The sequence below is a fragment of the Acomys russatus genome, chromosome 11 (genome assembly GCF_903995435.1).
Source record: "Acomys russatus chromosome 11, mAcoRus1.1, whole genome shotgun sequence".
Taxonomy (NCBI): Eukaryota; Metazoa; Chordata; class Mammalia; order Rodentia; family Muridae; genus Acomys; species Acomys russatus.
Genome location: NC_067147.1, coordinates 48,289,217 through 48,360,479, shown reverse-complemented (window position 1 = coordinate 48,360,479; position 71,263 = coordinate 48,289,217). Strand labels below are relative to the sequence as shown.

The 71,263-nt window shown below is 46.2% G+C and overlaps 2 protein-coding genes across 2 annotated transcripts; one reads left to right on the top strand and one right to left on the bottom strand.

The window, feature by feature from the left end:
* Positions 1 to 11,755: 11,755 nt before the first annotated feature.
* Positions 11,756 to 46,900, bottom strand: Ipmk (inositol polyphosphate multikinase). The gene is made up of 6 exons (XM_051153208.1): positions 46,638 to 46,900; positions 27,768 to 27,853; positions 25,233 to 25,329; positions 19,452 to 19,624; positions 16,529 to 16,610; positions 11,756 to 12,761 (listed from the first exon to the last, which is right to left on the bottom strand). The coding sequence occupies exons 1-6, from the start codon at positions 46,774 to 46,776 to the stop codon at positions 12,148 to 12,150; spliced, it is 1,191 nt and encodes a 396-aa protein (XP_051009165.1). The 5' UTR covers positions 46,777 to 46,900; the 3' UTR covers positions 11,756 to 12,147.
* Positions 46,901 to 48,223: 1,323 nt separating this feature from the next.
* Positions 48,224 to 62,397, top strand: Cisd1 (CDGSH iron sulfur domain 1). The gene is made up of 3 exons (XM_051153207.1): positions 48,224 to 48,394; positions 57,588 to 57,793; positions 61,991 to 62,397. The coding sequence occupies exons 1-3, from the start codon at positions 48,364 to 48,366 to the stop codon at positions 62,078 to 62,080; spliced, it is 327 nt and encodes a 108-aa protein (XP_051009164.1). The 5' UTR covers positions 48,224 to 48,363; the 3' UTR covers positions 62,081 to 62,397.
* Positions 62,398 to 71,263: the final 8,866 nt, after the last annotated feature.

Genomic DNA, 71,263 nt, shown 5'->3' with positions numbered 1-71,263 from the left:
TTCTTTTTTCTTTTCTTTTTGTTTTGTTTTGTTTTGTTGAGACAGAGTTTCTCTGTGTAGCCTTGGCTGCCCTAGACTCACTTTGTAGACCAGGCTGGCCCCCATACATCAATCACTAATGAAGAAAATGACCTATAGGCTTGATACATCCCAATCTTATAGAGGCATTCTCTCAATTGAGGGTCTCTTCTCCTCTCTGATTACCTTAGTTTTTGTCAAGTTGACATTGTGTCAACCCAGCACAAGTCAATTGTTTGTACATATGCACAGGTCAGAAGATCTGGGTCTCCTAGTGTTGCAATGTCATCTGAGACACAACAGGTCATATCACCTTCTTGTTTCAGCTCTCATGAACTAACACCTTTTTGTTTCTTTTTATTTTTTTTCTTTCTTTCTTTCTTTTTTTTTTTTTTTTTTTTTAATTTTGAGAAAGATACTGACTCTAAAACTCACGGTGTAGCCAAGGTTAGCCTCAAAATCATGGCAAATCTCCTGCCTCAACCTCTTGAGTGCTGGGATAACAAGCATAAACCACTACCCAGGATTTATTTCATTTTTGAGACAGGGTCTCACAATGTTACCCAGTACAGTCTTGAATTCATAATCCTCCTGCCTCAGCCTCCCAGAAACTAAGCCGACAGCCATGCATCATGGCCCTGGTCACACATGCACCCTCTAGGTGACCTGTTTACTTCCACGCCTTTCACATTTGGTGCACTTTTATGGTACTGCTGATTAAAGTGGCCTTCCCAAATATAGCAGCAGCAAAAGCCCTCTTGAGGCTAACAGTAGCAGCACTGCCCCCTTTAGGCTGTCCTTACCTAAGGTCAGTCCTCCTTGGAGCTATGGGCCTATCAGTTTCCTCTTCTTTGTTTAAATTGACCAATTCAAAATGAAAACGGCCAGGCGTAGTGGCACACACCTTACACACAGCAATGGGAAGGCAGAGGCTGGTGAATCACCGTGAGTTTGAGGCCAGCCTAATCTACAAAGTTCAGGACAGCCAGGGCTATTACACAGAGAAATTCTGTCTCAAAAAAAAAAACAAAAACAAAAACAAAAAAAGAAAGAAAGGGAGGACACAGTCCATGCCACAAAAATCATTTAAAAGCCCCAACTCTCCAGAAGGAAAATACATTTGTGTTTCAGGGTTTCTTTCTCACTGTGACAAGTCTGTGGGGTGTGTACAGGGCAGAGCTGATGTGTGTATTGCACGCACCTTTAATTTTAATTAACACCTGTCCTCCTGCAGTGACTGTGACTTATTTCCTGTTTTTTAATTCTTTAAAAATCAGATAAACTAAACCTGACCCAAGACCTCTAAATAGTCACATTTCCATTAGACATGTGTAGGTCACAGAATGTTTTTCTTTCTTTCATTTTTGATTGGTTGTTTTTTGGTTTTTGACGCAGTAAACTATATATAGCCCTGGCTATCCTAGAGCTCACTCTGTAGACCAGATCACAGAGATCTTCCTGCCTCTGTCTCCTAAGTGCTGGGATTAAAGGTGCCACCACCACTACCTGTTGGTCACAGAATTTCCTGATGGCCTGGGCATGGCCATTATAGCACTTTTAGTTTTATGATTGCGTTTGTAGGAGAGAAGTTCCAGTTGTCCCATGGAGGAAAGAGAATCAGGGCCACAAAGGGCAGGAAGACTGGAGGGGACTTGCCCCTGGGCCCTTGAGTTCTTCAGCACTTGGCATGACGCAGGCCCCAACTTTAAAGTATCCTTTCCAGAGCCCCAGTAGAGGTACAGAAGCAACTCCGGACAACAAAATGGTGCTGTCCTGTTTTCCTTCCTCTGTTGTGATAAAACACCCAACAACAAGCAGCTTGCCGGGAGAAATGGGTTCTTTTTCTCTCTCAATTCCAGTCTGTTACTGAAGGGAAATCAAGGCAGTGGGAGTTCAAAGTAGTTCACATCGCATGACACCCACAGCCAAGGGCAGAGAGAGCAAAGGGGTGTGTACAGGCTTAGCATGCAGCTGGCTTTCTCTTCCACAGTCCTGGGCCCCAGACAGAGGAATGGTGCCACACACTTCAGCCCAGTCTTTGCACATCAATTGCACATAGACAATGCCCCGCAGGCATTTCCATGGGCCAAACCATTCCAAACAATTCTTCATTGACGTGCTCTTCCCAAGTGATTCCAGGGTGTGTGACGTTGACTCTTAAAGCTAACTATCCCGAGGCCATAAATCAGAATGAGACCGGAGACTCCCTGTGTAAGGAGGAACTAGCTGGTTTTTGCTCCAGAAAAAAATCTTCCTGTCAATGACACACTCAGAGCTTGCAGAGCTCAGAGAGCATGTGACATCAGGAGTTCCCTGGTGAAGGTGAGTGCAAATGACAGGCTGCAATAAAAGAAATGCCGGTGCCTGGGTTTGTCAGAAAGGTATGAAACAGGAGTGGCAGGAAACGAGATAAGAGAACTAGTCACAGATATGGGAATAGAAGATTCTGGTAGAGATAGTGAATATTTCAGATCCCACCTGTGTGAGAAGAAATTACTGTAGGAATCCGAGAGCACTGACATTGGAACGAACCACTTGCCCTGCATTTTTAGTGTCTCCTCTTGCTGCTAAGTTGGGCAATGCTAGGGTGATGGAAGGCACTGCCGTGGTGGAGGAATGCAAGCTAGGGTGGCAGCCCTGAAAGCGCTGAGAGGAAGGGAGAAGCTGGGTGTGTGTCTTCTAGTGAAATCTATTTGGGGCGCATGAAAAACAGAAGTGAAAAGTGGCCTGCAAACGGTGCTGCGAAGATAGATGGAAAAATGATGTTGACATGATCTGAGCTAGGGATTACCAGGAATGAATCTGAGTTGTTTTTTTTTTTTTTTTTTTTTTTCCCTAAGTCTTTCTGAAACAGAGTTCTTGCATGGTTGAATATGATACTGCATGCTTGTCTAAATGGCCAATGGCTTGAAGGCTCTCAGGTGTTGGATTGAGTAAGGACGTGGTAACTATTAGCTAGTATTTAGCCACCACGAAGCTCACAGCTCAACTTCTAAATGAAGTCAATTATTTTCTAATAAAAAAAAACAAACAAAAAGAGCCAACAAACAAAAAATAAGGATTAGCCCACAAACCAGTTACTTTACTCTTGTCTGGCTCAGTGACCTGAGTCTGTCTAGGTAAAGGAAGGGTGTTCAAGTGTGTGACTAGCTCTGAAAAAACTGGATTTTTGAACACAAAATTCTCATCTTTCCATTGTAATGAACGCAATGAGCAGAAAGGAGCAAAGGCTGGGAAAGGATCTTCAACCTTCATAGAGAAGAAAACACTTCCCTTTCCATCCTCTCCTGTCTGTCCTGTGAACCTATGACAGGCCAGGTTGTTTCCAAGGAAACAGAATGTGTGCCTTACAAACAGATAACCCGCCTAGCATGAGCAGTCCTCTTAGGGTGAATCACTCTGCATGTGATTACCCAGCATGCAATTCCCACCCTTCAAAGGGCAGTCTTTATTGGGCCTGATGTCTGATTGCAGCACTTGCTGGGGTCAGCTCTGACAGGCTGCCCTCAATCACAGCAGTCCTACCCTAGTGGTTTGGTGGAAATGGAACTGTGATGTTTATGAAGATGCTTTCTGGACCCACCCCCACCCCCACCCCACCCCCCTTGCACTTGGGACCAGTTTCATTTCTGGCCTCTCAGTCGTGGCCTACCCTTTCACACACAAGAAAAATGATCACTGTCTTGGAAAAGCCAAACCTTGATTATCTCCACTTTCCCACCAACCTAATAGCTGTGCCTTATTGCTGAACAGGTTTGGAGGAAACACAGCAAACACAGCACCCATGAAGTTCATGGCTTCAAACATCAGTGGTCTCTGGGTACTGTTAAAGAAGCCCGTAGGTGCCACTGTTCCTCCACAAAACCATATCAGCAGGCCCCTTCATCTTCTCTTAGTTCACCTTTTTTTCCTCCACTAAGAAAATAGCAACAGTAAAAACAGATTCTCCGGGGGAAGAGGATGGACGGATAGAACAAGGAAGAGTTTGGCTGCATGGTGGTGGTGGTGGTGGTGGTGATGGTGGTGGTGATGGTGATGGTGGTGGTGGTGGTGGTGGTGGTGATGGTGGTGGTGATGGTGGTGATGGTGGTGGTGGTGGTGATGGTGGTGGTGGTGTTGATGGTGATGGTGGTGGTGGTGGTGGTGGTGGTGGTGGTGGTGATGGTGGTGGTGGTGGTGGTGGTGGTGGTGATGGTGGTGATGGTGATGGTGATGGTGGTGATGGTGATGGTGGTGGTGGTGGTGGTGGTGGTGATGGTGGTGATGGTGGTGGTGGTGGTGGTGATGGTGGTGGTGATGGTGATGGTGGTGGTGATGGTGGTGGTGGTGATGGTGATGGTGGTGGTGGTGGTGGTGATGGTGGTGGTGATGGTGATGGTGATGGTGATGGTGGTGGTGGTGGTGGTGGTGATGGTGGTGATGGTGATGGTGGTGGTGGTGGTGATGGTGGTGGTGGTGGTGGTGTGTGGTGGTGGTGGTGATGGTGGTGGTGATGTGTGATGGTGGTGGTGATGGTGATGGTGGTGGTGGTGGTGTGGTGATGGTGGTGGTGGTGGTGGTGGATGGTGATGGTGGTGTGGTGGTGATGGTGGTGGTGGTGGTGATGGTGGTGGTGATGGTGTGGTGGGATGGTGATGGTGGTGGTGATGGTTGTGGTGATGGTGATGGTGGTGGTGATGGTGATGGTGGTGGTGGTGGTGTGGTGATGGTGGTGATGGTGTGGTGTGGTGGTGGTGATGGTGGTGGTGATGTGTGGTGGTGGTGATGGTGGTGTGATGGTGGTGTGGTGTTGTGGTGGTGTGATGGTGGTGGTGGTGGTGGTGGTGGTGTGGTGGTGGTGATGGTGGTGGTGATGGTGATGGTGGTGGTGATGGTGGTGGTGGTGGTGGTGGTGATGGTGGTGGTGATGGTGGTGGTGGTGGTGATGGTGATGGTGGTGGTGATGGTGATGGTGGTGGTGGTGGTGGTGGTGGTGGTGGTGATGGTGTGGTGGTGGTGGGTGGTGGTGGTGGTGGTGGTGGTGGTGGTGGTGATGGTGGTGGTGATGGTGGTGTGGTGATGGTGATGGTGGTGGTGATGGTGATGGTGGTGGTGTGTGGTGATGGTGGTGGTGATGGTGGTGATGGTGATGGTGGTGATGGTGATGGTGGTGGTGATGGTGGTGTTGATGGTGATGGTGGTGGTGGTGGTGGTGGTGATGGTGGTGGTGGTGGTGATGGTGGTGGTGATGGTAGTGGTGGTGGTGATGATGGTAGTGGTGGTGGTGATGATGGTGATGGTGGCGGTGATAGTGGTAGTGGTGGCGGTGATAGTGGTAGTGGTGGCGGTGATAGTGGTAGTGGTGGCGGTGATAGTGGTAGTGGTGGCGGTGATAGTGGTAGTGGTGGTGATGGTGGTAGCATTAGTGATGCCCAGTTACTATCTAGCTGGTGAGGTCAGGCCAGTGTGCCTTGAGGTTTCATAGTTCTACATGCACGGGTTTTGCCCTTTCTTCTTGCCGGCGGGCAGAAGTCACCTGTAAGAGAGATGGAGCAGAGAATACAGCAGACAGTCTAATAGTTACTAACATTGTAACATGTAGGGTGTCCCCATCCAGATGAGAGGCTGAAGTGGGTGGGAGAGCAGAGTGAGTGGTTGGAAGTGAGCCAATGAGAGTGGGCCAGATGGTTGAGGTGCTGTGAAAAGATGCCTGTGTACATGGAATTTGCAAAGAACAGCAATAGAAAGGGGAGTGCATGGGGTACCATATTGGGCATAGTGGTGGTATATTAAGAAGGTAACTACAGTGAGGAGTTGACCCAGATACCTGCCTTATTCTTTTAAAGAAAAGACCTAAGAGTCAAGTGACCCTAATTTGAGTTATTTGCATATAGGGCAAAACAAATTAAAAAGAAAGAGAAAAGGAAAGGACGGGACCTACTACTAGGTAAGATGGTGGAGAAAGTTTACTATAGCTATGTGGGAGAGCATAGCCAGAGGCAGACACATGTGGGAGAGTCTGGAGTGGACATGACCAGTCTGAGCTGGGTCATGTGGAAAGCAAGGGGGTGGGAACACTATTGAAGAGAAGGAACCTGGTGCAGTAGCCAAGAGGGAAAAGATACAGGAAGGGGCAGGTAACCAAAATGGCTGGATTTTATAGAAAAGAGCCTCTTGGGAAAAAGCAGCCCAGTACCTGGGCTGGAGAATTCAAGGTAGAGGGCAGTGTATGCCAGCCATGCCTGGTAACAGATAGGGACTGAGGGATGCTGGGAGAACTTGGTAGCCAGGTTTGCTTCGATCTGTTAAACAGGTACCTCTGCTGCTTGTAAGGGCTTTGAAATTTAACGTTATCACATGTCCCAGTTTGCTTTCTGTTGTGATAAGTGCCGTGACCAAATGCAACCTGAGGAGGAAAAGAGTTGAAGGCTATCACTGAGGGAAGTCAGAGTATGGAACCCAAGGCAGGCACCTGGAGACAGGAACTGATGTAAAGGGGCGGGGAAATGCTGCATACTCGCCTGCCCCCAAGGCTTTCTCACCCTTTCTTATACAACCCAGGGGTGACACCACCCACAGCAAGCTGGGCTCTCCCACATCAAGCATTACTCAAGCAAATGCCCGCCCTCCCGCCACCACCCCCCAGACTTGCCTAGGGACCAGTCTTGAGGTGGCATTTTCTAAATGAGGCACCCTCCTCTCAAATGAGTCTAGCCTGTGTCCCCTTGACAAATCACTAACCAGTGCATTATTCTTCTGAGAAGACCTACTATCCTTGCTATTTCAGCAAAAAACGTACTCAAGGCACACCAGGCAGACTGCTACCCCAGCCCCACGCCCCTGCAACCCTGAAGGTAAAGAGATGGTGGGGACTTTCACAAGCGGGACCTAGAAGTACTTAGGGCATAGGGACTCGAGACCAGGCCTGCTCTCCCAGGAATGGATTTGTTCTGAGCAGAGGGTTTGTTTTTTGTTTTTGTGTTTATTTATTTATTTATTGGTTTGGGTTTTTTTTTTTTTTTTTTTAACAGTGATTGAGCAAGGTGCTTGAATTATCTCTTGCTCCCCACGTTCCACATGATAATCTCTCTTCTGGAAGTTCCAACCACAACCCCAGGCCCCATGCTGTGATGCCAGCAGACAGCCTCTGCCCTAAGCATGAGCGACCGGGATCACCTTTCTGCCTCCTAAACTGGGAGCCTAGTGAAGCAGTCTTTATAAAGTTCGTCCTAGCAACCCAAGACAGTGATGCTCATCACAGACTCTTAAGTTTCTCCACACATGGAAAAAGAAAAAAGAAAAATCAGCCAACTCTTGTCACTGAGGAATTTCATGAATAAGATGCATAGGCAAGGCTGGGCATGGTGGTGCACGCCTTTAATCCCAGCACTTGGGAGGCAGACGCAGGTGGATCGCTGTGAGTTCGAGGCCAGCCTGGTCTACAAAGTGAGTCTAGGGCAGCCAAAGCTATCACAGAGAAACCTTGTCTCGAAAAACAAAACAAAACAAAACAACAACAACAAAAAAGGTGCATAGGCAAAAAGGAGATTTTAAAAGTGTATTTGGTAAGCATCCAGGCTTACGATAACATGATGCTGCCCAGTGAAACCAGGGACCATGAGTCTGACCTCCTGCTCACACACCCACACATATTTCTCTAAACTGAACACCCAAGCAGATAATTATCTTTAATTCCTCTTAGTGACCAAAAATACGTTGGCCACTCAGTAGACCAAACCACAAAACTTGAATATACACAAAAGTCTTTCCAAGTTAACTTTAAAAATCACAGCATCTTAAAGCTGGATATGGCGGCCACATCTTTAATGCCAGTACTCTCGAGGCAGAGGTAGGGAGAGCACTGTGGTTTGCGGCCAGCCTGGTCTACAGGAGTCCATCTCACAAAACAAATCAAAACCCGGAGCATATTCTCAGCAACGCCAGTTCCCCCAAGATTTTAATTTGTATGATTGGGGAGCGGGGAACAGCATTCACACAAGCCACTTCCACCCCCTCACTCAGTCAGTTTCTCCCCATGCACCCATCCTCAGATCCCTCCCGGTTCCCACCATGTTTGTGCCACAACACCCAAACGTTTGTTGAGTGTCTTTGTTATTGTTAATGACTTGTTTTTATTTATGAGCGCTGCTGGTCTGCCTGCACGTATGTCTGTGTGAGGGTGTCGGATCGCTCGGAACCGAACTGAAGTCGTAGGGAAGGAGAAATTGTCTCAGGTCTAAGGCAAACGCTATGTGAGCTGCCGTGTGGGTGCTGGGAACTGAACCTGGGTCATCTGGAAGAGGAGCTGGTCCCCTTAACTGCTGAGGCGTCTCTCCAGCCCCTCTTGAGTGTGTCTTTTATACCATCACTAATGTTTTCAAACTGGTCATTAATGAAAGAAACTCCAATGCAAAACATTTTAATAAGTTGTTGGATGTACAGTTATTAGCATTATCTAAATATCACTTATAAAAATTGCTATGTCACATTAGATGACTCTAGAAACACAGTGATGACCCTTGCACCCCAAGAATATCCTGTCAATAGTACAAATTACAAACACTGAAAAAGGAAACTAGAGACATTTTGACATTTACACTGAAGTACAGCGATACATTCATTCATCAAGTATGGGAGGGCTGGCACTGCTGCCTGCAACGACTGCAAACAAAAGTCCTGTGCGATTTTCCATCTTCCTGTGCAGATCCCACAGCAGAGTGTCTGTGTATGCTTCTCCTGTATCTACTGGGATCACAAACCCTACCTTCAACAGTTAAACTGTTAATCTTGTGAGTTGACACCCAAGCCAAAGCCAAAGTTTACTCACAATGACACAGTATTCAACTTTAAATGCAATCACTCCGAAGTGAAGAGGTAACTTCCTATCCACTGACAAATCTGGAATCCCCATGATTTGAAAACTTCCCTTCTAAAATGTTTGCAGTAAGAAGGGGCAACCGCAATAACACTGTGCTATTATTCTAAAGGCTGAAGGCTGAATGTACCTTTACGAGCAAAAGTGGAATTTTAAGGCTGTTTTATGCTGTCTATACTGCCAGCCAGGGGGAGAGTCAATCGGAGGTGACAGTTCTGCACTTCTAACCTTGCCTTACTTTCACTTGATCTCAGCCCAGAAGCCAAAAACTATCTGCTTCCTTTGTAACTCGATACTTAACCACTTAGTCTTGACCAAGACACCGTCTTTAACAGCTTTAAATACAGGTGGCTATGATCTGTTTTAAAGAAGGCCTAGCAGCCACTCCACCTGGCCAAGATGCTGGAAGCAGTCTTGACAAGTTCCCAGATGTACACTTGGGAGATTAGAGTGGTTGCAAATATTTAACGTGCTGAGAACCACCAGACCATTCTAGAAAGGACTTGATGTATCTGGGTAATTGAGCCATTTCGGGGGGGGGGGGGCAAGAGAAAGGGCAACTGAAGCTACAGAGACACACAAATCAAGGTCAAGGGGTCTGCAGGGGAAGGGCAGCAGTGTACCCAGCTGTTTTGACAGCCGACCTCTAGTGGAGTGGAGATTTTAAAAGCCTGTCCTTTCACAGTCCAGCCCTCCCTCCCAACCAACACATTTCAAATTCTAAAATCAACAACAAGAGTGCAGCAGAAGTAATTATGGAGATTCCTTTTCCCCCAACATTTTATAGATTTGATAGTTCACAGAGCTGACAGGAAGAGCATCGCTGTGGAGATCACAGACTACGGAATCACAAGACGGCAACAGTCAGGAAATAGTTCGTAAGCCAGCTGAGCTGCAAAGCCACAGTAGCAACCTGTAGTGTGGACAGGCAGTGTGTCCAGGCCCCCTTCAGACACCCAAAACAAAGCATCCCATACTGATTTAACACCATGGCTGTCACAGCCACTTATACACAGTTTCAAAACTCTCTTGAAAGACTATTTAAATATTTAACAATTATAATTTATGCAACTTCCATCCATATTAAAATAATTAATGTAAATACTTTATTATAAAACTATTTTACAATTTAAAATTTTATTTGAGAAATGTATTCACATCCACAATTTCTTAGAAGTCCTTCCCATGAGTGCATCTCATAAGAAATACACCAAAATCATGTTGAGGGGGGGGGAAGGGCAGGGCGCCAGCCTTCCCATCAGTTCAAACGGTCTCCTCGTTTGCTTATCTCTTGGGTCTCTGTGTGTTCACATATGTGTGGCTAGTGACGGATACCTCGTCCCCAAAGTGGCAAATCTCAGCATCGTCTTTAAAGACAGGGCAGACTGGAACACGCCACAGGTCAGTCACACCATAAACATGTTCACCACATCATCAAAAAGCATAAAAAAAAAAAAAAAAAAAAAAGAGCAACATGAAGTGGGCAGGATGTAAACAAGAACTGAATGCTAGCCCCTTCCCTGAAGAGCAGAGATACGAATCACTTCCTGTTTCATTCAGACAAAACCTAGTCGTCAGAAAGGCAGGGCGCTGGCTTCCAACGTGTTCGAATAGGCTGTGGACCAAGGACTTTACTGCGCCCAAAGCTTCGAACGCTTGAGTTTACTTACTCAGCAGCTGATATCGTCTCAAACTGCCTCTTAAGATTCAAAATAGTGTTCACCAGATGAGCCTGAGCTACTGAGTCACACCCAGATAACAAATCAATATTGTAAAAAGAAAAAAAAAAGGTAAAACTAAACATTTTCAAATAATTATCACTTGAAACTCACTCCCACCAAATGGAAGAAAACCAGCTTATAGGCAGTACACACCTGGGCAGAGACTGGGAAATGCTGACTTCACATCTTAAGTGTTCTCTGAAGAGCGTGTACAGCCTCCTGGGGGGGGGGGGGGGGGGGGGGGGACGGACGCACAAGACGCACAGGCCTGTGTCACTCTGGCTAGCGGCCCATTTAGTTAGGGCTCACATCTGGGCGTGGGCATTTGCAAACTACATTTTGATGGAAAAGCTCCCTCCGTGTTACAGAAAATGGTTCTTGGATTTAGCAGTTTTATTTGTAAATTCAGAAAGGAGAAGAGGTCTTAAAAAAAAAAAAAAGGTCAAGTCATAACTCAAAAGTATTTTCCAGAAATGACAAGCTGTTCAATTATTTTATCAGATCAGTGAGTCTAACTGCGAGCAAGTACAGCACCGACGGCAAAAGGACCTGCAAATTTAATTTCAATACAAAGGATTCTGGTCTGCACCAGGCACAGCATTCTGTGGATGCTTAACCAGTCTCAGAAATGTGCTCATGCTGTGGCTTAAAAGTAAATGAGGATACAATTTTTTTAAATTGATTTGTTTTTCTACTGGAAAAGACTCTCAAAAATTATTTAAAGCAGAAATAAAACAAAGTTTCCACCATCCACCTTTCCAAAGCCTCAGACTGATAATAAAAACACCATGCTTTGTGACAGCTTCCACAACACAGTAGACAAAACCTTTTCCAAAATGAAATTCTTTCACACACAAAAAAGTGATTTGTTCTTTATTAATACTTGCTCTTTTTCTGACCCTAGGGAGGAAGATATGTACCCTTAATTCAAAGACTGTTGTTGCTGCGGCTGGTACACGCCGTCTGCATCACTGGACTTTCTCTGAAGCACTGAGCACAGAACCACACCCACTTAAGCACCTTTCACGTACTGCTCTTGGCGTGTGTGTGTGTGTGTGTGTGTGTGTGTGTGTGTGTGTGTGTGTGTGTGTGTGTATTGAACGGCTCTCCAGTGGTAGGGAGCTCAGACACACCTATCCTGATGAAATCAATCTGTACTTTCTAGATCTTAAGGTGGCCTGAATATGATGTCGAAGTTTCAATACGGCTCACCGGCAAGGTTGGGTGGACAGAGATCTCAAGGTGACCTGCTGCAGGAAGCTCCATGAATTCTGAATGACTGAGTAATGGTTTTGCACTTTGCTTACCCCGTCCCACATTCCCTGCTCGACATTCCTGTTTCTTTATTCTTCATAGTTTTCTAATGAACAAATTAGTATTCCTGAGTAAGAATATAAAAAAGTTAACCTTCTACCAAAAGTATAAAGACAAATAAGACGTTGACTCACAATACAAATTTTTTTTTTCTTTTTTACAGAGCATTACAGGTGCACGGCTAATGCCTGCGGCTCTCCACGGTGGTTGACCCTGCTCCCTCACAGACTGCAGCAGGACTCAACTGTCTAAAATACTCCGAAGCACGGCGATTAGATGCTTCAGGCCGTAAACATACCCCTCATCTACTGTGTTGCTCGGGAACACGTGAGCAAAGTCTATCATCCGTACTTCTACCTGCGCGATCTCCGGCCGACCCGAGGGGAGGTGGTACAACACTTTTTCCAGTTGGGAGAGCACATTGCCGTTTAAATGTTCCTGGGACATGCTCTTCCACCCGTTGTCTTGCTCCAGAGTTTCAACCTTCAGGGAAGTCTGACTCTGGTGCTTTTTTGTGTACAGCTTTCTGTGCCTCGAGTACACCTTGGAGAAGCTTTTGCCTACGGAGGTCCCGTTGGCCGGGGAGCTGAACAGATGGAAGTTGTTATTACACTCCAGGACATCAGCGTCCGACAGGTGTCCTTTGGAGAGAAACTTCCCCGCCAAAGTTCTATCATTTGATTTTGTAGTAGCTGGCTGAGATGAACCTTCATAAACAAACAGTAAAGAACTTGCATAAAAGTTGAGCTGCTTCTGATTTTCAAACCACTGGAGAATCTTCTCAACCTTTTGAATACTGGCGGCAATTGCATCTTTTCTTAAACAGAAGCCATTGTGGAAAAACTTGGAGACCCCTGTTAAAGGAATGCATCAGCGTTAGGGTCACACTGTGCAGCTGTTACTTACAGAGTGTGCTCACAGCAGATAAAATTCTTCACTAAAGGCAGTGGTGGTGCACGCCTTTAATCCCAGCACTTGGAGAGGCAGAGGCAGGCGGAACTCTGAGTTTGTCAGCCTGGACTACAAGGCAAGCTCTAGGACAGCAAGGGCTGTTACACAGAGAAACCCTGTCTCAATAATGATGATGATGATAATAATAATACTATACTTTAATATTTAATCATACTTGGGATTGTACAGGTTAGGCAATTTGCTTTTATGTAACTTGTTTGCCTACTACAAGACACAAACTGTTAAGAAATAAAGTCAATCATCATGGAAATGCAAATCAAAATGACCTTTAGACTTCATCCTACACCAGTAGGAAAGGCCAAGATCAATAAAACAGATGACAGCTCCCGCTGGAGAGGATGTGGACTGAGTGGAATTCTCATCCGTTGCTGGTGGCATCCAAACTTGTACAGCCACTGTGAAAAACAATGTGGCGTTTCCTCAGGAAGCTGGGAATAGAGCTCAAGAGCAAGCTATATCACTGGTGGGCATATTCCCAAAGACCGCTTTGTAGTGTTATAGACACACTTGGTCAACCACGGTCATGGTTGCTCTACTCTGAACACCCAGAAACTAGGAACAAGCTAGAGGTCTATCAACTGATGATGAATAAGGGAAATGTGGTACAATGACAAAAATCAAGTATTACTCAGCTGCTCAAAAAAATAAAATTCCCACGGCTGGAGAGATGGCTCAGAGATTAAGTAAACTGACTGCTCCTCCAGAGGTCCTGAATTCAATTCCCAGCAACCACATGGTGGCTCACAACCATTAGATCTATAATGAGATCTGGCGCCCTCTTCTGGCCTGTTTGCTCACGTGCAGGCTGAATACTCTATAATAAATAAATCTTAATAAATAAAATAAAATTCTCAAGTAAAATGAATGGAACTAGAAAAAAAGTCCTCAGTAAGATAACCCAGACCTGAAAGACAAATATTGGTATGTATTCATTTACATGTGGACGTCAGCTGTTCAGTTTTCAGTCAGCAGGTTGCAATCCATATAACCACAGAGTTAGGTGTACAGTAAAGAGCCTAGGTGGGCAGGGTTGGACTTCCTAGGGAGGGAAAATGGAGTAATTGTGGAGGTGGGGCCTGGTGGTTAGAAGGGTCACCAGGGAGCGGCACAAATGGAAAGGATTAGGAGGTGAGACCTTGTTGGAGCAGGTGTGGTCTTGTGGCTAGGCCTGGGACTTAGGGAAAAACCAAACACCATTCTGCTACAGGATCGAAGCAGTAAAATGGCACCCAAGGACATTCTGCTATATTCATATATAAGCTTTCTACTGCAGCAGATGGGAGCAAATACAGAGACCCACAACCCGACAATGTACAGAGAGTGAGCCCTGGAACAGGCGGTCCTAAATGGGTTATCTCCATCAATTCCCTCCCCTCGTGTCTCAGGGAAGTGGAGGAGGAAAGACTGGAAGAGTAAGGACAGAAGACAGTAAACAAGCAAGGCCTCCTACATGCAGCAGGACCAGCACACGGAGGAACTCACAGGAACTGTGGCAGCCGCACAGAGCTGGCTGGTCTGGGTCGGTGCCGGCACCGAGAGGGGAAGTGGACACAAGTCCCCTGCCCTAACACAGAAGCTACCTCCAACTAATAATTGCTCTCAAAAGAAAAATTAGTTTTCTCCAAAGGAGTCTCACTAGCTACACAAACCACACTTAAGCCCAAGCCACGCCTAGCAGTACATGGCCAACACTACACAAACTCAAAGGCATTTTGGGAGGTTCTTTGTGTCATAAAGCTTTGAGCACCTTTCTTCTTTTCTTTCTATTACCAGCCCTTTGTGTATATATTATGGCTTCTGGTCTCGTGTCTTTATGAGATTTCTGTGTATGGGGATGTGGTGCTTCTTTCTTTGTTTTGACCTATTCCTGTTTGTTTTTATTTTATCTTTTCTTTTTTCTTTATTTGTTTTTTTTTTTTTTTTAAGATTTATTTATTTATTATCATGTATACAGTGTTCTGCTTGCATGTGCTCCTGCAAGCCAGAAGAGGGCACCATATCACATTACAGATGGTTGTGAGCCACCATGTGGTTGCTGGGAATTGAACTCAGGACCTTTGAAAGCGCAGGCGGCTCTCTTAACCACTGAGTCATCTCTCCAGCCCTTTTTATTTGTTTTTTGAGTCAGGGTTTCTCTGTGTAGCCTTAGCTCTACTGGAACTTGCTCTGTAGACAAGGATGGCTTCGAACTCACAGAGATGTACCTGACTCTGCCTCCTGAGTGTTGGGATTAAAGGCGGGAGCTACCGCCACCTGATGATGATGATAATGATGACGATGCTTAGATACCTATTTGTATCCTAATGGGAGAGAGAGGGAGGGAGAGAGAGACAGAGAGAGAGGATTTGGATGGGTGGGAAAGAGAAAATGATCAAAGAGGAGTTAGGAAGAAGGGGAAACCATAATCAGAATATACTGGTTTTTTAAAAAAAAATCTATTTTCAATTAAAAAAAGAAAAAGAGAGCCGGGCGTGGTGGCGCACGCCTTTAATCCCAGCACTTGGGAGGCAGAGGCAGGCAGATCGCTGTGAGTTCGAGGCCAGCCTGGTCTACAAAGTGAGTCCAGGACAGCCAAGGCTACACAGAGAAACCCTGTCTCGAAAAACCAAGGGAAAAAAAAAAAAAAAAAAGAAAGAAAGAAAAGAAAAAGAAATCAGATAGGACCAAACTATAGCCGAGGAGAAAAAAATCATTTTTTAAATAGTCAAATTAAGTAGTACCTTGCTTTAATTAAGTATGTGGAAACAGGAGCTAACTATTAGGCTACAAGAAGATGTGTTTTCTATATGTAACACCAGTACCCTCCCACAAACTCTACATTACAAGTCATCTTTTCATAGAGCTAAGAATAACCTAATGTGAAATTGTTTTTAAAAGACAGAATTTCTGTTGTAATGTCTGGCTCACCAGAGTTTTCCAGAAGCACATGTTAATGGGCTTATTAAGCCAATTAACACCTCTTTACTCATCAGTGCCTTTAGAAGATTCAATATCACTTAACTATACAGTGGAGGCCTTAAAAAGACACCACGAAACAGCACCTTAAAGCCTCTTGTGTAATGAACAATTTAGATGTAATTTATACTTAATACGTTTTATTAGTTTATAATTTAATTCCACAAGTGCTGGGATTAAAGGCGCGTGCCACCAGCACGGCTGAGTGTGCATTTAAAGCTCTGATACTGAGCTGGACAAAGGTGTTCAGATGTTTGTGCTTGCAAGACTGCACACTGCTACAATACGGCCCTGTGCTAGCACCCCGAGACCGCAAGTTGAATAGCTGGTATAAGGCAGTCACAGGATTTGGGGAGGTAGGCTAATAGCACACAGGCCATTAGGGGCAACCAGGAACAGAACAAATTTGCACCCCATGTCCTGTGATGTGCCCAAGGGAAAGAAGCTACCGCCACACACTGAAACTGAACTGAAATAAAGGCTTCTTCCTGGGTAGTTTGTCTTAGGGCTTTTATCACAGCTGTAGAAAGCAAGTGGGCCAGCAAGAGTATGCGTGCGACACTAGTGACAGTGTGAAAGGAAGGGGCACTCACAACCTACACTTGGGGATATTAGGGCCCAGGAGAACTAAAGCAAACACCATCAGAGCCATCTTGCCGACTGCAGTGGCAAAGCAGTCATCTTCGGGGCTCACCTTCCTTCAGAGTCTCTTTCGTTAAGCTTCTTCCGTAGTGCTGGTTTCGGGTCTCATAGCTGTCAGAATGAACGTGATACACCTGTCAAAATAAAAGAGCTGTGACCATCCAAGCACTAATGCGGGGTGCCCTTGGCCACGTGGGGGTGACTCACAGCTAGTCACACGATCCCTCACACAGAGGTGAAGGGAGTCACGGCGGCACGTGAGCAGAGGCTGAAAGGACACCAAGCGTGCAGACACCCACTCTGAAGAGCTCCTCAGAGCAAGGACGATTTTCAGTGGGATGGAGCTGTCTGCTTCAACCCACCAAGATTAACACGAATTTGCATGGCCCGAGACAAAAGCATTTCCTAACACCGGAAGTTTAGCATGCCTCGCTCAACACTTGGGGAGTAGAAGCAGAACGTCAGGAGTTCAGTGTCATCCTTGGCTACACAGCAAGTTTAAAGCAATGGATGAAACTCTACAAAAAAAACAAAAAAACAAAAAAAAACCCTAAAGCCGAGAGGCGCTGGGAATGCAACTCAGTGATACTTCCCCCGCAGGCAAACAGCCCTGGGGTCAGTCTTTGACACCAATAAAAGCAGGTGCAGCTGCACACACCTGTAATACCAGTACCTAGTATGAGATAGAGGCAAGAGACTCAGAAGTTCAAGGTGAGGTCACCTACCCAGCCAAGATGCCAACATGAGATGCTGCCTTCAAAAAAAGACAAAAGAAAAGCTTCCATAAAAGTGTTTTTTGCTATAAGGTCTTTTATCATTTTTTCCATCTAAAGTCATTCTAGAGTCAGTCGGGACGCAGAGGCAAAGGCAGGCGGATCTCTGAGTTCAAGGGCAGCCTGAAAATGAGTTGTAGTCAGCCGGGGCTAGGTGCAGAGACCCTGTCTGAGAAAAGGGGTGGGAGGGGAGCCTTACTGCTCTTGCAGAGGACCCAAGTTCAATTCTCGGCACTCAACTCGTGTGGCTCACACTCACTCATAAGTTCAGCCGCAGAATTGGGAGGCCGGGCACCACCTACCCTCCCTGACACACACAGTTGGATTGGTTTACAAATGCAACAGAGGCAAAGATGCCATCCAGATAGCAATTCAGATCACAGTGGTCATAAAATACCTCCAAAATGACTCAGTGCCACAATGTCAGCAACAATACTAAAGACAATTTACAATTAAAATACAATTACAATACAACCACCCATTTCTTAGCCATATAAACTAATACCGAAGTTCACAGAGTGCCCTGCATTATGGTTCATGCCTACAGTCCCAAATATAAGGAAAGCCCCACTAACGGGTTCACTTCAGCTCAGGAGGGTTGTCAACCTAGGCAGCATCAGGAAGGTCCTCTGAATAGAAGATAAAAACACGGAGAAAATCTACATGAAATAAATCATGAATAAAGTGCGTGTTCCCATAAAGATGGTTCTTTTTTCTGCTTTAAGTGAGTCCCAGGAATCAAACCCGTTGTCAGGCTTTCACAGCAAGCTCCCTTACCCACTGAGCCATCCTGCTGGCCCCTTTTTGTCTTTTCTTATATGCTCACATTTATTATAGTTTCCAAAAATTAAAAACTGCTTTATTGATGAAGAAGTCAAATAAACTATCAGATTTACTTCGCTGTCATCACCAGCACATTAGCAATCTCCTGCAAAACGTCCTGTGAACACCCCTGTTTACGATTTAAGAGGGGCCAGGCGTGGTGGCTCACATCTTTAATCTCAGCACTCCAGAGGCAGAGGCAGGTGGATCTCTGAGTTCGAGGCCAGCCTGGTCTACAGAGTGAGTTCAGGACAGCCAAGGGATACACACAGAGAAACCCTGTCTTGAAAGAGCAAAAATAAACAAACAACAAACAAAGACTCAAGAGGAGAAGATCATCTGTCACTTGACCATTCTTGCACACTCACAATCATTGGGCATGCCTAGAGGACACACTGTTGGTTTAGAGGTGCAAGTGTCACGTTAATTCTCAGCTGTGGTGATGTCCTTAAAAGCGGATTCAATAATCCTTCCTTCCTAGCATATGCATTCTGGCATTTGTGTTGTGATGTCAGAGGTGGGGAGCAACCCTGTGATAGCCCAACAAAATGACGGCAAGTCATTTCTGCCTCTGCGGCACCTGCTCTGGCCCCTCAGAGTGTGGTCCCAGGGTATAGACGCTCGAGTTAACCTTCTCCCAGATGACAGAACGTGGACAAAGAGAGACGCAAGCAGCCCAGCCACAGGATGACACCAGCCCCTGACTATGCTGAGGTAAACAGTACGTGTGCATATTAAAGCAAAAATATGAGATTCTTATGTATCAGTTAAAATAAAAAAATTTAAATGGTAATCCATAGAACTATGTACAAAAAAAAGCAACTGTTTTAAATAAAAATATAAAATAATGTGGCTTGTTTTGCTTTTGCTTTTTTTTTTTTTTTTTTCTATTTCTAAAAGAGTTCTTTCCCCTAGCACTTGGGAAGCAGAGGCAGGTGAATCTCTGAGTTCGAGGCCAGAGCAGACGGCCACACTGTGAGACCCTTCTTCAAACCCCAGAAGCTATACAATAGCTCTTTTCTTACAGGGAAGCTACAATGAATATGCTTACTTTTAATATTTATTGTGCACTTAAACTTAAAACTTCTCTAAAACAAAATGACCACGTTACCCATCTTAGGGTCTGGTCATTACGCATTAAACCTAGTAGGTGTTAGGACCGGTGTCAGTGACTACAGACCAGTGAGCAGCAGATAAAATGCCTGTCCTTGCAGCGCACACGGCATCACAGACAACGCCACAGCACACTCACTCTGATCTAGCAGTATGTGATGGCTCTGCAGTCCATGGAGTGGTGTGCAAGGGAACACATGTGGTGGCTTTGCAGTCCATAGAGTGGTGTGTAAGTGAACACGCACACGTCACTGAAACTGCGCTTACCCTCATGCCGAGCACTAGGAAGCCGATCTCCTCCATCAGAGGGTACTTGCTGACCTGCTGCTGGATTTTCTCGGGTGAGGCAAAGGGGTCATAGCTCTTCCGCCCTATCTTCACGTCCATTATGCAGGGCTTATTAAACGTATGAGTCACATCTTCCAGTTTTAGGTATACATCTGTTATTGGAGAAAAACCTTAGTTACCAACAGGCAGTCATATCACTCAAGTAACCTCCAGAGGACAAGAGAGGAGGAAATGCTGGAGGAGAAAAGACTTAAAGTAAATCTATTATCAACACATTTATTAGTGAGCAGAAACATCAGACAAAGCCTTGTGACTTGTAACCACAGATGCCGCTGGAGCGGGTGCATGTGTGGACCACCGTCCTCTGTGCACATGATGCCATCTGGGCTCAGAATGAGATAGATCTCTCAGTATTTTAAGAATTTTGGAAAGTTTGTTCTCCATTTGACATCTGTAAACTGGGAACCAAATCCAAATGACACCACCAAATTCCCTCTTGCTGACCTCAAATGCACTGTTGCTGTCACACACCTCAGTGCCCTTGCACACATCTGCCCACAGAACGTGCTGTCACCACAAAAGCCTTTTTTCACACCTTACCATGAAAGCAAGGACCTGGGTAAGAAGGAAAAAAAAAAAAAGGAAAGAAAAGAAATAGTGCCCCCTCTTCCTAAGGAAAACAATCCTGTCCAAAATCTCAATGAAATCGTGATTCCCATTTTAGTTCTTAAGGCTGAGAGCACGGATGAGTGGGTACAGTGCGCACAAGCACCAGGAGTGAGTTAGCATCCCTAGAGCCCACGTACAGCTGGACAAGTCGAGTGATCTGCAATCTGAGCCTCCCACAGAGAGAGGTGGGAGGCAGAGGTAAGACCGTGCTAATCATGCAGCAGTGGATAGGAGATTCTGCCCCAAACAAGATGGAAGGTGAGAGCCAACACCCAAGGTTGTCCTGATGGCTACATGTGTGCCATGGCTCATACATGCGCACACGTGCACCATGTGTGCATACACACGTAGCAAAATTAGGAAAAGAGGACATTTCCTCTAAACCTGGCAAAAGGTGCCAGAGTAAGAGAAGCCCCATGCACTAATGTCCCTCTCCCCTGTCCCACCCAGACTGGCACAATTTTGAAATTACAACAAAGAGGTTTGTGTTGAACCGAACGAGAACTCAGGCCTTAAGAACTTTCAAGGCCTCCAGACTTAACAGGGATCAATCTTCTGCAGAAGGTAAGGGTAAAAGAGGTAAACGTTATCCCGCGATCAAGCAAGGCAGCCAGGTTAGCACTGTGGTTGATGGGACAGCAGCCTGGAAGCGCAGTACAAGCAACCTAGGTGCCGGGACACAGCAACACCGCGGGCGTAAACAGCAAAGGATGGTGGACAAACCTCAAGCGGGACACAGCCGCGCTTCTGTGTTTGAAAAGGTGGCCAGAGGATGGAGAGTCTCGGAAAGGACAGCTTCACCCTCAACTCAGTGTTGGAGAGTCTCAACCTCAAGGCTTACACCCTGTGTATTGATAAAGAGCCGGGAGATACCCCGCATCCCAGAGACAGCACCATCAACTTAGAGGTGAGACGTTGGAGTTAAAGTGAAGCTCACTTCACTGGGTGTGAGAGTGTACTGTGAGCCGTGAGGCCCAGCACACATCAAAGGAAGGCTATTTTCTACATGTCAAATGCATGGCCCCGTCAATTCAAATACAGAAATCCCTCTTTGTTCTCTCTTATCCTCTCTCATATAGTGAATACCTGCTAGATATGGGTGTCGCTTTCCCCATCCATTCCCACTGCCCTGCACACTGTGGACCCAGGCCACCTTACACTCTAACAGATCGAGACATTTCTTCAAGAAGTAGAGCCCAAACACACGGTTTTACTTGTGTCTAGCTCAACTAGCCAAGTGTGTATTTCTTTTTTTGTTTGTTTGGTTTGGTTTGTTGGTTTTCGAGACAGGGTTTCTCTGTGTAGCCTTGGCTGTCCTGGACTCACTTTGTAGACCAGGCTGGCCTCAAACTCACAGCCACCCGCCTGACTCTGCCTCCTGAGTGCTGGGATTAAAGGCGTGCACCACCACGCCCGGCTAAGTCTGTATTTCTTTAACTTAGCCAGTTCTTGTGCCTGTGCTTGGAACTGCAGCACTGCTAGATCACTAGCTTTCAACATGAAAATGAGTTAAGGTCTTCTGAGGATTGAGTAGGTGATTCCCTTCCATTCCCTGGTCTGTTTTATATATACACACACATTCGTACATAGATATATTCACACACGCATGTACATATACACACATATACATATCACATATATATTAACACACACACACACACACACACACACACACACACCCCAGAACGGTATGCCCCTCCCTTTTTCTTTTCTGGTGCTTTGAGGCAGCACTGTACTAGGCTGCCCTTGAACTCACAGCCCCGCTTCAGCCTTCCCAGTGCCGAGATTACAGGGGTGAAACACCATGCCGCTAAGACTTTCATGTGTATCTTTCCTTCTAAGCTGTAACAACTAAGCATCAAAACCTGCTTTAGGGACGCAGAGTTGTAGCTCTCTCTGAGGATGGGTATGCATGCCCGTCAGCTCAGCAGCTAGGAGGCTGAAGCAGGGGGTCTGTGGATTACAGACCAGCCCAGGGGACACAGTGAGAGCTTATCCTGACACACACAAGAGAAAAGCAACACACGTGTTCTCAGGAGAGAACTGGGGCTGGGATCAAGCAGCTTAACAGAACCTATTGAGAGAGAGAGAGAGAGAGAGAAATAAGAAAGCGGGACACAGCCTGAGCGCCAGACTGTTAGACTAACAGCTGCCGTGTCTGTAACCCTGAGCCCCGCTTCCCTCTGAAGAGTGTTTCTAGCAGACTCCCTCAGTGGTTCCTGTAGAATGAAGCTCAAAGCGGGGCTGGTCTTGAGACTCGGTTATACAAAGATCAAAAGCACACTGTCACTACAGGACAGTCTCCCGAAGCAATTCCAGACCAGTAACAAAAGATGTCTACTCAGCCAGGCCCCCTGGGTCCAGAGTGGAGCAGCCTTTTTTTCAATGTGTCGGTTACAACCACAAATGAACTGTGGACTGAATGGAAGGGGGAAGAGATGCCTGTATACCGGAAGTCCTGATGTGTGGCTGGTCTCCAGTTGATACAGCCTGAGGTGTGTCACAAATGTTACTGTGTGTCATGGTGTAATCCCACAAGACCTCAGAAGTGTTCCTGTCACAATCTGGAACCCAGCTCCCAGCCATAGCCACTGAAACTGGCAAATATCTGACACGAGCTTGCAACAGTGCAGCCGTCTTCCCAACTTGGAACTGGCTTGGAACTGGGATTCAGAGATAACCTGCTTGTGACGTTCTCTGGATCTTCAGCACACGGCAGGACATGTAATTCCCTATGTGAAAAGTGAGTGATCCCTTTGGTGGGCTGGAGGCATGTGCAGAAACATTCCTGGGCTCCATTCTGCTTGCTCATGGCTCAGCTACGCTGCCCCTGACTTTTCTCAGACATCCCTAGCTCCTTATAATAAAATGCCCTTCTGTCTTAATTAAATGTGTTTGTTTGTACAACTTATACTCGCGAAATTTTAAACAAAATGATAGCCTTTAAAGCAATTTTCAGAAGCAGAGAAAAGAGACTTCAAATGCGAGCTGCACCATGTATTAGCCTGTGTTTCCTAGCATTCCCCTGGGCCTCGATGACATATACAGGTTAGAGAGTCCAGCACAGGCGACCATGAAATAGAAGCACCGTGGTCCAAAGTGCTCAGGATGTGTCAGGGCAGTGCCACAAGCTCGGTCATGTGACAAGGCGCTGCTTTGAGGCACATCGGCGACAGCATGAAAGCCTTGCCTTCCAGAGCTGCTGCTCCTGAGGAACAGAAGTTAAATTCAGCACAGCGCCTGGTGCCACCTGGTGCTCACCGAGCACTGCGGTCGGCCTGTGAGAATACAGTAACTGTTAAGCATAAGCATGAGGGGCAGGTATTAAAGCCCATGCAAGGTTGCCGTGCACTCAGGCTGAACTTGACCGTGCAGAACGAACACAAACAGCAGGCAAATCCCTGGAGCAGGCCCTTCCCCTTCCCAGTAAGACGAATGCAACAAAAGAAAAGGGCACAATCACAACCCAGCCAGGCACTTGATAACAGGGACTCCCCACCCTGAAGCTAACCCTAAGCCTTGGCCCACAGTTAAACATTAACAAGAACATCTATTTATTACATATTGATTTTATCTCAAGCTGAAAGGAGCTAAGAGGGCAAAATGCAATCTGATCGCCAGGCTCAAGCAGCCCTTGCCGGAGCTCAGCCGTGGCACAGGATTTTCCACGTCTCCCCATTTCTCACACAGCCATGCTGGCTCAAGCTGCTGCCAACCACACCTGCATCTCCCTGCTTTGCTCCTGCTAAAGAAAGCCTCATGCACTAGTTTCGATCATACACAGGGGAAAAAAAAAATACTGCAACAGATGCAAGAACCACTTTTCTGATGTTGTATTTTTAAAAATCTGCTATATCCACAGCAAAGAGATAATAGCACAAAAACAAACAAACAAACAAAAAAGGCTGGGCATGGTGGCATACACCCTTAAACCCAGCACTCTGGAGGCGGGTGCATCTCTGAGTTCCAGGCTGCCTACTCTGCATAATGAGTTTCAGGACAGCCAGAGCTTTGTAAAGAGACCCGGTCTCAAAGAAAAAGAAATGTGCTGATTATATATACATATAGTGTATACTTATGTGCCGCTCACGGCAAAGGAGGAAGGGGAGACGTTGCAATAGAAAGTGTATCTACAAGCATGTGCTGGACAGACTACAGACAATAAGGACCCATGGACACGGAGGCATATGCCTTTAATCCCAGCATCTAGGCAGCAAGGCAGGCCAACCAGGGCTACATATCAAAACCTAGTTTCCAAAAAAAAAAAAAAAAAAAAAGCGACCCAAGGGCAGTTACAATGGTCAGGAGGGACTTACTCAGAGTGGTATGCTCCCTCAGGGAGGAGTCAAGACGCCCTAGTAGTGGCATCTGACACACTAAGTTAGGGACCAAAGCTCAGACAGTGGTACGATGTGCTTCAGACCCGTATCAGCAAGCCTGCAGCCTTATCAACTGGACACATCACCAGACTCCAAGGCGGACCCCCACCATCTCACTTCTCCATGGCGCTTTGCAGGGTTTCCCAGAAGACTCAAAGGTAAAGACAGTGGGTTGGGACTCGGGCAGAAGACAAGCTATGCAGGGCAGGCACTTTTGTTTAGGTTCTTAATGTTTGAGTCTTTAGATAAGAAATGGTCATTTTGGGGGGCTGGAGAGATGGCTCAGTGGTTAAGAGCACTGCCGGCTCTTCCTAAAGGTCTTGAGTTCAATTCCCAGCAACCACATGGCGGCTCACAACCATCTGTAATGTGATCCGGCCTACAGGTGTGTGTACATGCAGGAAGAACACTCAATACATAACAACAATAGAAAAATATTAAAAAAAAAAAAAAAAAAAAAGAAAAAGAAATGGTCATTTGTAAATAAAGATAGAACTGAGATGTGCTCCCGCAGCTGGAACACTTTCATCAGTTAATATGTAGCATGTCATTCAAGAAAATAGCGATAAAAAGTAAAAGTACCAGTGAGTTTTGTTTAGCGAAAGTAGGAAAAGAAAGCACACTTGTCCCATAGTTTCCAGTCTTAATGCAGACGCTTCATAAAGCTAAACTTGTGAACTAAACTGCAAGAGGTACTTAAAGAGCGCTTTACCGTTTGGCGCGGTGGGAGGGGACCAGACGCCGTAGTACTTGGGCAGGTGTTTCCGCAGCTCCAGGAGAACAGCATCGGCACAGTCAGCAGCGTAAACCTGAACAGAGGTGCAGTGCTGGTCAGCTTCCCACAATGCCTCAGGAAGACCAAGTGCAACAAGGCTGGAAATTCACCTAGCGTGGGTTGCGACAGCCAGGGAGCCCACAGCAATGATAAGCAGCTACTTACAGCCACCGTCCTGGTGATAAGTCCTGCCTGTCAGCATCTTCCAACTGTTTTGCTACTATGTGAGTTGTGCATTAACTGATGCCAAATTCCAAATAAAGCTCCCACGGGTGAATAAATGCCTGCTGGGGGAGGGGCGTGCGCCTCAGCTAACAAACATTTTGAGCCATTTGTACTTGTAATTTTTACATTCATTTGTTCATTCGTTCATTCAGTGTGTGTGTGTGTGTGTGTGTGTGTGTGTGTGTGTGTGTGTGTGTGTGTGTAAAGGACAACCTATCATCAATCTTTTCCTTCTACCATGAGGTCCCAATCAAACTCAGGTTATCAGGTTTACTGGCAAGCTCCCTTACTGACTGAACCATCTTGACAGTCCCCTTAAGGAACCACTTTTAACACGTGACTGGTTTTCTCACTAAATAAATTATTTTACATATTGTTTATTTTTTATATATCTATGAAACAAGTTTTATTTTTTTAAAATTTGAGGGACAGCTTTAATACATGTCTAGATGACATAATTTTATGAGTAAGCACACTACAAGGGTTAAAATGAAACGTCAATAAACTTTTAGGAAACACAGAGGATAGAATTGCATTTACCAGAAACTGAACCTCATTATCTAGGAGGAAAGGGAAAGAAAATAAGTTATTGTTTTGTTTGGTTTTAGCAGAGATCTCCCAGGAAATGCTGACTACTAACCGAGCACATCATGGCTTGGCAACACAGCGTGCTGACACACCACACACGGCCAACAGTCACGCACAGTGGTCTAATTCTAGTCTCCAAGGCCAGGACTTTGATATTTCTCCCGGGAGGGAAGAAGACAAATCTTCACTTCTCGGGAATCAATCATATTTATGGTGTGAGCTGTGAGCCACCACATAGCTGTGTGACCCAACTGCCGTGCCTAGAGTGTGAACACGTCTCGAGAAGGCTGCAAGGAGATCGCCGTGGTTAAAACGAGGGTACGCCACGCTGAGGTGTTCTCAGAAAGCACAGTGGGACATAAACCCACAGAAGAAGATCTGAGGAGACAGCCCGTGGGCAGGAAGGGGGAGAGGCCTTCAGCAGAACCTCCCCTGCAGCCTGCCGGATCAGGGGCTAAGTGTGAAAAACCCACTTAGGCAGCCCCAGCCAGGGAGTGCAGCACCTGCCCTCCCACCCCCTCTCTTAGGGGACTCCCACATGGAAGAGCACTTTCAGCAGGTCAAAGACAACACAGGACAGAATGGTGGGTGAGGACAGAGCGGGAAAGAGCTCCCAGTGGAGTGGAGGTGTCTTCATGCTCTCTCAGGGTGACGAAAAGTAATACAAACTCAAACAAAACCAATCAAAGGGTTGGGCCTGGCGGTGCAAACTGGGGAGACTGAGGAAAACTGCTGTGAGCCTAAGGCTTCCCGGGGCTTCATAGTAAGTTTCCTGGGCTATAGAATAGAACTCCCTTCTCAAACAGCAACTGGAGAAGGCTATATCAGAAGATAGAAGCTGGGTCTCACCAAAATTCATGATTTTGTGTTTGAAAAGACAACCACAGAGTGGCAGGGAACACCTCCCAGTGTCTGTTTGGTCAGGGGCTTAAATATTCACGAGGTACTGCTGTAAGGATGTAGCCATACTTTTTATATGCTCTTCAACTACAAAATGGGGGGAAATCTGAACGAGCACTATCCTGGCAAAGACACACAGGAGTCAGCAAGCTTGTGGAAAGAAAGCAGATCTGTGCCTGGTGGGCAGGGAAGGTGGGGCCACGTGGCTAAGTGTTTTGCAGTTAAGAAATAATTGGTGGTCACAGAACACAGTAAAAAAAAAAAAAAAACCATCCTGAGTCATATGATGAGTTAGGTATTAGGAATGAGCCCTTCTCCCACAGTGCAGCGAAACTCTGAGGTCTCCAGGAGGCAGGGCACGGTGGCACTGGGCACTGAAGAGGCAGAGGCAGGAGCACCATGACACCTAGGGCAGCCTGTGATGGACAGGGAGACCCTGCCTAACAAAGCAAAGCTAGGCTAAAAACAGTAACTTGGCATTTTTGAGAGTGGCAAACTCTGTAAATGTTTTTTTCAAGTTGTGGGTCACGACCAGTTGATTGAAACCAATTCAGTGACTCAGAATAAGACTCCTCAGGCTGTGAAGTGGAACGGGGCATACTCGGCTGCAGCAGAAACACTGGAAGATGAGCCATCTTTCCATGAAGCCTGCTTGTCACACAGGGACCCAGGACATGCTGTCAAACACGAGTCTCACTCTGAGTCACAGCAGAAAACGGAAGAGCACGTACAGCAACAAAGCGTCTTAACACTGCTTACCATGGTATAAAATTCCAGCTCTCTCGGGCCCCGTGGTGGCGGCTGTAGCTGTTTCAGAACTGTACCATCCGGGTGTTGGAGTATGCCTGTGCAAAAGAAATTAGGCATGCTCAATGCTTTGCTCACGGTAACTCTGTTTCACAGGATGCGCCTGCTCCTGAAACCACAGGTCAACCACTTTCATCAATGTAAGGGCTTACTGTTACTTGTTTCCAAAGTTTTAACGTTCAACCAATATTTTCATATTTGCTACAAAGAGAGAGACCAGCCCACATGTAAGCCACTTAGCTTTATCATTTTCAATTCTCCTCCCTTAGGGAGATTCTCTTATGGCCCTTGGATTTTCTAGAAACTTCTTAGTAATAGCAAAAAACAAAACAAAACAAAACAAAAAAAAACATCCAGTAACACAAACCCAGCTCATTTTTATTTATAAACAAGGAAAAATGTGTGTTTACAGTAGCCATATATGAATTTTACACTTGGCAGTGTTTTATAGTTCTCTCATCTTTCCAGCTCGGATGCACTGTACACAGCTGTGCAAGGTCCCAGCCTGGAGCAGTCAGGAATGCCTTTTTATAATCTGCTCAAGCAAGACAAGAGTCTTTTTCCAAGTCACCAAATGCATACCAACACTGGCCCATCCACATAAGTAAAAGCATTCGTAGCAAATTGAAAATCTTAAATATTTATGTATTGGGATTTTATAGAAGCATGGCAATTGCAACAAAGTGTGGTTCAGAAAATTCTGTTTAGGCCAGGCGTGGTGGTGCATGCCTTTAATCCCAGCACTCGGGAGGCAGAGGCAGGCAGATCGCTGTGCATTGGAGGCTAGCCTGGTCTACAAAGGGAGTCCAGGATAGCCAAGGCTACACAGAGAAACCCTGTCTCCCCAAACCAAAAATAAAATTAAAAATTAAACAAATAAAATTCTGTTTAGAACCCTTGTGTCTCTACTTCTTTTTGGCGAGTGACACGAACTTTTTAACAATGGCGAAAATGAATAATTTAAAGACTCAAAGCAGAAGTCTCGGGCAAGTCTGCCTAGGATCTAGACATCGGCAGGACAGAAGGGAGGACAATAACCCGAAAGGAAGCTTGGCTGGTAAAAAGACTTGGGGACGCCAGGATTAGTCTAACATAACTAAAAAGCACTGATGGGATTGTTTCTGAAGATGGGATTGGGGAAAAGGGTGGAAACGCCCTCGACTGTGCAGCTATGAAGAATGACAGGTTGACTCCTAGAGGGAGAAACCCAGGCCTCAGTAGCCAGCAGAGAAGCACACCAGGCCCTCACACCAGGCCCTCACGCCAGCCCCTCACAGCAGACATTGATCTGGTGCTGCTATGCACTCAAACACTAACCACTGGCCCCCATGGTCTGTTTGCACCCATACAAGCACATTCTTGCGGCAGGATATTTGATCCCATTGTGAACCCTGAGAGGGGGAACTGTAAAAACCTGTTTCTAATCTTGGTATGGCTCAGTCTTTGATCCTAGGGCTTTCTGTTTACTGTAGTCAAGTACTTGGAGGTGTGGCTCAACCCTAGCACACACCTTTAATCCAAGAGCTTTCGGGAAACAGGATTAAATAAAGTTAACCCTAGGTCAAGAGGCAGAGCAAGTAACAGATTGACAGGAAGTGAATATTGAGGGGGGCGGGCCGGAAACATAGTGAGAGGAAGTACAGAGGATGGAGAGAGAGATGCACAGGAAGTAGAAAGGAGGGACACTGAGTTTAAGGGTATTTAAGACAGCATGGAGGGGCTCAGCAATTAAGCGCACTGACTGCTCTTCCAGAGGACCTGGGTTCAATTCTCAGCACTCACATGGCACCTCACAACTGTAACTCTAAGATCTGACACCCTCACAGACATACATGCAGATAAAATATCAATGCACATAAAATAAAAAGATAAATAATTTTTTTTAAAAGAGCATGGAGAAGGAAGAAGGGCTTTTTCCTTCTGGGACACTGACTGAGTAGGAAGGTCAGCAGGATGCTCTCTGCTAGCTCTGCCTCTCTGAGCTAACAGGTTTTCACCACGGCACCTGGCTCCTGAGTCTTTATTGGCAAAATCAAACGACTGGTATTTTCTTTCTTTATAACAACACATTCTCACGTACACCATACTGTGTAAAGTTTGCTTGCCAATATTCTCTGACTAGTTAAATAAAGTTGTTGACAGCCATAGTCGGGCAGAAGAGAAGTAGGTGGAGCTTATGTTCCCAGAGCAGAAGCAGCCTGGGCAGGGACAATCACGGCAAGTCACTTGGGGCGTGTAGCTAGGAATAGCAAAGTAACTTAGATGGTTGGTATCTGTCCAGTTACTATGCCTTAAAGCTTTTATAAATCTAAAAAGTCTCTGCCTCTAGCTGGGGTAGAGAAGCCCTCTAGAGTAAAATGTCCCTTCCACACAAGGAGCTTCCTGGACACATTTGATTTACAGGCAGTGACCAGGTAACTGCAGCCAGCTGTGTGGAGTAGCAGACTGGATCCCAGACTCCATCCCACTAGGAACAGACCTCTGAGTCCTAAAAAAAAGAACCAAGTTTCCTGAGAAAACTGAAGATAGTTAACCCAGTCCTGGGTGAACGAGACCAGATCCAACTAAACCGTAGCATTGGAGACCAAAGCCAAATCCCAACCAGCAAGCTCCATGCCTCTAGGACAAGTGACAACCATTAACTAAGGCCACGGCATGGTTCTCCTGAGCTCTGCAGAGCAAACCCATGTGCCCTGTTTCCCAGTGTCCTTTGAACAGGGCGTCCCTATGTACTAAATTACAAGGCATACCAAAGAACAGGAAGAATGGCGCATAATCAACAGATGCTGACGCAAGGTGGCCACATGATTGTAATTAGGAAGCAAGCCTGTTCAACAAAAAAATCCCATGTATGCTACAGAAATTAGAGAAAAGTGCAGAGACTGAGAGAACCCAAGGACATTCCAGAACAGAAAAAAATAAAACAGTAACAAACAAAAAAACCACAACATGTGAGATGAAAATAATTGGGGAAAGAGAGCAGGTCAATAAATTATCCCAGAAGAAAGAGCAAAATGAACGTTAAGAGATGCTAATAGCAAGCAGGGCCAGCGGTACCAAGGGAGGCTGAGGAAGGACCGACACAAGTTCAAGGCCAGTCACAGTAATATCAAGACCCTGTCTCCAAACAAAGGGGAAGTTGGATGTGGTGGTGCATGTCTTAATCTCAGCACTGTGGAGGCAGAAGCAGGCAGATCTCTGCTTTCTTGGTCAGCTTGGTGTATGTAGCAGGTTCCAAGACAGCCTGGGCTATAAAGAAGTTTCTAAAAACCAGTAGTAGTGGTAGTGGTAGTAATTTTTTTTAAGGGAAAGGGGTCAGGCATGCTGACAAATACCTTTAGCCCCAGCTCTGAGTCCCAGGCCAGCAGCAATCCAGTATACCCAGGAAAGGGGCAGGAACACCTGTGGGTCTGTGTCTGCGATAGGGCACACAAGGAAAAAAAAAAAGCTGAAAAGGGGGCTGGAGAGATGGCTCAGCAGTTAAGAGCACTGACTGCTTTTCCAGAGGTCCTGAGTTCAATTCCCAGCAACCACATGGTGGTTCACAGCCATCTATAATGTGATCTAATGTGCACTGTATACACAATAAGTCTTTAAAAAAAAAAAAAAAGAGCTGAAAATAATCCTCTGGCAAGTCAGCCCCACAGGAACTAACACCTAGGGCCTGTCTCAAGGCCCAGAGGAGGCTGAAGCTGCTGAAACAAAACGCTTCAGATGGCACCTGAGATAAGCCAGTTACTTCTTGCTTCCGCTCACAAGAATCATCTGAAGTGCTCAAGCTCCTAGAAGGCAGAAAAGTGGCTGACAATGGCAGCAGCAAGGCCAGGCACGTGTTCATCAGGTCGGGCGTTCTCAAAGACACATCAGGGTCTCAGGCTGGGGCAGGAGAGCCTCTGGCTCAGGCAGCTCAGCAGTGTAGAGAGCCTGCCGCTCTGCAGATGCTCCCTTCAGCCCCCGGAGCTCTCTCAGGTGGCTCACAACTGTCTGCAACTCCACCTTCAGGGGACCTGACTCCCTCTTCTGCCTTCCATGGGCATCTGCACACACATGGTGCAGACAAACTCATGCAGGCACACACACACACATACACACTCACACATACATAAAGACAATACATGAACAAAGAACACATTTTACAGTGTGCGGACTGTTTCTATTGTAGGCTCAGTGGGAAGTTTGAGGCTGAGTCTTTACCACAGAGTCACTGTAGTAAGATCTCCACATTTAAGTAAGCATTCAGAAAGACTGCAGCAACAATCTGCTAACATTTCTGTGAAAGGAAGCCAGGCATGGGGGCACATGCCTTTAATCCAAGTACTCGGTGGAAAAAGCAGGCAGATTTCCAGTTGAAGGCCAGCCTGGACTAGCAAAGGCCAGGCCAGAAAGCTACGGAGTTAGACTCTTTCTGTCTAAAACAAACAAACAAACAAACAACAAAAATAAATTCACATAAAAAAGGCACTCTAGGTCATTTTAATTTTCATCTTTTTTATGCCTTTCTTCCTTCCAGAAATTATTATGATAAACATATTTTTGAGTTTTTATTTGTTTTCTGAGACAGGGTCTCACTATGTAGTCCTGGCTCGTTTGGAACCCAAGAGACCTACCTACCTCTGCCTCTTAGGCCCTAGGATTAAAGGCATGCACCACTATTAGCTTTCTTTCTCTGATGGGCCACCAGACCTGGCTAACACATATTCCTTTTATTATTAGAAATAAAATTATGTTAAAGATAACAAGTATATACTAAAAGAACTACGTATTCTATTTAAGGTAGTTATTATAAATATGGCATTTAAAAATAACGGAGGGAAGTGTTTGAAAATGAGAAAGCATAGAAATGATAAGACTAAGATATGCTAAAAATAAATTAAAAAAAATTAAATCTGAGCCAGGCATGGTGACGCACACTCGGGAGGCAGAGGGAGGCAGATCTCTGTGAGTTCGAAGCCAGCCTGGTCTACAAAGGGAGTCTAGGACAGCCAAGGCTACACAGTGAAACCTGTCTCGAACAAAACAAACAAACAAACAAAAATAAATCCACAGCAGAGGCAACTAGAATCCTAAGTACATGGGGGAGAATCAAACCCGTAGTCACTTCAAATATAAAGACACAGGATAGTTACAAGTAAAAAATAAAAAGAAAAGAAAAAAAGTAGAGCTGGAGACATGTTCCATGCTTGCTTACAGTGTGAGGCTTGGGGTTCAACCTTTCAGTGGGAAAGGGGGGATGGGAGGGAGACAGGACTTCCAAGTTCTGTCATAAGTGAAGATGGCTACAGCACATCACATGGCAAGCTCCAAGGAAAGGAATGGTTTTGTTCGTTTGTCTTTTAGTTTTCTCCTGGAAATTGCTTCATGGATCAGGCTGGTCTCAAACTCACAGAGATCTGCCTGCCTCTGCCTCTGCCTTCCAAGTGCTGGGATTAAAGTTGTGCAGCACCACGGCTGGCTAAGAGAAGTAATTTAGATTTCTATCCTCTTAAGTGTGTGTGTGTGTGTGTGTGTGTGTGTGTGTGTGTGTGTGTGTGTGTGTGTCTGAAAAGACCAGCAGAGAGCACAAGACCCTTTGGAGTTGGAGTTACAGCAGTTGTGAGCTGACTGGTGTGGGCGCTGGGAAAGTGATCTTAGCCACTCACCAATCTCTCCAGTCCCAAGGAAAGGAACTGTTTGCTATTTAAGAAAGACTTTTCACAGTGACATGGCCAGCTGATTAAGATACAAAATTACAGACATGTAACAGAGCTTATAAAAGCATAGCTTGCAGATGCAAGGAGCAAAAATGGACAACTAGACCAATAAACAAACTCACAAGGATTTTCTGGTATGTGGAGGCGAAGGCATTGTAATGACATGCAAAACCTGAACAGTAAAAAATTGATCAGTTTACAGTGTAGAGACGCTACAGTCCCAGCTGAGGTAGAAACTCCTGCACAATTGAGGGTTGTCTGGAGCACAGGACAGGACGAAGACCTTTGTCTGGCAGAACACACAAGCCCTTCAAGTATAAACGCTCTGTTTACCAAGCCCCAAATCCACAAGGATTGGAACTGAGCAAAGGATGCCCTCAAACCACAGCAGTAATTGCAAGAAAAGCGGGGGGGGGGGGGGCCAGGGGGGGCGGGAGTGCCAAATAATAGGAAAGTTACCAACACCACTGTCATTACACACGGATCAAAGCCACAGGAGAAATGAGAAAGCACTCCATGCGATGGTGAAAACAGCATCTCACAGTTTGCACAGTGCAGCTCATGGAGAAATATGTAGCTCTGAATATTTCTAACAGGGGCCACTGGTGGAGAGCTCAGTGGTTTAGGGCGCTTGCTGCTAAACCTAAGGACCCGAGTTCAATCCTTGTACACCGCATGGTGGCAGGGAGGACCTCCCTCCAGTTCTCTGCTGACCTCCACATGGGCACCCTACCACCACCAAATAAATACACATAAAAAGACAGCATTAAGCATTTCTATCATTTAGGAAAAGGAACCAAACTTCATGTGTCATAGAAACAAAGATTAATTTCAAATAAATATATACAAACAAAAAGCCAATTAACAAAAACTGGATGCTAGGCACAGCAATCTCTGCACTTCCAAGGCAAGAGAGCAGGGTCAAAAGTTAAAGATAAAGGCCTGAGAGATACAGGAAGAACATGTCTTTTTAAAAAATATTTTATTTAATTTTAATGTGCCTTAGTATAAGAGTGTCAGATCTTGGAGTTACAGACAGTTGTGAGCTGCCATGTGGATGCTGGGAATTGAACCCAGGTCCTCTGGAAGAACAGGCAGTGCTCTTAACCACTGAGCCATCTCTCCAGCCCAGGAAGAACATGTCTTAATAAGTAATTTTGTCAATGATCAACAGATAAAAATCAGTGAAATGAAAAGTGACTGATATAAGAAATTGGTAAAGTAAACATCTTGCTAAATAGATCAAGAAAAAGAAGATAAATTATCATTATTACAAATAAATGAACATTCAAACGAAAGGAAGAGACATGAGGTTAAAATCAGCAAATGCCACATATATGAAACAAATTCTTTTAAGTACCCAGTATTAAAACTGGCACAGGAAGAAACAAATCTAAGGGGCACAGGCTGCTGACAAAAGTGGTCCCCCTGCATGAAGGTAACTCTGAATTTAATCTTCAGCTCAGAACACAGAAAGTGGGCAGGGCTGGGAAGAAGGGGGTACAAATGCAGCCAAAATGGCCTCCTAGTGACTGTTCCCAACACAATCAAACAAACAAAAACAGCAATACTAATCTCATCAAATTTCTCAGGAAGCAAGATAGTATCTTTCTCTAGTACTTTTTGTTTGTTTTTGAAAGAGGTCTGAAAGGGTTATGGTAAGAGGCTATTTAGGCCAGGCCAGCCTTGATCTTCCTGCATCAGCCTCCCAAATGCTACTCTCTGTAATTCTCTACATGAGTAGTTCTCAACCTGTGGGCTACAACCCTCTTGGGGGTCATATGTATATTTATATACACACATGTATATGTATATACACACACACATATGTATAGATATGTGCATGTATGTATATGTATCTTATACATACATAGAACAAATATCCTACATAGCAGATATTTACAATTCCTAACAGTAGAGAAATTACAGTTATGAAGTAGCAACAAAATAATTTTATGGTTGGGGGCCACCACAACATGAGGAAATGTATTAAAGGGTTGCAGCATTAGGAATGTTGAGAGCCACTGGTCTATATAAAATAGTGTAATTGTGATTTCCGAAAACTCCAACAAAAATGGCTAAAAACAAAACAAAACAAGAAACTACAGACCATAATCTCAAACAAACATCATCACAACGGCTGGGAATAGCTTCTTATCACTGTAAAGGTTAGGTATGGTGGCACATCCCTTTAATCACAGTTTAGGAGGTTGGAAGAAAAGAGCATCAAGAGTTCAAGGTCACCTAACTATAGAAGGAGTTCAAGGCCAACCTAAGTGACAAGACATTACATCTTTAAAAAATAAATAAATATAATTACAAACATATTAAAAACATGGTAACGGGATCAGAAAGAAGTCTTAGTAGTTAAAAGCACTTGTCACACTTCCAAAAGACCCAGGTTCAATTCCCAGCACCCACATCACAACTCACAACAGTCAGAAACTCCAGTTCCAGAAGAAGTGGAGCCCTCTTACAGTCTCCATGAGCACCAGTTATGCAAGTGGTGCACAGACAAAGTAGGCAAAAACAAAACAAAAACCCCATAAAAATAAAATAAGTATAAATATGCAACAGTAAAAGCAGGTGCCCCAGGCCTCCCGGACTACATGGGAATTCCAAGCCAGCCTAGCAAACAAAAAAAAAAAAAAAAAGCCTGGCGTGGCGGTGCACGCCTTTAATTCCAGCACCCAGGAGGCAGAGGCAGGCAGAAAACCATGAGTTCGACGCCCACCTGGTCTACAAAGGGAGTCCAGGACAAGCAAGGCTAGACAGAGAACCGGTCTCAAAAAACCAAAAACAACAACAACGAAACAAACAAACAAACGAAAAAGGGTAAAATTAATACAGCAATACATATATATGTATTGTTCCAGGAACAAGTTTACTTGGGATTTCAACATGAGTCAACACAGTAATGCTGTGAGAAAATGAAGTCCGCATCGAGATGGGAGATGAAGCCCTAAGATGCTGGAATCACCACCATCGCTCTGTGCAACAAGCATTCTGCTCTGCGCTATGTGGACATTGCCATCCCATGCAACAACAAGAAAGCTTGCTCAGTGGGTCTCAGGTGGTGGATGCTGGCCCGAGGAAGTATTCCACATGTGTGGCACTTTCTCCCGAGAGTACCCATGAGAGGTTATGCCTGATCTTTACTTCTACAGAGACCCAGAGGAGATTGCGAAGGAGGAGCAGGCTGCTGCTGAGAAGGCCGTGACCAGGGAGGAATTCCAGGGTGCGTGGACTGTGCCAGCTCCTGAGTTCACTGCTGCTCAGCCAGAGGTGGCAGACTGGTCTGACGGAGCGCAGGTGCCCTCCGTGCCCATCCAGCCACTGAGGACTGGTCAGCAGCTCCCACAGCACAGGCCACTGAGGAGGTCCTTCCTGAGCTCTGCAAACACCTGAGCAAAGGGGAAAATGGAAGGAAGATAAAGTCCCTAAAAGCTGAAGAGAAAAAAAAAAGATGCTGAGCTCAAATTACAAGCCCAACCCAGCCCTGCGGAGGGAGAGGCTACTTGTGCAGTGGCGATGCCTTGCCTGCAGTCTCCAGGGTGTGCACTCATGCACACACATGCACACAGGTAAACACACACAACCCCGATGCGTGAAGGCTGTCTGTTTCTTACTTCAGTCTGCTCAAAGGACAAGCAGAACACACACCTGGAATCTAGATTCAAAATGCCACCCATCTCTAAAGGACACAGTTCCTTCCAGTTCCTGCACTGGAACAAGGAAGACACAAAACAAGCATGCATCATCTTTTTTATACCAGAAACAGAGACATCACTTCAAAAGAAAAAAAAAAAAAAAAAAAAACAGGAAATGTCAAAAAGACACAGGAGCTGCCACTGTCCAAATTTAGGAGAATGGCATTTTGGTGATGATTAAAATTAGCAGCAACAATATGGGTAATATCCGCTGACTGAGTTCTGAGACATCCTAGTCCATCCTAGAAAAGAATGCATGAGAAGAATAGTGCGGTGCACAATGCCAACTGCTGGAGAAAGACAGGAGTGCCTCCGGGTGTAGCCATTGCAATGGTACATGAGCGCGCAATTCTCAGTGGATGCTCACATCACAGAAGTGAGGAAAGGGCTATATAATACTCAAATATTCCTCCCAAGTTACTTAATAACAATGGCAAAAAAATGGTACTTCTCTGATGGAAATACCAACTGCTCCCATTTAGCCATGAGAGCAAGGCACTGGCGATGCCACTAATAACTTGTGCCTTATGATCCGAGAAAAACAGGCAAACTCACAAAGCAAAACCGCACAATCTGACTCTGAGCCACGATGAAACAATCGGACAAATGGTTTAAAGGTATGTGAAAACTCGGGTCTCAGATGCTGCAAACGGGCCATGGCTGCCTGGTGCAGTAGTACACACCTACAGTCCTGAACTTGGGGCATGACGGCAGGAAGATGGATGTGAGGTCATCCTTGGCTTCACAGTGAGATCCAGGCCAGGCTGGCCAAAATGAGACTCTGCTTCAATAAATAAATAAATAAATAAATAAATAAATAAATAAATAAATAAATACACTTAAAAATAAAATAAAGGAGAGATAATGGTTCAGTGGACAAAGCACTTAGCATGCACATGAGGCCCCAAGATTAGATGCCCTGAACCTGCACCCAGCCAAGAAAGCATGGTGGCTGCCTATCGGGAGGCAGAGCCAACAGATGCCTACACAAGCTGGCCAGCCCAAGAAGAGCCAATGAGCTCCAGGCTTAGCTTTAATGATACAGTAATAGAGGAAGGCAATTGATGCCAACTTTGGGTCTCCACAAGCCTGTACCACACAGCTGCATCACCTACACACACACACACACACACACACACACACACACACACACACACGAACATGCAAGCACAGCTGCACATACACCACACACACACATGCAAATAAGAAAAAGTAGGCTGGGAAAGATGATTCAGTTGGTAGATGCTTTCTGGGCAATCAAGAGGATTTCAGTTCCTACCCCCAGAGTCCACATAAAACACTGGACAGGATACCTGTAATCCCAGCACTGGGGAGGCTAAAACACAGAGAATCTCTGGGGTTTGCTGGCCAACTAGTCTAGAGCCCAAGTTTCCTAGCTCGGTGAGAGACCTGGCCTCTAAAAACAAGGCGGACAGAACTTGACTATAAGATCCTACTGCTGAAGGCATCTGTTCATCGCGGGGCATAGAGCTCAAGGTAGAAAGTGGTTAGAAACTTCTACTCTGCTGGCTAGCCTGCAGCGGTGCAGAAAGCACTACGCAGGCTGCTGTGGGGAACTGTCCCCTGCAGTCTGACTCAGAGGTAACAACACTGACGGGTCAGACAAGATGTGCCGCGCCTGGTATGAGAGTAACCAACCACTTGCTTTCTTATCAAATCAAAAGCATTCTCCTGGAAGGGAATTACTTTCTGGTACTGCTGCCTCAGGCTGGGGAGGCCATAGCTCTTATAGGGAAGCTATTGGTGTGGCTTTGCTAAATAGAAATGATGTGCTCTCCAAAGCGCCCTTTAAATAACTATGCTTATGCCCATGGGGGAGGAGGCGGAGTAAGATGAATGCAACAATACCAACAAAGACACTCACTAGAAACCTCTGGCTGCCACACACATGAACATGTACACACCACCTCTCTCACACACATACGCACATAATAAGTAAATGCAATGAATTCATTAAGAAGGCTGGGCGTGTAACTCCATGGTAGAATATGTGCTTAGCCTCAAAGACTCTAGGATCAATTCCCAGCAGCCTACCGCTGAAGTCACACATTTGATATCAGGTTTCACTGCGTAGATGACAACTGCCAAATACTATAGTCTGAGTTTTATTGCTTTATCGTAAGTAGGCAAGACAAATGCTGTGTTTTTAGAAGATACACAATTACTAGAACAGAGGGTAATGATACAACTTACTCTTTTTTTTTTTTGGTTTTTCGAGACAGGGTTTCTCTGTGTATCTGTGTAGCCTTGGCCATCCTGGACTCACTTTGTAGACCAGGCTGGCCTCGAACTCACAGCGATCTGCCTGCCTCTGCCTCCCGAGTGCTGGGATTAAAGGCGTGCGCCACCATGCCCGGCACAACTTACTCTTAAGCAGTTCTGTGAGCCATCATTCAGACTCATGGGGCCATAGTAGAGACTGGACACAGCTGAGTTTACTGTCTATCTGGCAAATTTTTATATAGTTGCAAGTCTTCCCCAGAAAAGTTTGTTAAAACGTCAGAACAACTCAGTGTGGCATTAATTATTTTGCAAAGCCTAGCGAACTCTGGGTATGACCACTCTCTTATGAACTGGCACTCAGTCACAAAACTAGAGGAGGAGGGAAGGACAAAGAGAAGGCACCGCGTGTTTGAGCTCTGGAAGGTGAAGAACCCCAGCTCTCCTACGCAATCTATGAAGGACAAATGCACTTACCAGGTTTCTGAGGAAAAGTGAGCAGGGATTGGAAATCTACACCTGGTCACAGGGGCCAGAAAGAGTCAAGACAGTAGACTGAAACAGAAAGTGGGATGCTTACACAATTAACCCGATGCCTCCTACAGCACAGAGCAGTGAGACAGGAGACTCGCAGAATAGACTGTGGTCCACACATACCCTGGAGCACAGAGAGCTACGAAGAAAGAAAAGCTGTGTGCATGGATACATGGCATACTGATTTTTAGGTCATGCTGTGAACGTGTCAAGCCACCTGTGAAGAGATGTCCACGGCATTATCTACTATCACCCTTTGTGTCAGGCAGAGGAGGAAAAACGTGTTCTTAAAGAAACTCAAGAAAGGACGCATAAGAAAATACTGAAATGTGTCACCTACAAATACTCCTGAGAAATGGGCTATATGATTAAGTCTGGAACTTGCTATGTAGACCAGCCTGGCCTCCAACTCAAACATCTGCCTGCTTCCGCCTCTGGGATCCAAAGGCTCCCTAGTGCTGGGATTAAGGTGTGCACTCCCACACCCAACCCTTTCTATAGTCTTGACCTTTGGAACAGAATGGGAAGGGGAAAATTAAGTTTAAGCAGAAACAAAGGAAACTGACTAAATTTCAAATAGCTATTATTATAAAAGGGAGGGGGAAAAACAAAAATCTAATGTAAAAAAAAAAAAAAAAAGGTTTGAGCAGTATCTAACTTCATAATCTCTACACGGGAAGCCTGACCATGGGTCTGGAGAGACGACTTAAAAGGTTAAAATATTTATTGCTTGTGCTGAGTACCCAGGTTCGGTTCCCAGCACCTACATCAGGTTCACAATCACCTATAACTCGAATCTCAGGACATTGATGCTCTCTGTCCTCCACATGTACCCCAAAATGTGTCTGATCTAAATTCACTCAGACACACACACACACACACACACACACACACACACACACACACACAATAAGTAAATTATAAAATAAAAGAAGACTTGACCTTGAACTCTGTATGGTATGTTTGTTTTCTGCCGCACTTTGGATGTGGAAATTCTAGAGGTTATGTGATTATGCAGCAGAATAAACAGACTGAGAACGTGGGGAGCCAGGGTTCTCACTGGGGAAGAGGAGAAAGGCGAATTTAGAATCCAGGAGAGGAAGGACTCAGGTTGGGATGGAACTGTAGCTATGCAGTTGTGACTTCTAAAACACCTACACACCATCAGCTGCATCCACAAAGGCATGACACCCTAATAACAACACCCCTAACTCCTAGGTCCAAGATTCTGCATAGGGTCATTTCCTATGTCAGGGAGGCTCCATGGCCCTGAGTTCAATTGAGGAACTGAAGCAAAAGGAAAAACAGAGAAAGCATTTGCCACTAAAAAAAAGGGCCTTGCACAAAGGGCTAGTTCTACAGCTGGGGGAGGGGGGTGATGCCATCCCACAGCTGGACCAGAAAGGAAGTTCAGTGACAAAGGAAAAACTAGCTCTGTTCAGGTCTGACACACAAGTCCCAAGATGGTGGATTAACAAGGATGAGCATATACAGAGGTAGACAGGGGTGATTTCTGAGAAAGCTAATTGCTAATGGCAGTGGTAGAGGTAAGGGGGAAAATCATACTTTCACAACCGTCTGTTTCAGACAAGATTCATCACTGTAAGTCAAAATCTACGGGTGAGGTCTCATGACAGTCCAGACAACCCACATGGCCTTCAAGTGTCTCCCACAAACAGCTTACTCATTCCAGGGGGCAAGGGTGGGGGCTAAAACACTACACGGTGAGAAACCAGATCAGGCTTGAACCAGATGACCAAAACTAACCACTAATAAAAGGTCAGACAGCTACCATGGGTGTCCAGGTGAGCATTACATTCCAGTCAGAAATTTACACCCTGAGTCTCATCCTACAGAACCTTCAAAAACTCAGACAGGCAGGAGAGCATTTCATAAAGTGTGTTGATGTGTATTCTTCGGTGTCAAGACCACTGGAGAGAAAGGGTGAGGCTTCGTTACAGACCAAAGTGGAAAAGACGTAACTGAAGGCTGGTGGTAAGGATGGAGGCCTGCTGAACTGAGGAACAGGGCTAGAATAAAATACACTATTCAAATGTGACTAAATGAGGGTGCGGATTACAGCTACAGGGCTGTACCGTTTAAATCCCCACATGCCATAAATACACTCTGGCTACAGGAGACAGTATGGATTTTCCTAGGAAATTCACACAGAAGTGTCACTATATAAATGGCAGGACATATGCAACCTACTTACAGAAAGTTCAGGGGAAAAGTCACGTGTGAGGGGCTGAGAACAGCTTGGGCAACATGCCTCTCTCTTTCTCTTTCTCTCTGTGTGTCTGTGTGTCTGTGTGTCTCTCTGTGCTGTTCTTCTATATGGTCATTGCTTTCTACTACAGAATAAGCAGATCAATAATGCAAAATAGCTGTTGAGGCTTCCTCCTAACCAGTGTCAGCTCAAACCCTCATTTTCCCCACAGACTACCACATTTCTGCCTACCAAATTTGGTCAAGGCACACATTCCAGCTTGGAGCCACTTGTTCACAATTTGAAGGGCTTTTAAAGTGAGACTAGTAGTATGTGATGACACAAGAAGAACAAGAGGAGGAAGAGGAGGGAAAGAGAAAGAAAGAAAGAAAGAAAGAAAGAAAGAAAGAAAGAAGGATTGCATATAAACATTTGAGAACACTGGGGATTTTACATTGACAGAGCTCCTGCACTTTGGTGGTACAATGTGCAAAGTGAGCTATGGTGTCCAGGACTGTCTACCGCATCTTCTGCTACAGCAAACACAAGCACATCCAGCCAGAGGGGACCAAGTAAACAGATTCTGGTATGTGCAGTCTGTGGAAGACAACTGCCCCCAACAACTGAGGAGGAATGAAGGGGAAGCTCCCAGATAGCCACCAGGCCACCAAACAGCAGTGTGTTTGGTAAGGGTTTGTGCCCCCACCGCAGGTCAAGGAACATCTATACAGAAGTGAACACAGTTTACTATGAGAATCAGCACAGATCAAAAAACCAGCATGTGCCACTGTTGTGCCTGTGTGAAGTTTCAGAGTGCTGTCAACAGGTGTAGTTAAGTGCCCCAAAACAATGGCCCAACGACATGTAAAAGGCAGGAGCAGTGATCAACCCTAGGACAGACACAGTGAGGACACCATACTTTTCTGTTCCTAAGAGATCGTGAATGCTTTTATAATCTTCAGAAGCCAAACATTTTGCTTCCCAAGAGCTAAGTTTTCTATGTTCTTTGAGGAAATACGACCTCAGTGAAGAACATAAAAACAAGGCGGTGTCAGAAATACTAGTAGCTTTCCATTGGCTGAGTTTGTCACTCAAGGACTTGAGTTCTTCCCAGTTCCGTGTTTTTCTTTTTTAAATAAAATCAACAGCTCCTTTTTTTTTTTCCCTTGATGAGAATACTCAATCCTAAAATGAAAACTCCAGTTACTTAGTGAGAATAACAGCAGTTAAAAATGAAAATATGCATGGTATATTCTCACTTATAAGTGGATATTAGCCCAACATAGATGTCCTCTGAGAGACTCCACCCAGTCGGGGATCTGGACAGATGCTGGGACTTGATGCTGGACTCTGGGTAGAGCCAATGGATCTAGCCAATGGACAAACAGCTCCACTCTCCACCGTTGTGGGGAGAGTGGAGGGACTGTCCCTGACATGAACTCTGGTGCCCTCAATTTGATCACTTCCCCTTGGTAAGGAGGCCTTGCAGCACACAGAAGGGGAAGAAGGCTATCAGGATGAGACCTGATAGGCTGAGGTCTTATGGTGGAGGAGGAGGTCCCCTTCTGTTAAAGGTCTAGGGGAGGGAAATAGGGTAGAAGAGGGAGGGAGGGTGGGAACAGGAAGATACAAGGGAGGGGATAGCAATCGGGATGTAATCGGAATAAATTATAATAATTTTTTTTTAAATGACAACAAATACAAACACCCACAACCTGTTCCACAGCTTGTAAGAACCAAGGCAGAACAGGGTAGGGTCTGAACCAATGGTTCTCAGCCGGGCACGGTGGCACACACCTTTAAACCGAGCACTCTAGAGGTAGGCAGATCGCTGTGAGTTTGAGGACAGCCTGGTCTACAAAGAGAGTTCCAGGACAGTCAGAGCTACACAGAGAAACCCTGTCTCAAAAAACCAAAAAAATAAATAAATAAACAAACAATTAAAATAAATAAATAAAACCAAAACCAGTGGTTCTCAACTCATGGGGGTCTTTGACCCCCAAAGACACAAGAGGTTACCTAAAACCATAGGAAAACATGAATATTTGTTACAATTCGTAACACTAGCAAAAATTAGTTATGGAGTACCAATGAAAATAAATTTACGGTTAGAGGTCACCAAGACGTGAGGAACTGTATTAAGGGGTCATGGTAGGAAGGCTGAGAACCACTGTTCTAAACAGTGTGACCATGGAGGGAAAATAATAAATAGCTGAACTTTGAACTGCTGACTGCCTGCTAACTAGTTGTGAGCACGGGGAACGAATGGCGCAGTCTACGGTGTAAATATCTGAGAAGCCAGAGCAACAAACATCAGACGGCTGGTACAACACGAAGAATCTGTTCTCTCAGTCAAATGAATCTAGTGAAACTGGAAAGAAAAGAAGAAAAAAAATCTTTCTTTGTTTGTTTGTTTTTTCAAGACAAGGTTTCTCTGTGTAGCCTTGGCTGTCCTGGACTCACTTTGTAGACCAGGCTGGCCTCGAACTCACAGCCATCCACCTGCCTCTGCCTCCCAAGTGCTGGGATTAAAGGTGTGCACCGCCACGCCCGGCCCGAAAAAAAAAATCTTAACACTAAAATTGGAGACGACCTTCTCTGAAATCTAAATTATTCTTTCAATTAGGCAGCTTGGGTGAGAAATTAGGTCTTTCAGTATTGTTTTTAATACAATTCAAAGTCACATTCAGGGCACTCTGTAATCAATCACCAAGGACTCTAAATAGGCCACTAGCATCTTAAGCTAGTCCCAGGTGCCAATCACAGAGGCCCCTTCTTTGGGTGTGTTCTTTGCATAGACTCCAGGGCCTCCAGGGAAATGATCCCTTCCTTAAGATTACAGATAGGAATCCTGTTGTTTAAGGGCCAGCTGACTCCAGGTATGATGCATAGGAGGAAACAGATCAGCCAGAATCTCAAGTGCGGAGTTTCCTAACTCTGACGCAGTCTTTCAACATTTCCTGGATATAGTTGGGCTCCAGTCTGTGTGCTTCCCACAAGCACAATAACATGGTGGGTGTTGCCTTGATTCGAGGGCACCGCATTGATGGGATGCCTAACCAGGCTTGTCTTAAAAATCTATTACCTTAGCGGCCCCCTGTCTACACCCTCAGCCACTGAGGAAGATCAAAAGGTCAAGACCTGCCTGGGCTTCAGCAAGCTCCAAGTGACACTTGGGGAGCCCCTGTCTTAAAAGAAAAAAAAAAAAAAGGAAAAAGGAAAAATGAGAGCTGGTGATGTAGGTCAGTGGCAACGCTCTTACCTAGCCTGTCTAAAGTCTTAGAATCAATCTTCTAAACCACTAAAGAAAGAGAAGAAAAGAAAAAGTACTACCTTACCAGCCTAAACCTGAATCACTTTATCAGCAAAACAAACGGTCTCTTATGGTAGTTCCGGGTCAGATATCCATAAAAGTCCCAAGTCCATTCTACTCTCCCGGCGCCCATCCACCGTGAATAGAGGGTTGAATTAGTCTCTGCCCTGGAGTAGAACCTGTGCTGCTCCATAAATCGTGAATGCACAAAATACATGACAAACGCCTCGGAACTGTCTATAAAGACGAACAAGGAAAGAATGCTTTTTTTTTTTTATGTGTGTACTGTTCTTTGTAACAACCACGCGTGTAGCCTACCCAGGAGGCAAGGTTCTGCACAGCCGAACCACGCCTCCCAGCACAATCAAAGACACCGAGAATCCTCCTCTAGGGACTGGGAGTGATCCTGGATGAGCCAAGGCAAGTTAAAAAAAAAAAAAAAATACATAGCAGTTTGGTTTTTCTTCCCCTCCAGCGATGCAGCTGCACCTAGCAGAAAAGCACCAGAATAGCATCGTATGCATTTGGGTCCCTTTTGCAACTACTATTCCCGGTAATAAACACATCTTGAGCACCAGAGAGAATTTACTTCCCGGTCCAGAAAAGAAAAGCAAGTTCCTTATTTTTACTAACAACGCCTTCTCCAATCAACACTCGCCTTCTCTGGGGCGAAGGGGCACGCCTCTCCGCGCCACCAGAAGCCTGTGGCTGCTCCTGGGGGCGCCCGGCTTCCTAACCCCGAGGGCAGGAGAGGCTCGGAACGCCTGGAGCCGGGGGACTCGAGGCTAGGGACAACCGGGGTCGAGGACATCGGAGGCTGGGGACTGACGGGTAGCGAGCCGAAGAGCCGTGGACAGCTGTGACCGGAATGGGAGGCCGGGGACCGCCAGAGTGGGGACAGAAGAGCTGGGGGCAGCTGAGAGAGTGATCCGGAGGCCTGGGACTGCCGGAGTAGGGACAGTGGAGACCAATGACTGTAGGGGTGGCGACGGCTAATCTCAAAGGACCACCGTGGCTGGGGACAGCGGAGGCCGAGGACTGCCAGCGCAGAGCACAGCGGAGGCCGGGGACTGCCCGGATAGAGCACAGCGAAGACCAGGGAAGGGGTCTCGAGGCCGCACTCACCCACTTTGTCCTTGCCGTACATGTGGCCAGCCACCTGATGCGACAGCGGCACGCAGCCTCCGAGCAGGCGCGGCACCGGCTGGTTGTCTCCGGTGCTTCCCGGCGGCCGCAGACGCAGCGCTGGGGGCTCGGCGGCCATCGGGGCGGCGACACTTGGCGTCAGACGTCAGGGAGGACCGGGCGGCATCGCCCGCGCAAGACCAGCGCGCGGACCCATGCCGAAGCGGCGTTGCCCGCTCCGCGGCCCGCACTCTGAACCCCGGCCGCCCGCGCCCGGGATAAGGGCGCCGCGGCCCCGCCTCTGCCCGCCCCCTGCGCGCTCCGACCCAGCCAGCACCACTCTGAGCGTGCGCAAAAGCTACTCTACGGGATCCGGCTGAGCATGCCCAGAGGCTACACTATTGGATCCGGGCCAGCACCGCACTGAGCGTGCGCAGAAGCCACTGAAGAGAGACCCATTCACCCCTCCACTGAGCAAGTCCAGAAGGTTGACCCGCACCAACCAAAGCAGGCCGGGAGACGCAGTACGCAGCTGACCCTCACGGAGCATGCTCAGAGGCTGCCAGGTGGGACTCTTGTCTCACTTGCCGACTGTTTACCTCATCTCCAGCACCCCAGCACTTCCAGGGTGCTAACAGGCGTCCAGGGTCCCAGTGTGACCCGCAGCAGAGCAGACCTCCCACCACGTCCTGCCCTCCGGGATCAAAGAGACAGGAGCATCCTGAGTCAAGCTGTTTCTTCCTACACCTACCAGCTGGCAACCAACCCGACCGCTGCCTCAAAGTACTCATGACAAGTTCGTGTGTTAGAAATTGACGGTCATCCTAACTCATTTTTAAAAAGAAGATTGTTAATTGCATGTGTATGCCGGTGCTCAGGAAAGGCCAGTGCTCAGGGAATAGTGCTCCTTGGACCTGGAGTAACAGAGCGTTGTGAGCGCACCAAAATGGGGTGTTGGGAGTCAAACTTGGGTCTCTATGCCTCTGCGGCCTTCTACATCATTTTTTTTCTAAGTGAACGCTTTTTTTTTTTTTTTTTTTTTTTTTTTTAAGAAAAAAGAGATGAACCCTCTACATGGCAATCCTAGGAATTGAAGGCAGAGCACTGTGCATATTGGGCAAGCACAAAACCGTTGTGCAAGCCTCGCCAGCCAAAGCAAGTTTTTGTTTTTGTCTTCCTTGGGACCCTCTGGGTATTTGACTGGCAACGTCAAAGACAGAAGGGATGAAGGCCCAATGTGGCTAGCTGAGGTTCTAGAACGCAGCTCCATCCGTGTGTCTGCACTGGCATCCTATAACAAAGTCTGGCTTTGCAGGACCCACGGCTGAGCTGGTCACACCTTGGGTTACTTATTTCCAAAGCCAAAGGACTAACAGTCCGTACTTAGGGCGACGATCCCGCAGGTACTTGTCCTGAGTCACCTGAAAAGCTCTTCATTGGACCGCCTGTAAAACCCGGCCTGGATAGGCTCGCACGGGCGGCGCAGACGCACTAAGCGCCTTGGCGACTAGGGCTGTCCCGCGGCTGTCAAATCCTCACCGGTCTGCTGGGTTCGGGCCGCTGCGCATGCGCGACTCTACCGGCGCGCCCTCACACGCGCTCCCAGCTTGCCGCGGCGCCTGCGCAGTGGCAGTGAGTGGGCCTTGAGGTCGCGTCTTGCCGGGGTCTCCGCGGTCCCCAGCGCTCGCCCGCGCGGTCCTGCTACGGTCTTCCCGCTGCCCGCGCCATGGGCTTCAGCTCCGACTCCGCTGTGCGAGGTGAGCCGCCGGCGGCAGGTCCCCGCCCCTCTTATCCAGACTGTCACCTTGATCGGCACAAGGGCAGGCGGAGGCCTGCCGGGAGCTCGCGGCATGAGGGATGCGGGATGCTGGTGCGGGCCGGACGTCCAAGCCCTGGACCACTTCCCCCAGCCAGCCACGCTGTGAGCAACCAAAGCTGAGGGTCTCGCTCCACTCCAAAACACCCCTGTCCCTCAGGCTCTCTCAGGGCACCGAGTGGTGTGGGGAAACGGGCAGCTTCATGGCACCCTGACGTCGGGGACTGGTCATGTCGTAGATGTTTTGCTGGCTTTGTAATTCTAGGTGAAGAAACTCAATACGAGGTTTTCAATTTCCAGTTTTCTTACGTACTTTGCATCCGGCCACTGCTGGCAGTGATCCGAAAAGCAACTAAAAATAGCTTCCTTCCCTAGTCTTGAAAACAGTATTTTGCAGAAATCTGACTAAAAGTTCGAGGATTTGTGAAACTTGGCTAGTGTAAAGTCCCCAGTGATAAACTGTTAAAATGGTCCACAGGCTATGCGATCTACGTCATAGACTGCCCAGATATAAAATGCCACATCTCAGGGTTTAATTACCTTTAAGTTTAGTTGAGTAAAGTTAAAAAATTAATTACAATGAGCTCCACTGACTGACTCAGCAAATAGGGATCATCTATCGTGCTCTGTTATGGAACCATCCCTAACTTGGATTTTTAATTTTATAGTAGTTAGGTTCTATATACCAGAAAGTTCTACTTAGTGTCGATGAAACTGATTTGGCAGGTAGGAGGGGAAATTCTATTATTATTATTATTTTTATTATTATTATTATTATTACGTTTATTTGTATGAGTGTCTCTTTGTGCCTGTGCCATGACTCCTGTGGATGTGAAAGGACAACCTGTAGGAGTTGCTTCTCTCCCACCATGTGACTCCTGGAGATCAAATTCGGGTTTCAGGCATGGCAGCAGGCCCCTTTCCCCATTGAGTTGTCATGCTTTGCCTAAACAAATAACTTTAAGTTACTAAAGACAAAAAAAGATAATTCTTTGCAAAATTTACTTGAAAGGGCAGCTTTCTTGGGCCTCCTTTAAGTATACGCACTTCGGCGAATTTAAGTTTTCTTTGTGGCGTTTTAAAATCTGCTCTTGTTTTATTTTCGCTTGTCAAGGCACTCTTTTTCTTTTATAGCCGAAGCTACCTTTGAAATCCTCTTGTGTCAACCTCACCAGGGCTGAGACTGTAGGCCTGTGCCACCACACTGAAGAAACTGTGCTCTTGGCAATAAGACTATTGCATAAAATAAAACACTCATGTGACTGTTGGTGCAATTGTTTTAATTCTGTACAAACACTGTTGCACATGCGTGAGGTGGGCCAAAAGATTGCAAGATACGTTTCTTTGTTTGCAATCTGGAATCACATTTTTGTGAAGTGGATACCAGGCCGTGATTTGGATAATGTGTTGTTGAAGAGGAAGGAAGTGAACCCCAATAGTCTTTCCTGCAATCAAAAGATAAGGGTTTAGCTTGGTTTCATCTGTGGGCACAGGGAGCTCAGAGGTGACTCTCTGTTAGTTTACCATTATCTAAGAAATATGAAACCTCTTGGTGAAACCCCCAATTAGCCACACCTTTGTTGTATTGAGTAACTTTTTCTTTTCTTTTTAATTTTAATATTTATTTATTTATTTTTGAGACAGGGTTTCTCTGTGTAGCCCTGGCTGTCCTAGACTCACTCTTTAGACCATGCTGGCCTCGAACTCACAGTGACTCACCTGCCTCTACCTCCTGAGTGCTGGGATTAGAGGTGTGTGCCACCACGCCTGGCTGGGTAACATTTTGTTTGTTTGTTTGTTTTTCGAGACAGGGTTTCTCTGTGTAGCCTTGGCCATCCTGGACTCACTTTGTAGACCAGGCTGGCCTCGAACTCACAGTGATCCGCCTGCCTCTGCCTCCCGAGTGCTGGGATTAAAGGCGTGCGCCACCACGCCCGGCTTGGGTAACATTTTTTAAACAGGAAAAACAGAGATCATTATGAAGTCCACATAGAGAGAGAGAGTCCCAAAAGCTTTGCAAGTCTCTTCTACCAGCCCCTTGCACCTCAAAGTTAGAATATTGAATGCCTTGGAAATATACACGCCCTTTAAAAAAAAAAAAGATTTATTTACTTTTATGTGTATGGGTGTTTGTCTGCTTGTATGTTAGTGTACCACGAGGCACCCACGGAGGCCAGAAGTGGGTGTCAGCCAGTTACCCTGGTACTGATATTACAGACACGTGCATGATGGGGAGAGAACCCTCCGGTTCTCTGGAAAAGTAGCCTGTGCTCATAACCGCTGAGCCATCTCTCCAGCCCCTCTAATATAACTTTTACTGTTTACTTTGTGTATCTTGTAAAATTGTTGTTTATCTATCCTTCCTTATTCAGAGTCTCAGGTAGCCCAGGCTGGCTTCCAGCTTGCCACATAGCAGAAGGTTCCTTTGAACTCCAGATTCTTCTGCCTCTATGTCTTAGGCGCTGGGATTATATTTTGTTTGTTTGCTTGTTTTTTGTTTTGTTATTTTCAAGACAAGGTTTCTCTGGCCGCTGGAATTATAGGTGTGCAATTTCACACCCATTTTACTTGGGCCTGGGGATTGAGCTCAGGGCTTTGTTGCAAACAATGCAAGCAGTGTGCCAATTGAACCACCCCCAGGACCCCCCAGAGTTACATTCCTACTGGTATTTAATTGAAAAGTAAAATATTGACTTACAGCCAGGTATGGTTGCAAACACTTCCTATCTCAGCCCTCTGGAGACCAAGGCTGGAGAATCAAGTGTTGGAGGCCAGCTTAGGCTATGTAACATGACTCTAGCGCAAGAAGAAGGAAAAAAAATGTGAGCTAGAGAGATGGCTCAGCCATTAAAGGCTAGGCTCACAACCAGAAATATAAAGGGAAAAAAAAATTAAGGGAGGAAAGAATGTCTATATTTTCAGAGTTCTTTATATTGGGGGACTGGGAGCCTGGGGGTGCAGAGGGACGGTGGTTAATAAAAATAGGTGGGTATCAGACCGTGAGTGGAGTTAGAGATAGGCAATGCAGAAGAGTGATGGCCCTTGAGAGAGTGGAGTTAGAGATAGGCAATGCAGAAGAGTGATGGCCCTTGAGACCCTCCCATGGTCAGCATGGGCTGCTTTGGGCATGTACCAGTGAGCTCATTATGGACTCTTGAAAGTGGCCTTCACTGCCGACGACGTGCACATCTCATGATTGTTCCTCTCGCCCGGTAGATGGCCTTTCTGAACTCACTGTTAATACTTCCGCACCTCTTGGGAGCCAGCTGTCATCCCTCACCCTCCTCCTTCCTCAAGGCTGACTAAAGCCATTCTCCCCTGGATCGCTAGACAGCCTTGTCACGTGCTTCCTGGAATTCTTGCCACGCTTTTTGTGTTTTGTTTTGTTTTTTGGTTCTGTTCATTTATTTATTTGAGACACAGTCTGGTCAACCCTGGCTGGCCTGGAACTCCCTATGTAGAGTAAGTAGGCTGGCCACAAATTCATAGATCTGCCTGACTGCCTCCCAGTGCTGGCTTAAAAGGATAAGCTACCACACTGACTGCTTGTTTTAAAACAAGCTCCACATTAAAGGTTTTTCTCTATCCAGCCAAAAGTCACTCGTAATTCACCTCTAAAACCAAGAAGCAGCTAAACCAATAGTGTGTGTGTGTGTGTGTGTGTGTGTGTGTGTGTGTGTGTGAGTTCATACCAACAAAGGTCAGCCTCAGATACTATTTACCTTTGGTAGACTAGACTAGGCTAGACTGCCTGGCCTAATGAAGCACGGAAGAGCCGGCTGTCTTGGCGCACTCACGCGCACACACACACACACCAGTGCATATTACTGCGCGCAGCAGTTTTTCATGGGTGCTGGCTACTAAACATGGTTCCTCATGTTTCTGTGGGGAGCACTTTACCATTTGAGATAATTCTTCAACCCTCCAAATCCATTTTTTCGTGTGTTATGTCTATGTGCGTGCATGTTTACGTCCACACATGGCTTCATGTGTGACTGCGCGTGGAGGCATGCGGTTGATGTCACGTGTCTGTCTTTATAACTCTCCACTGTCTTTATGGAGGCAGGGTCTCATTTAATCCACAGCTCATTGATTCTGGCTAATCTAGCTAGTCGTCTCTCTCTGGGGCCCCCCAAATCTGCTTCCCAAGTGCCAGGGTTATAGACAGCCACCGAGCCTAACCAGTGTTTGCTGATTCTGGGACTCCAGACTCCGGTTCTAGTGTTGTACATCAAATGCTTTACCCACTGCCCATCTCCCCCAAAGTGCTGAAGTGTGTGTGTGTGTGTGTGTGTGTGTGTGTGTGTGTACATACATATATGAGTGTGCCCATGATGTGGAGGGAGGCATACACGCAGCTGAATAGAGTATGGGTCCAAGCACAGCTTTGCGGAGTCTGTTCTTCAGCCGTGCAGGTTACTGGAGCTGAATTCAGGCAACCTGGTTTGCCCAGCAAGTGCCTTTACTCACTGGGCTTTCCCACGAGCCTCTTACATCAAAACTCTAGTTTAATAAATTACTTGTTTTGTATGTTTGCGGGGTGCGGGTCACAGCACTTGCATGCAGGTCAGAGGACATCTTGTGGGTGTTATTCTCTCCTCCCACCCCCACCGTGTGGGTCAAGGGTCAAACTCAGGTAGGCAAACTTGGCAGCAGGCACCTGGTATCTGTGGAGCCATCTTGCCTGTAAGCCTTGCCTTCTCTGGAAACATTTCCTTACCTGGTCTCGTCCGCAGGTTATAAAGAGGATTTATGTGTTTGCATGTGATCTGTTGTCTGCCAATGCTGACAGACCTGTTCATACTCTTTTTTTTTTTTTTTTTTTTTTAAATCCTGGTTTTCTTCAGACTCCTTTATGTTTTTCCAGTTCATTGTATCACAATATATTCATTAAGGTTTTTTGTTTTGTTTTGTTTTGTTTTGTTTTTTTGAGTCTTGTAAAGTTATTTAATGGATTTTTCCTTTTCTTGAAAAAGAATGTACAGGTCCTGCCAAGGAACTAGTAAGCAGAGAGTAGGCGCGGGATCTGGGGCTGGAGCTGCAATAAGAGCGGCTGAATGTGGATTCAGGGGTGAGGACGAGTAACCCAGTGCTTGCCTGAGGTGCTCCATGCTGGTGCTTTTATGTTTTCTGAGTCTGAGAGGGTAAATCTTATATAGGTCTTAAAAAAAAAAAAAAAAAAAAAGGCACTTGGTGTGGGAGCACTGAGGCCATAAAAGGGACAGGTGAAAAATGAAGGCGAATTTGTCACCCATCACTCCACTTGGGTCAAGCCTTGAGGGGAGGAAAAAAACAAACAAACCAAAACACCTGCCAGGAAGGCTTGCTTTCTGCCCAGCGCCCCTCCCCCTCCCCTGACCCAAGCACATTCCAGTTCTGTGGCAGTTGGTGGTAGTGGGTAGGTGAAGGTCCTTTGGGCAGAAACTAGTCTAAAGGAAAAGCAGGGTGAGGTTTCTAAGTCAAAACCAAGTAACCTTCACAGGAAAGCAGACCTGAGGGGTCAGTTAAAGAGAGAGCTGTGGGCTTAGGAGCCTATCCAAGAGAAACTGGAGGCTCTAAAGCAGTCCTGAGGCGGCGTGAGGCAGCAGAGAGCCTGGCTGCCTGTCGAGGGCTCTGATCTTCCTTTAATGGTGTTTATGTAGAAGAAAACAGGTTTGATGGATCTCCATGACCAAGCGGCCCTTGAGAAGGAAAGGAAAGAGGCTAGCCCTGGAGGAGGCAGGAACTTGCTCATGGTTCTGGAGTCCCCCGTTCTGGCCCACGGTCTGAAAGGTGCCAATAGAGAAGTTAATAATCCAGCCTCCTTAGAGCCCTGTGTTGCCTCTGAAGTTGTGAGTTTAAGACTAACCCCTGCCTGGTGCGCCCTGAGTTATCCCGAGCTGAAGAGGCCAGACCCGGGCAGGGAGCTTCTGATGGTGGATGGAGCACTCCAGGCTCACAGTGGGTGTTAGCCAACGCTAGCAGATAGACCTCTACCAGGCTCACTCGGAGTGCTCCCAATCTAAAGGGACTGGACCCCACCAGGCTCTGGGTGTTCTTGGGCCGTGTCATTTCTCTCTCCTACAGCCTGGCTTTTGAATTTTTTTTTTTTATTAGTATTATTTTCTTACTCTATCTCTGTTCTTCCCTTTTCCTTCTTTGCCCTGGAGTTGCCAGGGCTGTTTGCCACTTTTTGCTTGAGGTTGCAGTAATGGAGTGATAAAATAGAAACATTTTTCTTCCATCTGGAAACAAGCAAATTGTCCCTCGTGAGATTAGAAAAGTTAGGATTTGGGAAGAGGGAAGAATTGGCTTTTTCCCTCTAAGGCTTTATGTAGCTCTGTAGGTCTAAAGCACTCACTTGGGAACACTGTTTCGCTAGCACACCGACAGTGCTGTGGCACTTGTCAGGGTGGTCAGTGCCCTTGCCAGACTTTTGGTCACAGAGCCGTGTATTGATTTCCACGAGACTGAAACCCTTAAGTACCTAGGGTGTGCGTCTGCAGTGTCGTCCATGGTGTGGCTGCTTTTGTGTGTCAGTTCCTCTGTCATTTCTTCCCTGGTCAAAAAAATCTGGAGAAGGTAAAAGTTGGGATGGGAGGGGGGTTGTTTTTTTGGTTTGTTTGTTTGTTTGTTTGAGACAGGGTTTTCTGTGTCCTGGACTTGCTTCATGCTGGCCTCGAACTCACAGTGATTGCCTGCCTCTGCCTCCCAAGTGCTGGGATAAAGGCATGCGCCACTACGCCTGGCTAGGATTTGTTTTTTTAATGTCATCCTATATATTAATATGGTAATATGAGAAAAGAGAATGGATTTAATACCTTGGAGCAAATTGATGCCAACCACAGGACATCTGAAGTTTGTAGGGATCATTAAAATAAATAGCAAGGGCTTTTTGAGAAGGTGGGGCCTGGGCTCCATGCCAGCAAATGGACACAAGGGGTGGAGTAGTTAATAATTTACCTGCAAAGTTAAGTTTCTGCAAAAAGCAAAACAAAAACCTAAGATTACAACAAGGAGTTGTGTTTTTTTAGCTTAGAAGAGGGGTTATAGCTGCCTTTTGAGTTTGTTTACAGTATCAGTGGGCTCAGTGAAATTGAGGTTTTCATCTTTTGAGGCAGAGTCAGTGTCTGAGGTTGGCCTCAAACTCTTCCATTCTGAATTCAGAGTCTCTTCCCGTTGGATGTAGATCCTGCAGCTGCTTCCTCAATCATGCACTGAAGAGGAAGGCTGGGAGTTAGGCAGATCACAGTAAATTACAGCCGAGCTTGAATACTGACATTCAAGAGAAACGTACAGAAAACGTGTAGTTGCAAACCATCCTGACAGGCTGGGGATACAGTATAGAGGCAGAGCATTTGTCTAACATGCTTGGAGCCTTGGATCAGTATCCAGCACTGCAAAAAGAGAAAAATTCCTGAGGTGAAAGGTTTGAAGCTGTCAAGTGACCACTGGTCCCAGAGCACCTGGGAATAACAAAATACTAGTTAATGTTTGTTTTAGCTGTCATAGCAAGAAGTAGAAGTGACCTGGGATGGAAAACAAGGAAAATTTCTTTGCAGAGAAAAATGCTACTGTAGTTGAAAATAGAGTCCATGTGCCATAGAGTGTGCCCATTAGCAACACTGGGTACGAGCTAAATAAATGAGACTGAAGTGAAGGGGTTAGTGTGGGCATGAGGGCTCTAATGCTGGAGGCCGCGACCACAGTTTTGGTCCCACCTGTGAGGACTCTGACACCGTGGAAGCCTCCTGCCCTATCTATACCCTTGGGGTTGTGTTTAGTGATAAAACGTGTTTTTGTACTTATCTCTCCAGGGCTTTATTTGATAGTCGGGGAACTCATTTCAGACTGAAGAGCTGACTCAGGAAGTGCTAGGAAGCAGTCCCGTGTGTCTACCCTGACCCTGTTCGACATCTTCCTGCAGCCCTGGGACTAGACAACCACCAGATAACGCAGACCTTGGCTTCTGCCACCACTGCCTGGAGCCAGGGTGGCCGCTAAGCACCTGGGTTTCTAAGGAGTCTTTGGATGCAGAAGAAATAAATACATGGCCTGTTAGTCCAACAATTTCTTATTATTATTAGAAGTAGAATAATGTTTTACTTAAAATGAAGTTTTAAGGAACGCAGAAAGAGATTAGCAATGTGGGATTTATTGAATGCTTTGTATGAGACACTTGTAGTCAGCTTTGCATTTTAGTGAGAACGATTTGCAAATCCTCATGGCCTTTAAATGACATCAGACGTAGGACCAGCCCTGCTAGGCAGAACCCGGGGACCAGTCATGGGGAGGTTACTGGTCTTTGTCTTGTCTCTGGTTCTCTTTGTGTTGATGTAGAGTTGCATTGGCTTTTGGTAAATTAAAGCATTTCAAAGCCACTAAAGGATTTTTCCCCCCCAAGACAGGGTTTCTCTGTGTAGCCCTGGCTGTCCTGAAACTGACTTTGTAGATCAGGCTAGCCTTGAACTCACAGGGATCCAACTGCCTCTGCCTCCCAAGTGCTGGGATTAAAGGTGTGCACCACCACCACCACCACCACCAATGGCGGCAGATTTTGTTCTTTAAATGAACTCTAATAACATCACCTCCTGATCTTTCTGTTTTGTTCATAACTTGAGTCTTACTTTTCAGCTTTTGTTTTCTTTAAGCAATAGGTCCTTGCAGGTGCACATGCTGCTGAAAATGTTGATGGACACGTGAAAGATGACCAAGCCTTTGCTTTCCTTTTTCTGCCTTAGAGAAGGGAAAATAATCTTTGCTCTTCCCTCTTTTATATTAACTTAGCTGTCAACTCAGTAGGAAAAACACCTTTGCGCTGATGAGGGCTGTGGAAAGCCTTGAGAAGAGAAGTGCAACACCACTGCAGTTGGGTCACTTATTAACACTGAAAAAAATCTTCCTCAAACTGGCAGGATGGCTTAGCGGGTAAAGGTGCTTGCTGCCAAGCCTGAAAACCTGAGTTAGAGTCCTAGGGCCCACAGGACGGAGAGAACCAACTCGCAGAAGTTGCCCTCTGACTTCAACACGTATGCTGTGAGCACCTGCCACCTCCACATACATAAGACACCATGTGGTTGTAAACAGTATGCTTGTTGTCAGGATTCACAAGCATTCCTGTCTCTGACTGTCCCTACCTCCCTTGCCTGTTACAGTTGAGTGGATCGCAGCCGTCACATTTGCTGCTGGCACAGCTGCTCTCGGTTACCTGGCTTACAAAAAGTTCTACGTTAAAGAGAATCGCACCAAAGCTATGGTGAACCTCCAGATCCAGAAAGACAACCCAAAGGTGGTGCATGCCTTTGACATGGAGGACCTAGGAGATAAGGCTGTGTACTGTCGCTGCTGGAGGTCCAAAAAGGTGAGGGCTTTGCCAGGGTGGCATTGTGGGAGGCTGGGGGAGAACCTCTTCCTTCTTGTCTCTGTGGAGTCTCTTTTTTTCCTCCCAAGTTTTCACATACAGCTTGCTGTTTGTGTGAGACGGGCTCTTCCCAAGTAGCTCAGACTGGCCTCAGACTCACCGTGCTGCCACCCCTGCCGGGATCGCTCTCTTACACCACCGCACACAGCCTTCCACAATCTTGTGGGTTATAAACTGCATCACACCTTCACTAAGTTGAACCAAGTTAGCTATCTTCTTGCGTTTTGATTGACGACTGGGGATTTCCTCTCCAAGGGATCTCAGGAGGAGCGCCTGCGGCCTGAATACAGTGAGAAACAGACTGAGCAATGTATGTTTGAGGCAGGCTCTCACTGTGCAGCCTGGGAACCTACAGACAGAGGCTCACTTTGTAGCCAGCTGGTCTCGCACTGTGCCGGTCTTCCTGTTCTGGCTCCCGAGTGCGGATTAGAGGTGTGCAGCTCCTCACCTGGCTCAGATTTCCTATTGGTAAATTCCCTAAGCCACCTTCTAGCTGGAGTTCCTGTAACTAAACACCTGGCAGAAGTGAACTCGTCAAAGCTCACCTGATGTGATGAGAACAATATTCTGTCAGATGGAAGTATCACCTGTGACACCTGCAGGCTCTAGACATGGACAGTGTGATTTGAATGTCTTTCTAAACATCTTGACAGGGTGATGTTCTAGGTGACTTCAGAATTCCAAATGTCCTGAGAGACCCAGTGCTAACTACCATTCGCGTTTGTGGAAAGTGTATTTCCAAAGCTTAAAGGCTGTCATGTGCTGAACTGGGAGTATAGGCTGCGGTGGGGGTGGGGGCTTTGCTAGAAGCCATGAGTTTGGTCCCTAGGTCTTTAAGAGAAAAACAAAACAAAACAAAAACCAGCCAGGCTCAGTGGTTCACACCTATGATCCCAGCACTCAGGGAAGCAGAGGCAGGTGGATCTTTGAATAATTACAATGTGTTGGAGTCTTAGCCACAGTGGAGAGTGCTGTTAGGAATCATGTGCTGTAAGCATGGAAAAGGCTTAATACCTGGAAGAAAGTGTGTTCGCGGGAGTGTTTCATTATTTTGTGTGTGTGTGTTGTTGTTGTTGTTGTGTTCACATGAGTACCTACAGAGACCAGAGGCATCAGATTCCTCTGGAGCCTGAGTTACACTTAGTTCTACGGTGCCCAGCATCAGTGCCCAGAGCTGGGATTCACACTCGGGTCTTGTACAGGAGTAGGGCGCACACACTTCCCTGCCCAGCCCTTCTCTAGCCCTGCTTGTGGGGCCGGGGGAGGGTGTGTATTTTAGTTTTTTAGTTAGCATGCTAAGAAACAGGCTTCACTGTGCCATTTTCGTGAGTATATGTCATCATATTTTGTTCTTTGCCACTCCCCACTGTCCTCCCTGCCCTTCGTCACCTCTTACCGGTCCCATTTCTAGCCTCTAAAAGTTCTCCTTTCAGCTTCCATATCATGTGCATCCTAGACCTTCTCCTGTCCCACTTCTCCCTCCCTTCATCCCCCATCATAGCCCCTATGAAGTATATTTCAGTAAGCACTTCTAGTAGCTTGGTGCTGTATGGTCCAATAAAACAGTTTAGGAGATGTCACTGTGCCCCACAATGGCCTGACGTGGACATGGAATGCTAACTGTAGGTACTCCTGGAGCTGCGAGGACACAGTTTCTGTGGACTAGACTTGCTTTAAAAGGTATGCCTACACTAGACTCCATTCTTGCTGCTCACTAAACCATAGACAGTAAAGCCGGAGGGAGACTCCCTAGGCACAGGAGCTCCAAGTCAGCAGTGTTAAATGTGCATTCCTCAAGTGCTCACCGTGTAACTGCTCACATGCTCACATGCAAACATCAGTGTCCGCAGTGAGCCCAGTGCGTATGGTTCCGATGCTTTAATACATGGGAGTGCTTCGGCCATGGCTTAACGTTCTCTGAGAGTTAGACTGCCTCTGCGAAATATGGGAGACGGATGCATCCGCGTATGCAAGTACTAGGAACGCTTTCTCAAAACGTGCAAGTAAGCAGTCATAAGCAGAGAGGGTGGGTAAAGATGCAGGCCCTCTAGGGAGGAATCCGTGAGAAGAGCCAGGGGCAAGATTTTGCCTCATGGTTTGGGCTGTAACGTTGTGGCATAGTAGGATGCTGGCTGTGGAAATGGAGAGAAATGAGCAGGGTCAGTGGAAAACAGTGACTTTTTAGAAAACTTTTATTAATGTTAAGTGTGTGTGTGTGTGTGTGTGTGTGTGTGTGTGTGTGTGTGTGTGTGTGTGTAGATGCCCCTGAAACGAGAGTTATAAACAGTTGTGAGCCACCAGACATGGGTATTGGGAACCAAACTCAGGTCCTCTGGAAGAACAGCACACTCTTAGCGGCTAACATCTCCCCAGCCCTGGCAGTGACTAGTCAGAAAGACTAGATAGGAAATTATAGAATCTATGTGTGTGATTTAAAGAGAACAAAGCCTTTACCAGAAACAAGGAATTCTGATTGAAAAGCAGTGCTAAAGAGTTCAGTTGCAGAGAGAGGGTCTGAGGTGATGGCACAGTTGGAGTGTGCAACAGCAGTAGGTGTGACTCAGTGACACTGTGGCAACAGAAGCCAGTAGAACAGCTCAGTCAAGATGGACTCAATAAGAATCAGATGAGATCTCAAAGAACGTTCTGCACTTGGACAGCACAGAGTCAGGAGATGGGATGGGCCCCAGGGAGAAGTAAAGATAAGCCAAGTCAGGAAGGAGAGTTATCCAGACTTTGGTGCTGAGCTGGCCTGTCCGCACTGCCAGGTGAGTGGGTGGTGATGGACACAATGGATTAAGCAATTAGCTGACCTTTTGCTGCCATTTCAGCAGAACAATTAAAACTCTTGTGTCCAAGTCAGTAAAAGCCTGTGGTACCAAAAACCAAATATTACAATATGAGCTTCTGGGGGTAAAGACCTGGAAATGGGGCTCGCGGAGACAAGAGGGAGGAACCTTCTTTGGATTGACTTGTCCCATAAAGTGAATGTGGACTTTGTTAGAGTTAAGATCTCAGCGTCTCAGGAAGAGTCAAGAACAGGCCCAGCACTTGGGAGGCAGAGGCAGGCGGATTGCTGTGAGTTTGAGGCCAGCCTGGTCTACAAAGCAAGTCCAGGACAGGCAAGGCTACACAGAGAAACTCTGTCTCGAAAAACCCAAAAAACAAAACAAAACAAAAAACCAGGCACAAGCTAGTGCTCTAAATGTCCATCCGTTAACCTTAGTGGTCATGTGGCAGCTCCACTCTCAGGAATCTGAGGCCCTCTTCTGGCCATCACGGACACTGCACACACATGGTGCACTGGCATAGGTGAAGACAAAATAGCCATGCACGTACAGTGAAAATAAGTTAAAAAAAAAAAAAAGACCTCTGTGACTCAGGGGGCTCCCTGATCTGTTTTGTAAGCACAGCAAAAGCAAGCCTGTGTCCTGCAGAAGTCTGGGAACCACTGGTAGAGAGTAGCATAGCCCACTCTCCCACCAGTCACAAAACTATCACTTGTACCTATGATGTGGAATTTGTAAAAATGAGTGAACATTACAAATTTATAATCATATTTCCAGAAGAAACTGTCTCCATGAACCAGTCAAAACGAACCTCATTAAAGGAGAAAACTCTAGGTGTTGGGGGTGGATAAACAAATTGATTTTTCCTTTCCTTGTTTTTTCCAGACAGGACCTTATGCAGCCCAGGTTGGCCTTGAACTTTTGATTCTCCTTCCTCTGCCTTTCAAATGTTGGCATTTCAGGGATGCACCACACCCGCCTACAAACCAATTTTAATGGAATAAACCTAAACTCTTGCAAATAGAGCACAAAACCCGGGATTCCACCCTCAGCATACTTTTTTTTTTTTTTTTAAGTAGTAGTAGGCAATAGGCATAGGTCACTAGAACAGTAGCCAGTAAGTAGTCAGGCCAAAGCCTTAGTGTGCATTACCAAATGTCAGGACAGTCTGAGTAGCGATCTGGTGATTACCCTCCTATCTACTTCCCCCTCCTGCCCAGTGAAGAGTGTATGCTAACCAAGAAAAATAAAAAGTGTGCGGGAGTCAGGCATCACTACCCCTCTGCCAAGCACAGACAGATGAGGGGACTAGACATTTCACAGTCTCTCTCTCTCTCCCTCTCCCTAGTTCCCGTTCTGTGACGGGGCCCACATAAAGCACAACGAAGAGACTGGAGACAACGTGGGGCCTCTGATCATCAAGAAAAAAGAAACTTAATGGACAGTTGCCTTGCTGCACCCCAGCGTGTTGTGATGTCACCTGATCGTTTAAGTAGAATGGCACCCACTCTGTCTGATTGGCCTCCCCGGGCTCTAGATGTGGTTGGTACCTTGCAAATCGCAGCTTTCATATTCATGGCGTCAGCCTTGCTATTGACACACCGTGGTGCACATTTGTTGAAAGAAGAAGAAAAGGCTAAGCCGACCTCATGGTATATGGGTTCTTTTGGTCTTGTAAGGATCCGTTCCTTTAAAATAATGGTCTTAGAATATAGTTGTATCTGAGGTTAACGTATTAAATTATTCTCAAAATCATGTACATGTACATTGTACTTGTAAGTTTAAGGAAAAGAGAATTACCTTTTCATGACTTAGTTAACCTGGAAAGTAATAGAGTGTGATGAAGTTGCGTTGATTTTTTTTTTTTTTTTTTTTTTTTTTACGGCATCGGAGAAACCTGCCATGACCTTCCTGGCCAAGGTGATGACATGGATTCAGCTTGTGTGTTTTAATGTTTTCAGTCAGAATTAACTGAATGTTATTTTCCTTAAAGTCGCCCAGGTCAACAATAAAGGGGCAACAACTTCCTTTGTGTTCATCTCTGTGGATATTTAATTGATCCACTCTAGACACCACTAGCAGAAGTGGAGGCGACAGTGATGTTAAGGAGTCACAAAGAATGTTGGGGAGGTGACTCTGGGGATAAAGTGCCCACGTACAAGCCAGGCAGGCATGGCGGCTTCCCTGTAACGCTAGCACTGGGAGGCAGAGGTAAGGGACCAGCAGAGTAAGCTGACTACACTAGCCAGAGTTCATGAAGTCTGAATTCAGCGAGAGACCCTGCCTCAATAAATGAAGAGGAGAGCTATCCAGGAAGACACTGCTCTCAACCTCGGGCCTCCACCTGAAGAACATACATGCACCATGCACTTGTCAGTATGATTATACACATGCACATCACACGTATGTATGTGCAAAAAAACAAAATAAAATACAGTGTTGAGGAGATCCAGCCTAAGAGCAGAAGGGCATCAGACTGAAGGCCCTGATGAGCAGCTGAGACCCAATGAAAAACACAGGAAATTCTTATTTCTCACCCTGGGTAATCAAATGCATGGCTTAATCTAGTAAAGAAACAATATGGATCTTCTCTCCAACTCTGCAGTCTCTGTCTTACAAAGGCTTAAGACAAGTGTTGATTAGTGGACACGGATGCTCTTCTGCCTGAGCATCTGAGGCTTCGGGCTCCTCATTTGTCAAGCAGACCGTCTGGCAAGCAGTATGCTGTCTTTTTTCCACCACTCACTGGCCTCAGGCAATGCCACTTGGCTTCTCAGCCCTTTTATTTTAACTGTGTGAATGTTGTATGTGTTCGTATGGAACACGTGCTTACGTGGGAGGCCAGAGGTCATTGTTGGGCCTCACTAGTTTGGCTACACTGGCTGACCAAGGATCCTCCTGTGTTCCCGCAACCACCAGCACTAGATTCCAGATGCCATAATTCAGGATGCATCTAGCTAATCCCTCATGCAAACAGAGCAGGCATTTTACCCACTAAGGCATGTCCCTAGCCTGTTTCTCAGCCTTGTAAATCAAGAAAATTGGACTAACTGGCCTTTCCAGGGCTAGTCTCCAAATTTTAGACCAACATAAACTTTGTGGCTGTCCACACGGGGAACTGCTGGCAGCCGAAGACTCAACTTGGACTCACTTTCTGCAGTAAGAGCTTGAGTTCGCTTAGTTTCCAGTGTGAGGAGCTGTGTTTAGAGATAGGGTGACATCTGTCTGACAGAAGGCCATGTGTACACCCCATAATTGAATATCCCAATTTGTGATATAACTGGGAAGCTAGGCTTTTGATTGTGGCATTGTATGACAAGAGTTACTTGGAGAATGATAGCTGCCATCAAATAGGTGGAAGTTTTTGACTTCTGCATTCACTTGTGGTGGCACATGCTTTAAGATAAAGGTTAATGCCGGTGTGGTGGCACACACCTTTAATCCCAGCACTCGGGAGGCAGAGGCAGGCAGATGACTGTGAGTTCGAGGCCAGCCTGGTCTACAAAGTGAGTCTAGGACAGCCAAGGCTACACAGAAACCCTGTCTCAAAACAGAACCAACAACAAAAACAAAACAAAACAAAACAAAAACCATTGACAAAGGTCCCCAGTTAGTAGCACAAGTGGTGTAGGATCACTTGGTATTCTGCTAGATGTCAAAATGTATTTATTAGAGACAGAGTCTGTGTAGCTCAGGCTGGCTTTGAACACAGACCTGCCTTGAGCTGCTCACATACTAGTGTCGTAGGCCTAAGCTACCACAGTGGACCTCTCCCTGACAGGCAGAGCAACTTCACTTCAAAGCTTTTCAAATAGACATGATTGTGCTAAATGGCATATAAGACTTTTGTCCCCAAATCTTAACTAAGGTCAAAATTTTGGCTATCCAGGAAGGAAAAATATTTTTAAAGTTATCAGAAGAAATTTACTTTTTTTTATAATACTATTCCCACATCTGTGGAACTGAAGTATCCTTCAGCGAAGCATCTCAATTCCTTTAAGTATTTTTCTTTACAAAATAAAGCAGCAGCCATATATTGGTCCCTACTATATGTAACTGCCCTATGAAGTCACAAAGTCTGAAATGGACCCAGCCAAGGTCCTATTCCAGGACGTTAGTCCTAGAATGACTTTGTTATTATGATATCAATGCACCTTGATGCTCAACTAAACTTTGGAGTCTGATAGTGCACTCAGGACTGCGCGTTCGTGGAAGTTAGTCACTGCTTTGCATGTGTTCCAGTTCTGCTCCCTTCACCACCGTGGGTGCAAACCCAGGGCAGTGCTGCATGACTTGAGGTGACAACCATACCAGTTTCGAAGGAAGATTTTCAAAGCATGAGTTTCTGCCGAGCGTCCGCCTTCTTTTACTTCGTCAGGGACCCCAGGCCATGGAATGGTGCCACTCTGTGAGTGGATCTTCCCGTCTCAGCCGGGTCCACAGACCCCCTCTCAGGCGGACCCAGAGGTGTGTGTCCCTTAAGCAGTCCTCAGTCCTGTCAAGTTGACAATCGTCATTGACCACCACATCCCCTGAACACCAAAAAAAAGTCATTCCGCATCGAACATATGCTGGGAGAATGCCAGCTTGGCCTTGTGTCAGGAAGATGCACCTCCCTGCTGACAGCTCCTGTGTCTCTGGTGACAGAATAGTCATTGTGCTTCCAACTTGTCTCAACAGAAGGACAAGGCCTCGGGTGGATGTACAGAGATGTATAGATTTCCCAGTTGATCATTTATTACTCGTGTACGTAAGTGATGTCGGGGGCGGGGCACATGTGGAAGTCCAAAGGATTGCTTCTCTCCTTCCACCAGTACATGGGTCCAGGGGATCTAAGACAAGGTCAGAACGTGGCATCAGGCAAGGTCTTCACCCGTTGTGCCATCTCATGGGTCCCCGGTTTTATCTTTCATGGGATAATTTTTAGCATTGACTGCCTGCTATGACTTGGGGGTACATTGTATTTTCTGCTGCTTCCATCACAAACCTGAATTCCCTCTACTGAGTTAGGCAGTGGCTTGTCAAAATACTCAGAAGGCATGTCTCCAGGCTCTACCCACTAAACTCAGAAAGTCTGACAATTACTGTAAAGTATAATCTCTTAAGCCATCTGTTTCTGCAGAGCCACTCTTTTTCCTTAGCTTTATTTGGGTTTGTTTTCTCTTGTCTCCTGGCTGTCCTAGAACTCACTCTGTAGACTAGGCTGGCCTCAAACTAAGAAATTTCCCCCTGCCTCTGTCCAGGTTTTTTTTGTTTGTTTGTTTGTTTGTGGTCCCCACCCCCACCCCCTCCCCTTGGTTGTTCTCTTTTGTGTTTGTCCTTTGAGCCAGGATCTCCTTATGCAGCCCTGGGCTTGAATCCCCAAAATCCTCCTGCCTCAGCACTGCCACCACCACCACCTTGTCCTTCAGTCTTAACGCAATCCGGATACATATTCAACTCACTGTGATTTTAAATTTCTCAGCTCACGTCATTCCAGCACACCAGCCCCATTGTGAACTTTTCTGAGAATGTTCATTTTTCACCCTTCTAACTTGAAGCAGCCTCCCTCAGAACCATGCAAAGTAGATGATTTCACTCACTCTTGCGACTTCAGTCTTGTCTCAGAGCGCCACCTAGTGCACAGCCTCTGGTACTGACAACACGGAATCCTAAATTACACGCAGCTCATCTGGTTGAGTACTGAAGTCCCCGACCTTGTATCCCCCTAAAGCAGGGTCACATTCAACAGCTGACTTTCCTGTGGCTTTAACATCTGGTTTGGGTAGTCACCAGTAGTTCTTAATGCCTGAGGGAAAAGCTTTACATTTTTGGTCATTAATGTTAGCGCCTAGAGCAGGAGTGTTCAGTGAATACTCTTTGACGTTAACACCTGAAATGAAATGTAACTTTAAAGGCTATAAAGATAATTGCCCAGAAGCCAACATCCCTGCTTTTTCCTCTCCAAACCTGAAAGTTTATTTTCTTTTTTGTTTGTTTGTATTTGTGTATTTTGTTGTGGTGGTGGTAGTAGTTTTTTGGTTTTGTTTTTTTGTTTTCAAGACAGGATTTCTCTGTGTAGCCTTGCCTGTCCTGGTCTCACTTTTCAGACCAGGCTGGTCTCGAACTCACAGCGATCCACCTACCTCTGCTTCCCCAAGTGCTGGGATTATAGGCGTGCGCCACCACGCCCAGCTTGTTTTTGTTTTTTCTTTGTTTGTTTTCTCTAGTCTTGTATACTGCATCTTTTGTGTTAAACTTAGGTTTTATTTTTTACCTCAACCATGAAAACATGCAGAATAACCTGCCCTGACAGGTCTGGCTGTAAAGTATCCAATCAGCACTTAAGCTGTGGCTCAGTTGGCATAAAAATCAACCAGTAAACCAGCATTCCTACTCAAGTGACCCAATTGAGGGTGCAGTCAGGTGGCTGAGTGCTCACTTGGTGTGGCTTGACCCCAGCACTGCACAAGTAAAGGCCACACAGCCTCTGTCCGGGCTGTTCTGAGCCAGCATGCTCAGGGTGCAGCAGGAACAGGTGAGGTGACCTGTAACGCAGCAGCATTCTTGATACAGCCTGTCACCCCATGACAAGGTGACCTTTTTCCACCCTCTCCTTTAAGAACTTACCTGGGGACTGAAGAGATGGCTCAGAGGTCAAGAGCATGTAGTTAGTGCTCTCGCAGAAGACCCAGTTTGGGTTCCCAGCATCCGTACTGGGTAGCGCATGACCACCTGTAACTCCAGCTCCAGGGGATTTGGCACCTCTAGTTTCCAAGGACACCTGCACGAGTGTGTGTGTGTGTGTGTGTGCGTGCGTGTGTGTGTGTGTGTGTGTGTGCATGTGTGTACCTATACACAGACACAAATGCCTGTGCATAGTGAATTTTCATTTTTATTTATACATGTATATGTTTGCCTACTTGTCTGTATATGTGCCACAGGAGTGCAGGAGCCCAGAGAAGTCAGAAGAAGGCGTCAGATCCCCATGTAGTTTGAGTGTGCAGTTGGGAGCTGTCTGATGTGGGTACTGGGACCTGGGTCCTCTGCAAGAGCAGCGCATGCTCATAACGCCTAAGCCAGGCCTTCGGGAAATCCCCTACCCGGTGGCTGAGCTTGACCACTGTCTACAGTGCTGCTCAAACAGCTGCCACGCTCGCTGCAAGGTGATAGCCAGCCTTGAACAGCTTGCTGGTCTCTCATTCCCCTGACCTCACTCAACCCTGGTCACTGCTTCCAACCCTGACATGACAGCAGCAGCTGCTTCTCCAATTGGGGTGCCAGGCTCTGGGGCTGGGACAGGCTGTGTTGGGATCTTCACTGTTAGCTGTGCCGGGAACCCTTTGAAGCAACAGACCTTCTACACCAGTCTTGGCTTTGTCCCTTTGGGAGTCCGGGCTCCTTGTCTATTTGGCCTTTCTCATCTTCTTGGACACATGAAAGAGTATCTACACCTCCCAATGCTCTTTCTCCCTTCTGTCCCACATGTGCCATTCCCTCTGTGTCCCTGACAGTCTAGGAAACGTGGTTGGCTTGGTTACCCAGAGGGAATAACAAGTACACACTTTATTAACTGTAAGCAGAAAAGAAACCACTATGACCAATTTTACATTGTTGGTATTGGTTCACGAAGCCCACTAGCTACATATCTCTTCCTTGGGACAGCATGGATGCCATGTAAAGACTGTAGACTAAAAGATTCAAGTCCCTGCTCACCCTCACGTTGTTGAGCTCTTAAGGTCGTTCTCTGCAATGGCTAGTTGTATGTGTCAACTGGGTAGGACATGGGGTACCCAGATAATTGACCAGTCAGTAATTGGGATTGTCGGGGTTTCTGTGGTGTCTCAGAGTAAAGTGGAATTAAATCCATAGATGAAATAAGGCTGATTGCTGTCAGCAAAGCACCAGGGCTGTCATCCAGTCCTCTGAAAGGATCAGTTTCAGAGCCCCTGGTCCTGGGTTCTCACCTCAGCTTGGGCGCACACACACTCAGGTGCCTCACTTCCAGCCTCTGTGGCCACACACTGGAATCAAGAAGGCAAAGCAAGGAGATCACAAGTTCGAGGCCAGCCTTTTAAAAAAGATGTTGTGTACTTTCCCTCCTTTAAAATACAATTTGACACTGCATTGTTATCCCTCATTGTGAGGGCAGAAGAGCCCAGAACACGCAGGAGTTCATGGGAGAGCATAGAAAATCCGTGCCTGCTGCTTAGGCATCATCATTACATATGAGGAGACGCTCAAGGCAAATATTCCCTGACCTCTGTACCAACAAGTGTTGGTTTTTTTTTTTTTTTAATGAATTAAATGAAGTTTTTAACTGATGTAAGATTATAACAACAATTAGAAAAACCCAGCATACGTTGGTGGGAGTGTAGCTTGGTGGGAGAGCACTTATCTTGCATATGTACAGCCCTGGGTTCAATCCCTAGTACCGCAAAAGAAGAATAATTGCATACATGGCACTGAGGTACATTTATTCATCATAAAGTGCTTAAATCAGTGCAGACATGTGAATCTTCAAACACTTGCCATTTTTCAATGGTGAAAACATTCAAGGCCTTTTTAGTTTGTTTAGATGCATATCAAATGACTGTTCCCCTCGATACCCTACTGTCAAGTAGAACATACAGCTTTTTGCTTCTTAGCTATGACTGAGCCTCCGTCCCTCCACCCCCTTTACTGTCCCCAGCCTCCACTGACCATGGACCAGCAGCCATCTACAAGTGAAACTGCGAGATGCCTGTTTTTCCTCGGCTTATGTCGCTTAACATGTCAGTTCCACCTATGTTGTAGCCAATGACAGGATCCACCGAGTGTCTGTAGGTGCCACATTTTCTTTGTTCATCTGTTGACAGACACTGCAGTTGAACAGATGTCCGTTGTAAATTATGCTGTGCCATAGGTAATTTCAAAGGGGGCTAAGGCACTTGGTCAAATCCTTAACCCTCGTGAACCCTTATAACCTAGGGGTAATGGGACTGTCTCACAGAGTGGTCATGAAACTAAAATACAGGTCATACATTTTATCAAAAGGAAAACTTAGCACAGAGTTACAGTTCTGATTGGCCTTTGTTAGAGATTCATGAAATCAAAGGAGCCTCCATTCTATGAACTAGGACAAGGGCTCCCACTGGGCAGGAGTAAAACAAGGTTTTGTTGCGTGAGGACAGTACACAATGAAAATTAGGACTGCAGGTCTGGAGAGATGGCTTAGAGGTTAAGAGCACTGACAGCTCTTCTAGAGGTCCTGAGTTGAATTCCCAGCAACCACATGGTGGCTCACAACCATCTATAGTGTGATCTGATGCCGTCTTCTGGCATGCAAGTGTACATGCAGGCAGCGTACTGTATACGGATTAATAAGTAAATCTTTTTTTAAAAAATAAAAGGAAAGAAAGAAAAAGAAAAAAATTAAGGCTGATCTTTGCAGCTCTGGGAACCAAACACAAGACCTCATACATGCTAGGCAAGCGCTCTACCACTGCAGCACACTCCAGCCTCACGTAACCTTTCTGAGAAGACTGAAGCAAAGGCCAGTTCCTCGTTCAGCTCACTCAGACTGGACTCTGGATTTTCAGAAGAGCTGGTCTGTCTGCGGTTCTATCTACTTCCTTAAAGGTGTCATTTGGTTAGGCATTCGATCTCTAGCCTGACTTAGGACTCTTGGAACCTGGAGCAGGAGCTTGCTCCAAACAACAACATCCCAAAATTCTTGCCCAGCCTCTGCTAAGGGTGCTGCTCAGTTACTCATCGTCACTTGATGTTGAATAGTAGCATGCCACCGTGCCATAGGAATGCTGACTGTGTCGTGTCTGAGAAGCTCTGTTCCTTGAGCCAAAGTCTACAGCTTAGTCATAATCACCATTGACCAGCCAACCATTTCCTGCAGCACTAGGTTGCTTTGTTTGTACGGCCCTTGTTTGATCGGGTTCCCTAAGCGGAAACTGGAGAGGGAGACGAAGAGTAAACTAAACAGCCACCTGCACAAAGGGAGGACACTGGAAATGAATGAGGTAAGCAGTAAGAACAGCCTCGCTACTCCCACTGGCCCCCCACTTCTTTGTTGGTCCACACCTGCCTGGTGTCCAGGGAGATTTCGGGGTCTAGAGACTTCCTGCCTCACAGGTGGCCATCTGATGACCATACCTCGCTGCACTTAGGGTACCAGTCTTTCAAATTCCTCACGATAATTTTACCAGAATTGGAAAGACTTCAGTACTGTTGGCTAAGAGACAGTTACTTCAAAGAGGCAGCTCCAACCACCTAAGCTTTTATTGGTGTCTAAGGAAATGAAGGGAACAGAAAACCTCAGGGTAGAATCAAACACCAAACAGTAACTGACCAAAGCAACTCCATCAGGAAAAAAAGAAGAAAAGAAAGAAACTCCATATATGCCAGGTGTGGTGACTCATGCCTTTGATCCCAGCACTGGGAAGGCAGAGGCAAGCAGATCTCTGTGAGTTCTAAGCCAGCCTAGTATACAAAGCAAGTCCAGGACATGCAGAACTACATAGAGAAACCCAATCTCAGGGTGGGGGTGGGAGGTGGGGTGGACAAAACCAAAACCTCTGCATGCATAACTCCTCCCCACCAGCCTTTCCTTCTGACCCATCGCCACTCCTGTGTGACACACACAGCC

Excerpts from the sequence above, each read along its gene's own strand:
- Cisd1 (XM_051153207.1), top strand. The coding sequence starts at position 48,364 with ATGGGCTTCAGCTCCGACTCCGCTGTGCGAG. Across the intron at positions 48,395-57,587 it reads CTCCGACTCCGCTGTGCGAG|TTGAGTGGATCGCAGCCGTC; the intron begins GTGAGCCGCCGG and ends TGCCTGTTACAG. Across the intron at positions 57,794-61,990 it reads GCTGCTGGAGGTCCAAAAAG|TTCCCGTTCTGTGACGGGGC; the intron begins GTGAGGGCTTTG and ends CCCTCTCCCTAG.
- Ipmk (XM_051153208.1), bottom strand. The coding sequence starts at position 46,776 with ATGGCCGCCGAGCCCCCAGCGCTGCGTCTGCGGCCGCCGGGAAGCACC. Across the intron at positions 27,854-46,637 it reads GTACGGCAAGGACAAAGTGG|GCATACTCCAACACCCGGAT; the intron begins GTGAGTGCGGCC and ends TCTTTTGCACAG. Across the intron at positions 16,611-19,451 it reads TCCTAGTGCTCGGCATGAGG|GTGTATCACGTTCATTCTGA; the intron begins GTAAGCGCAGTT and ends TTATTTTGACAG.